The 71,218-nt window shown below is 36.2% G+C and overlaps 1 protein-coding gene across 1 annotated transcript; it reads left to right on the forward strand.

Moving 5' to 3' along the window:
- The first annotated feature begins 1,575 nt into the window (after window positions 1-1,575).
- On the forward strand, window positions 1,576-26,095 carry fam204a (family with sequence similarity 204 member A). Its single transcript, XM_052150506.1, is given in 6 exon segments — window positions 1,576-1,810; window positions 2,259-2,346; window positions 4,753-4,855; window positions 9,327-9,416; window positions 23,431-23,540; window positions 23,969-26,095. Coding segments are annotated over 6 exon segments (567 nt in total). The 5' UTR covers window positions 1,576-1,686; the 3' UTR covers window positions 24,021-26,095.
- Window positions 26,096-71,218: the final 45,123 nt, after the last annotated feature.

Raw genomic sequence — 71,218 nt, forward strand, 5'->3', positions numbered from 1 at the left:
CACGACAGCCAAATCTTTGGCAAGTGCTACAGGTAGTGTGGGTTGAAATGTCACCTGAGTATCAGGACAAACTGACAGCCAAAATATCAAGGATCTGCAAAGCTATCATTACTGCACGTGGAGGACGTGGACGTGGACTTGTTCTTGAGGATTTTTAGATGAGAAACCTTTTAAGTAGTTTTCTGATTATACATTGTGATCAGTTGAATGTCACTTTGGTGAATAAAAGTACCAATTTCTTTCCATAAGAGCAAAATCTGTACATTATTCCAAACCTTTGGCTGCCAGAGTAAATTTGATTCCAATCAGTCAAAATTACAAAAGTAACTTTAATTTGCAAGCCTGAGTTAAGTCTACTTGCACAGAGTTACCTTAACATAAATAGCTAAGTTCATTCTATATGGAAGCCAAGTTAAGTGAAAATAATTACACAAGTTTTCAATCAATTGAGAAAAGTCAACTTATTGGGGTTTTCAGAGAGAAATACAGAAAACAATGACCTCACAGTAATTGGCATGTTACAGGTGTACTGTTGTTAATATGCATTGTCCTGGCAAATAAAAAACAAAAAAAAATAAAAAAAATAATGAGAATAGGGAAAACAATGGAATAGCAAAAGTAAAAAGTCCAGGTGTGTTACGGTAATGAGGATTGGAGGGAAATGTGCTTAAGTATCTTCAAAATAAAGTAAAAATGCAAAACATCTTTATGGACACTTTTAGGTATTATTTTCTTTATGAAAAATATAATTTTATATTTCTTTTAGTATTGATTTGTGGTTAATTAAATGACATTAAATGGGACATTTTTGTTTTATGAAAATCATCCAATAAACAATACAATTTAAAAACAATATTTTTGCTGTTATCACTTATAAAATTACAGTTTGACACAAACCTTTTTTTTTTTATTTACCCCAAAATCCATTTATCTACTTAAAGATAAAGGCATGATTTTGGGGGATATTATAAAATTTTTGGATTAGATTTAAAAGTAGTGAAGCTTTTTTAGTAACACTTTACTTGAAGGTTATTTGTAAACATTATTTACAAATAAGAGATCATGAATTAATAATGAAATATATATTTTATATATGTGCAAAATGGTTAATATTATTTAATTTGAATTTATAAAAATACAATAGTTAATTGTTAGTAATGGTAGATCATAATACATTAACTAATGTTAGCATACAAATTCTTATTTAAAAATGTATTAGCATATGTTGTAATTAAAATTAAGATTAATAAATGCTTTAAATGTATTGTTCATTCTTAATTCATGTTAACTCATGTAGTTGACTAATGTAAACAAATACAACCCAAGGTGTTACCACTTTTTAAATGTTTTCAAAGAACTTGCAAATTGATACAGGCATTAAAATACAGAGATTATAGAGCTTGATAAATTTCCCTATGAACAGAATTACAGAATACAATCCGCCACCATTATTAAAGAGGAGGATCCCGTTTCCAAATTAGATCGAAACAACCTATAAGCGTCCATGTTACAGCTGAGGCGCCTCCGTTCATCCAATCAAATATATATATGTTCAAAATACGGACATACCAAAGGCAAACGTAAACATCATGGTTTTATTCGTGTAGTTCACCGATTTAGTATTGTGATATCTTTGTATCATCTGTTGTATATCAATGCTATGTTAGCTTTGAACATAAATCACACATGTTTTGCGGTAAAGAAAAAGGCGGACGTTTGCAAGAGTTGCTTTTAGGACGATTCGCTATATTTAATATGTACAGTGGACTTCCATCGCCGGGTCTCTCAGAGGCTGGTCTGAGGTCGGATGGTGAGTATGATGAGTACGATGAGTATGATGATGATGATGATGATGATGATGATGATGAAGCAATTACAGCAGAAAAGGAGTAACAAAATCAAACGAGCACGCCTCACGTCAGTTAGTGACAGAGCCACATTCAACTTGTGCACAGCTCGAATGTAATGGCACAACAAGTGATTTGCAAAATGATGCATTTGGGGATACTCCTCCCGAAGTTTCCCTGGATAAGTGGCAAGTACGTGGTTTTACTCAAATGATAAAATATTGTATTGTTGGTGGAGATATGGTTGAGGCTGTGGTCTTATAAGGCAGCACAAAGCTAAGCCTGCTGAAATTAAGAATATTAAAACAAACCAAGTTGCTTTCAGGGCAGTGAGCAATTATTTCAATATCAATATGGCAATGGAAATGTTATGTAAAAGTTTTTTCTTCTTTCTTTTTTTTATTGTTGCAGATATTCAAAGATCTCCAGAGAGCAACAATGATAAGAGGATGAAGCAACCACAAACAAAACGGCAAAGGAAAAACCGCCTCAAAAAAAGGTATTCTAAAGCCCATACAACATTTATTTATTATTATCATGCAAACATTAACACTAGAAATACAGAAAATGCAAACTGTGTTGAACTGTGTTGCATGGGAAATTGCTTAAATGTCACAATAATGTAAAGGGCTTGATTAGTTTGGGGTCCCAGCAAGGGACTAAGGTTTACTTAATCAGAACTAATATTATCCACATGCTCTCTTACCTTTGGAGATAACCAGGATATTTTCAAAATGATATCCTTAAGCCAATATTTTTTGACACTTTGAATTTTCAGTATTTTGGTTTTTATACATCAAACAGGTGGGAGTCCAACATATAACTACAATACAGAACAGAAAAGGTATGATGGATTTGCTGTTTTAATATGATTTCTAAATAGACCAGTCATTCAAAAGGTGAATGCATTATTCAGCAGGTCATGAGAAAGAGTACAGGAAGTTCTTGCATAAGCTATTTGAAGCTTGTTTTCATGAAATGCATCTTCTGAGGCTTAACACACTTTGGTTGAATTAGTTTCTTAGTAACAAACTTAGCCAAACAGGTTGTAGAATTCCTGCACATTTTTTTTTTTTTTTTTACTTTACATATTTATGGAAGACTTACCAGGGATCTATGCAAAAAAAAAATTGTCCTAGGGGCACAGTTAGATGTCACTTTTAAAGTAGTTAAAGGAATGTTCCAGGTTCGATTCAAGTTAAGTTTAATGAACAGCAATTGTAGCAAAATGTCAACTACCACAAAAAATAATTTTGACTCATCCCTCCTTTAAAAAAATAAAAGCAAAAATGTTGGTTACAGTGAGTACAAGGGAATGGTGTACATTTTTGGAGGCTTTCAAGGCAAAAAATTATAAGCTTATAATATTATTAAAGCGCTATATTAAATTCTTCTGTTAAATATTGAGCTGTAAAGTTGTTTAAATCGTCATTTTTGCTGTGTAATGTGGCAACAAAGTTGTAACATTGGACATAACTGTACACTATAAAGGTTAGTAAGTGATTTTATGACACTAAAATTATAACGCATATTGTTTACATCTTGTGCTATACCTTTGAAACAGTGAGTATTTTAACATTTACAGATTTGCCCCATTCACTTCCATTGTAAGTGCCTCAATGTAACCCACATTTTTGCTTTTTTAAAGAAATGGAGGAATGAGTCAAAAAATTATTTTCTGGTTATCAATATATTGCCACCAATGCATTTATTTTCATTTGAGTTTAACTTGTATTGAACCTGGAATATCCCTTCAAAGTGTCACATTTCAAATTCAGAAACAAAAGATGCTTCATACATAACAATGGACATCTTCTTTGATAAACTTCCAAGTAATTCTTTTTCCAGTTAACTTTACAGACAGCACCAAACAACATCAGTCCTGACTGATCGCATTTATGAGCATCTAATAAACTTAAATATATTGATTAAATGTTATACTTCCATTTGCCATTAACAAACATTATATTGGTCATTTTAAACAGATTAGTAGTTTAGCAACACTCAAATATATTAAACCCATGAGTATTTCGAAGTTCATATGTATTTTCAGTTTAAACTCTCTTTTAAGCATTGGTTAATGCAATAATGCTTAATATTGATGTTATTCATGAAAGTTAACGGCACATTTTCTATGGCGCACTCAAAAACTACCTCACAATTTTATTTTATTCTGCTTTCGTATATGCTATTCTCATTGTGTTTCTCAGAATTTTACTCATGAGCGCCATGTTTGTAAGACATCTGTCAATGTGAGAGAGAAGGTAGCACTCACAGTCATGTGAGAGTGCGAAAAATAACTAACGTGCCACTTTTTAAAGTACTTTGAATATGAGGTTTGATGTAAGAGTTTTTAATTCTGATGCTAGGCTACAAAATAAGCTCATAAGTTCTGGTGGTAGATCAGCTATCACTCGCACATTTGCGGCCAAATAATTTCCCCCATTCGCACCCAGTCATTTTCACTCACAAATACGATCCCATCCTAAAATTAACGCCAGGGCATTCAACTCTCCTCACATTGAAATATACTTCTCAAATATTTGTTTTATTTGTTCTTTGACTCATGTGAATTTGAAATATTACCTTTTTGTCTACATTTTAACTTGCGTTCAAAATGCATAACCTCTTATCTTATAGCTGAAAATGTTAGGAAACACAGAATGAGGAAAAAATATATAGAACGTGTCTCACCCTACTAAAATAATGTCCATGTTTGAAACCTCCTTCCTATTTCACTTAAGCACAAATACTCAAATAATGACTGGCTCTGTAATCCACCAAATACAGCTGGTTTGTCAGAAAGGGACATGTACAGAAATAATTGAATCGCACAAGTATGCACGGTGGTCCTCTGGTGAATGATAACAAACATAAACACTTGTCATTCTGTGTCTTTGCACAGAGAACCCGAAGAGAAATGGGAGGAGCACTGGAAGGAGCTCACACAGTATTTTGGCATCAATGATAGATTCAAGCCTCCTCCTTGTAGCAGGCCTCCTCTCATGGTAATAAATAATAATTTCCATCATCTTCCTCTAGCACGCTGCGAGTGTCCTAATTCCACCCTGATGCTGTGAAAGCATTTTATCCCACTGCTTCTCTCTTACATGCCTACTGTATGTATAACTCATAATTGTTTCCTCTATCAAACGTAAAAGACAGAGTGAGGAGGCGTCTTTTCTTCCACATGACACCGAGCATAACAGAATAGATCATATTATATTTAATGATGAGATTACCATAATCTTGACATGAGGATGTAGCTTCACTGTCTGTTCTGGTTGGTGTTTAATTTTTCTTATATGAGGTGGATTTCACCATTGAAGAATGTCTCTCGGTGGAAACCACAGCACAATTGAGTGAAGATTGTGCTCTCTATATTTCAGCGATAGGGAGGGGAATGCATGCAAATGAAACACACTGGACAGCTTTTTAACAAATATGGCATTCAAATATTTTCCACTCACAAGTGGAAAGAGCAGCATATGTTGTAAAATAGCACAAACAATATAATAAACAGCATATGCCTTTATTTATCCCTTGCAAAAGGATCTGTTTTTAGTATTACATATTTTTTTTAGCACATTCAACATGGGCCACCGTATCATCCCCCTCAAGTTTCACATTTTGTTCCTAGTAGAATCACTCATTTGGCTTATAGAGCTTCCGTATAAGATATGCTACAAAATGACATTACAATCTTGGCACTGGATGTTTTCACTGCACATATAATGGTTGCATTGTGTTACCAGCTTGGCTTTTTGAGAGCCACTACTAAAAACCTTATTGATCACCCAACAGGTCTCAAACTAAACCTTTTTTTTTTTAACCCACATTTTTAACCTACATTGGTTATTGTATTTTCGCAAGCTTGGCATTACTTATACAGTATGTAAGATCCTATCTGTTTGAAAGGTCTCTGTTTGCGTTTACATTTATGCATTTGGTAGATGCATTTATCCAAAGTGACTTTCAAGGTACATTTAATCTGTGACTGTTTAGACACTTTGCTGTTTAACTTTGCCTAAGGTGTTGTCATGATTTTAGTTAATGCATAAAGTATAATTTCACACCTATAGCATTGAGGGGTATCAGTTGTAAGGGGGTGTAGTGTGTTGTGCTCTTCAGCAACCAATCAACTCTAAACAACTATAATGTACAAGCGTGCACATTTTGCAGTATCTTCTAAATTTCATCCATTGCCACAAACCACATTGTCAATAATAGTTAACAGAACACTGGATATATTTGGGGTTTCAGACAGTAACTTACTAAACCTATTACCTGAATCTTAAGGGTGCACCCAAGTAATTTGTTTTGTTTATGTTGAGCTGGTTGAAATGGCATTTTTCTTGGACTTTGACATACTGAAGTCTATTTAAATCCAATTGTTTTCAGTTTAGGAATGCCATTGAATGAACTGCCATAAATAATTTATATATAATGAATCGCATATTATAATTTTTATCCACAAGTGAAAATATTCAATATCAGGGGGTTAAAGAGATGATATAGGGATGCTCCGATGCATATGATCATCAATCTTTTTGTCACCTGATCGGCTAATTCCGATCATTTCATCAGGATAACTGGCTATATGTAAGCATTTGGCACACTGTAACTATTAATTGAATTTCCCTCTTCCCAGTAATATCACTTTGCCTAGTTTTTGCTGACAAAAAACGTTTAAAAGGCTTATTAAAAGCGCTTTTTTAATAAGACTTTAAAACAAGTATATGCTAACAAAAAATTATCTGTATTAAGATAGATTACCCTATAAAAAAAGTGTCAAATTGAGGACACTTATAACCCATAGGTGCAATTAAACTTAAAGACACTCAGTAACTTTTGTCTTTTTGTCTTCTTGGACTTACACTGACACCAGGCGGCTTGGATGCAGCATCATTTTAAAATCAGTAGTTTTTAATTTCAGATGCCATTGTAGAAATGTACTATTCACTGTCAGCCATGATTACTTTAATCAATGAGTGAATATGAATGACCTAATGTGTCAAATAACAGGACGGCTACTGAGATCAAGCGAGTAGTATTCGGCTGGTCATGTGATTCTAACATGGCAGCCCCCACGTGTGGACCCTCTCCATGTAGAATAAAACCGCTTTTATAAGGTTACTGATATAACTGGGGTGTGTCACATGATTTCCTACATATAGTACGGTTAATGTCTTTAGGAATTAAATTTTTTTTTACTGAGGAACGAATTACTGAGTGCAACTTTAATGTGATATTTTTGGTTATTTAATCATTGGCATTGTTTCATATAATGTTATTTTTCCTCGTTTTATTTCTACTTTATTTTTGCGTTATATGTAATACATTATATTATGGTACCTTAATATTGTATAAAGAATTATTACATTTATAAATTTCTTCCCTGCCTTTTCATTTAGTTGGATGATTTTATTTAAAGTTTTCACTTGATGGTGTTTGAACTTTAATGAGGGGAGCACACACTTTCTCGTGAGGCCAAGAGATGAAAGGAAAGCAGACACAGAGTGCATGTTTCTGGACTCTTTTACTATTGTTAATGTCGTTTAATAGGAAGATATTTAATAAAGATGTTTGAATTATGCCACATCTTGTAACTTCTTACTGAGATGCCTGTGACCGGTGGAGACCGAGAAGCTGGCGGCATGAACGATAATACATTTCACAGCTCGCGCTGTTTTCCCTTTGCCTTGTTGCGTGTGAAACGCCACATTAACAGTACAGTACACAAAACTTTCATATTCGCCATATATCTCCCACTACATCGTTCTCAAGTTTGTTGTCTTACAACACTATGTCAGTATTACCCACACTCCGATAGCCATGACAGTGTTGCTCAAGTCTGAAGGAGCCTCGCGTCTTTTGCGACATGTGCGATCGGTTTATGCTAACGGCCAAATTACCAATTGAATCATAGAGATCATCGGCTGCTACGATCGGTGGCCAATCGATCGGAGCATCCCTAATATGTAGTAATAGTAGTATTCGGCTTGTCATGTGATCACAACATGTCAGCTGCCATGAGACGACACTCCCCTTGATAATAAAGCAGCTTTTATCAGGTCACTAATATGACTGGATTCTTCATCTCATTTGAGTATCATGTTATTCTATACTTGTAGGCCTACTGTTGATTCTTGTATGGATCATAATTTTTTAATGAGGGAAAAATTACTGAATGCATTTTTAAACTTTGTATTACTTCCTCTGTCTGACATTTTTGAGAGCAGGCAAAGTTGTCTTAACAACAAGGATTTAATATCAGTTTAAGTTAGCCATTTCCAGGAATACACTGTGTTCATTTGCACAGGTTTGGTTGGGCATTGCAGAGCTCAATTTCTCTAAAAGCAAAATATTATGCTTTTTTTTTTTTTGAGAGAGAGAGAGAGAGTGGAATATGTGAGAGAAAGCTGACTTTGCACATTAGCTTATAATTTATTTTAGTCATGCAATTGTTGCTGATAAAATATATATATAAATAAGTCAGTTATGTGCAAAGCTTTTGTAAACAGAACAAATTCATTTTTAACTTTAAGCTATTTTTGCTCTAAAACATTTTACTTATCATTTTGGAGCATTAACTTGCAAAAATGTTTTGCGGTTATATTTGTAAATTGTCGTGTAAGCAGAATGTTGGCAAATGTAATTAATTTGTTTTAAGTAGGAAATTCAGCTAATTCAATTGTTCATATCTTTTAAAGCTGAGCTCACATAATTTTGCATTGGCGAGTTAAATATTGGGTTATTGAGTTTAAATATTGTTTTGATAAATATATCTGTAGTCCAGTTAATTTAGACTGCTCTGGTGTTCCCTTTTCTTTCATTTTCAAAGGTTATGTATATTGTGGATAAAACAATATTGTAGAGCTGAGAAAATGCTGTGAAACATAGATTTTAATAGAGTTCTGAGGCAGGTTTTCTTTGAAATGTTTACCTAAGTAGAGTGAATATTGTATGGCTGTTTTTGGAATCACAGATTGGAATATAAATTTGCTCAGTAATAAATTACGTCAGGTTTCCGTTGACATGACCAACTCATTTAGTTTTGTTTTTCATTATTTATTTATTGTTGGATTTCATGTTTCTTTTTTGACAGTTGGTTGAAAATTAGAATGTTGTATCTGATGTAAATATGGTTTTGTTTTTGGATTTGTTTTGTGAAGATCAGTTGAACCAGACAGAGAGCTGTGCTCCACCAGTACTGCTGCTTTTGATGGAAATATCTAATTAAAACCAACATTTATGTTTAGTAACCTCCTGTAGCAAGACAGATTTTTTATTTTTTTTTGCCTAATATTTAATCAACCAGCAATTTTCATTTATGAGTGGAAATCTACATATTTGTTGTAATGGCAATAATGCCTTGGGGAGTTTTTAAGTTACCCTTTGATTTTTTTTTTTTTTTTTTTCTCTTCTATTTCTATTTGAAAATCACTTCATTTTCTTCCCCTCCCTTCTCATCTTCAGTCAGGCCTGGAAAAGTGCATAGAGAGTGCCATCGCTGAAGGGGACTATGGGAAGGCGGACGAACTGTGTGACAGACTTGCTACTTGAGAGGTATGTTGCCCAGATAAGCCATCTTGGGGGTGTTCCAACTGTGACAAATCGAGCTAATGGGTCTGCGGTCATTTTGCCTGCAAAGACAGAGACTACAAGCGCACACACCCTCACACACCATTCAACATGGGCAGAAAGTCTTGCAACCCTTTTACACTAAAGTTAATGGAAAGCCCTCCCCCAGATTGAAGTACGGCAGTGTCTATAGAACTTTCGGTTCTGCTTTTTAATGAAGGCTACAATGCTTTCAAGCCGAACTCTAAAACATTTTCAAGGTGCCAGTTTTACACCTTTTGAAGTGAGCCCCTACCTAGCCTAAATACAGTGCCTGCAGTTTTAAAACGACACATTTTAGGAGTGTACGTAAGATCAAGCGGTTCAAATCTAATTTGGCAGAAAATGTAACATTTGTACAGCTGTAATTGCAGTTAAAAAGACATTCAACTTTTCTGAAGTTGGGGCGATCATAGTTGGCAATATTTTTTAAGCCTCACAACTTTGATTCAATGGAATGGAATGAAAATGTATTCCACTAAATTCCGGTTAGGCCTTTGATTCCAGCATTACTGCATGGAATTGATGTTCACTGTCAAATTTAAACAGTTTATTACAAAAGGTTTGGTGTTTGGCTTTTAGTTTCCTTACATTTAAGCATATAGAAAGAGAAAAAAACAAACAAGAAAAGTAAATCTTTTCTCCAGAGAAGTGGTTGTGAATTTTTAAACTTCTATTCAATACATATAAACATATTTTGTTCATATTTTACAAGTTTTAAGACAGGGTTCAATAGCAGGTGTCAGTCTACATGCATAACAAGAACCAGTTTCAAGTTATTATGCATTAGGATATATTGCACAAAGCTCTAATTAATCATCTATTATTAACTTGATATTAAGGATTACTGATTTGTAAGACTGTAAATCCTTTTTTTTTTTTTTATTTGTAAATCATTTTCTGTTACAATGTATTGCCATACTACAACTGAATCTATTCCTGGCTTTAGTTATTAGTTTTAAATGTATTTTTCAGCATTACAATTTCTACAATAATTAATTTTCTATTAAGATTAATTTTATACTTTAATTGTGGAGAAAACAGTCTCCGGTCATGCTTCAATAAAGCACTCCCATCCAAACAGTTTGAACATCTAATTGGGTGGAGCAGTGCTAATCTTGTTAACCTCAAATATTAGTTTGTTTCGTAATCAATTACAGCTTATGTTTCTCGTGGTGTAAATGTGAAAATGACACCATTTACTCTGCGCTAATGAAATCATATTGTGATGATGTTGATTGTTGATTTAAACCAGTTCAAAGCTAGGTGATAATCATGCTTTAACGAGCATAACACCATGGGAACAAGCATTAAATAGCTCCGTAATGCCAACAACAGGCCCTTGGTTAAGGCAATTTTCTTTCTCGAGTCTTTACAGAGGTAATCCGTACAGATGCCACTTATGCTTATCTCTGGAGGATCTTTATGGTTTTATCTTTTCCTTTCCAAGGTAGACAGAGACATAATAACTGTTTCTTTGACAACCATTCGCAGACTTCATTTCATCATCACATGGGCTTTAATGTGATGCCACACAGATATATCAGCTCTTGTCTTTGTTCTTGTTTTGTTTGGTTGAAAATGACAGATTTAAGCATTCCTTCAAAGAGTTTATATTGACTTTATAATGCAGGTAAAGAATTTCAGAGATCCCAATCATATACTTGAATGTTAAATTGACAGCTCTGAACTTTCTAAGGATAGTGCCTCTTTTCAAACAACTCTGGATAGCAAGCAACATTATTAGCTTGTCATGGCTTGCAGGTAAAAACACAAAACAACCAAAATGCATGGCTTTCCTCCTTGATTGACATACCAGGACCATGTTGTCATAGAAAGCTTCTTAGAGCATCGGTGGATTTTAGCAGACTTAGAGTCTTGAATCTTTTGCTGAAGTCTGCCTGTGACAGAACACTGGCAGTCACTCTGCAATCATGCCACTGTTAGCTGCTTTTGTTGTGCTCCACTAAAGACAGTATATTGTTGTTACCAGGTAATGTGCATTTGTCATATGATGAACACCTCCCCCTATGCTCTGTAGATTGATTCAGACTACCTCAGGGAGATGTAGATGAAAGTTGTATTCCAGGATGCCAAACTAAGATGATACTGGCATGTTCCTTTTATTCAGTGTATCATCAGCCATATTTGAGGCTCAAGGTCACGCAATGACTGGGCAAGTTGCACATGTGGAAATCATGATCATTTCTGAGATTTAAGGGGTTTCTCCTGATTTAGGTACACAAGGTGCACCATTTGTTGTCATAGCCTACATTATTCCTGAATGCACAGTGGCCCCAGAAAGTATTTTGACACACTTATTATCCTATTAACCTAGTGGCATCTGCAAACAAATGATGCTAGAGGTTTTCTCAGAATTAACTTTATGAGAACAACCTTTTCTGTGACACTTTTGCAATAACATTGCACTTTTGAATAAGTGTCCAAATACTTTGTTTGAATTTGGTAAGTGTTTTATGTAAAAAATGTGCTTGCGATATCCATCTTTTGTATTATTTAATGCAATGACAATTATACATTTTTATGTGTGACTTAAATGTCCAAATACTCAATGGCAATTGAGTCAAATACTCGAATGGTATTTTTGCCAATTTCATTTCGGAGCAGTGTTGAGTGTAATTGTATTACAAAGTAATGAGTTACTTTACTTTTTTTGCTTATATAGTAATTCTATTAGTGTAATTACATTTTCAATTATTTTAAACAGATTACAATTACTGACTTTCAATGTAAAAAGTAGATTAATTTGGTTACAAATATTTCTTAAGAAATATTATTGATGTGTAATACAATAAAAATGTGAAACATATGTATGTTTGCGTTTCTGTGACATCTGAAGGGTGTACAATGCACAAGGAGAAAATAGGCATTATTTTTAATTTGAGTGGAAAAAACATTTTTGTATTGTTTTTTAGAAACTAACTTAAAAGTAATTATTAATGTGATTACTTTTCAATGAAGTAATCAGTAAAGTAATCTGATCATAATTTTGGAGAAGTAGTTTATAGTGGATTACTTTTTAGTAATTTACACAACACTGTTTGGCAGGATATGGGAGTTACATTTTTTTTTTAAGTCTAGTTCAAACTCCTGTCCCTGTATAAGCACCACAGCGCAATGTGCCAGCTCATGTGCAACTGCAAGGGTACTGCTCCTACTACCACTAACTTTTTTGTGCTTTGATCTGCTTTGATCTTGATTTTTGATAGAAAGGATGTAATCGTTACACAACATACATTTCCAGTGAACTAAACACAAATTCTAAATAAATAGAGAATTATGTTGCCCCGTATCAAGGGTCCTTGGGGGTAATTTGGGGATTACTGGAGCATTTTATGCCCTAATTTCTAATCCGGCTAGTAATCATTATCACAGCACTCTGTTCAGTCACAGAGCACTCTGCCCAGGATAAATGTTATTATAGCTGTTTGAAATAATGCAATAAACAACTAAACAGTCAATAATCCTAACTGTGGCAAGCGTCAATAATCCCAACTGTGGCAAGCGTCAATAATCCCAACTGTGGCAAGCGTCAATAATCCCAACTGTGGCAAGCGTCAATAATCCCAACTGTGGCAAGCATCAATAATCCCAACTGTGGCAAGCATCAATAATCCCAACTGTGGCAAGTGTCAATTTCAAGGTTCTAATAATATTTGCGTTTACTTGTATATGAAAATATTTAATATGTTTACGTGCTAATACAGCATTAAATTAACTTGTTAAGAAATCAATGAGAAACTAAAGGTCTTACGATTTATTTATTTTTAGTCCCTTGTTTTCATCCTTGAGAATGATCTCTATGAATTATGACTGGGTGAGATGTTTCTTCTTTGGTCTTAACTCTTCTGCCTTCCTCCTGTTTCTCCCAACTCAAAAGTTGTACTGTTAGAAATGAAATTGCCCCTTTTGGAATATAGAAGAGTTATTACTTTCCAGTTTAGCTTCTTTAATCGGGTGCTGATATTTTTCCTGTGTGCTTTTAATCTGCAAATTAAAGCAATTTGTTAAAACCATCTTTGAAGTCGTCATAAAAAGTGTGTGATACATGGTTTTGCATCTTTGCTTAAGTATTGAAATGCACAAATGAGGATAGCAAAGCTTCCTTTGAGATTTTCCTTTCATAAAAATCTATTGTAATATTTTGCAGTATAATATTTTGTAATATTTTGTAGGTCTTTTTTGTTTTTGATTCATACTGTAACTCATTTTAGAATTCTGCACTGTGTAAAAGGTAAAAGTATTGAATTGGGGGGTTCCACTGTAATGAAAAACCTGTAAATATAAAGGAATTGTAAAAGTGTGTTTTCCCGGATGGGAAGATTCATAAACATTAATGAAATATTTTAAGCAATGGAAAAGTCATTGAAAGTTCTATAGTGAAATGTTTTTCTAGTTTTGCTCAGCTCTAAAATATTTAGTTGGCTAGACGCATAAGAGGATTTGAAAACAAACTAGAAAAAAAAGTTTGTCGAGACAAACTTTAAGTTGGCTTGTGAAAGTTTGGACCAGAAAGTTTGAAGAAGTTTAAAGTAGTTTGAAGTTTAAATTAGTTTAAAGTAGTTTATAGTTTAAAGTAGTTTAAAGTTTAACTTAGTTGCTAGATAGATAGATAGACACTCAGATAGATACATAGATGCTAGCATGTGTTAGCATGATGCTAGCACATTTTTAGCTTGTTTTAGCACTTCACTAGTCAATGCTAGCATGTGTTAGCATGATGCTAGCACGTTTTTAGCATGTTTTAGCGTGTGGCTAGGAAGATTTTAGGTCATTACTTTTTGGCTGCTAGATAAAATAAATCCTCTGTGGGAGAGAGAGAGAGGGAGAGATGCAGGGCTGACAGGCCCTTTTTGTCTGTGTGTGTGAAAATGTCAGTTGGGATTTAAATTTCTGAACATTCCGCAATGTTAAGTCAATGGGAGTTTTTTCCGAGTTTGATCGTCATTTTTAGGAAAACCGTAAGTCCGATCAGTTAGAAAAGATATAGCACACTATTCGGGATTAGTCTGAAGGTCTGTGCCGAGTTTGGTGCCTGTAGCTTAAAAGCTCTAGGAGGAGTTAGATACCGAAATTTCACCGCTAAGAAGAATAAGAAGAAGCGGAAGAATAACTAGAAAAAGTTCGTCGAGACAAACTTTAAGTTGGCTTGTGAAAGTTTGGACCAGAAAGTTTGAAGTTTAAAGTAGTTTGAAGTTTAAAGTAGTTTGAAGTTTAAAGTAGTTTGAAGTTTAAAGTAGTTTGAAGTTTAACTTAGTTGCTAGATAGATAGATAGACACTCAGATAGACAGATAGAGATAGATAGATATTTACCCTCAGATAGATAGATAGATATAGATAGATATTTACCCTCAGATAGATAGATATAGATAGATAGATATTTACCCTCAGACAGATAGATAGATATTGACCCTCAAATAGATAGATATTGACCCTCAGATAGATAGATAGATAGACAGACAGATAGATGCTAGCACGTTTTTAGCATCTTTTAGCACTTCGCTTGGCGATGCTAGCATGTGTTAGCATGATGCTAGCACGTTTTTAGCATGTTTTAACACTTCGCTAGGCGATGCTAGCATGTGTTAGCATGACGTTTTTAGCATGTTTTAGCACTTCGCTAGGCGATGCTAGCATGTGTTAGCATGATGCTAGCACGTTTTTAGCATGTTTTAGCACTTCGCTAGGCGATGCTAGCATGTGTTAGCATGATGCTAGCACGTTTTTAGCATGTTTTAGCACTTCGCTAGGCGATGCTAACATGTGTTACCAGTGTAGACTGATTCCCAAACAAATGACTCTAATGAGCCGGTTCTTTTGAATCTACAGTATGAAACATACAGTGTGACCAGTGTAGTCTGATTACAACATTAATGACTCTAATGAGCCGGTTCTTTTGAATCCACAGTGTGAAACATACAGTGTGACCAGTGTAGACTGATTCCCAAACAAATTACTCTAATGAGCCGGTTCTTTTGACTCTACAGTGTGAAACATACAGTGTGACCAGTTTAGTCTGATTCCCAAATGAATGACTCTAATGAGCCAGTTCTTTTGAATCTACAATGTGAAACATACAGTGTGACCAGTTTAGTCTGATTCCCAAATGAATGACTCTAATGAGCCAGTTCTTTTGAATCTACAATGTGAAACATACAGTGTGACCAGTGTAGTCTGATTCCCAAATTAATGACTCTAATGAGCCAGTTCTTTTGAATCTACAATGTGAAACATACAGTGTGACCAGTTTAGTCTGATTCCCAAATGAATGACTCTAATGAGCCAGTTCTTTTGAATCTACAATGTGAAACATACAGTGTGACCAGTGTAGTCTGATTCCCAAATTAATGACTCTAATGAGCCGGTTCTTTTGAATCTACAATGTGAAACATACAGTGTGACCAGTTTAGTCTGATTCCCAAATGAATGACTCTAATGAGCCAGTTCTTTTGAATCTACAATGTGAAACATACAGTGTGACCAGTGTAGTCTGATTCCCAAATTAATGACTCTAATGAGCCGGTTCTTTTGAATCTACAATGTGAAACATACAGTGTGACCAGTGTAGTCTGATTCCCAAATTAATGACTCTAATGAGCCAGTTCTACAGTGTAGTGTTAAAAAAGTTTAACTTAGTTGCTAGATAGATAGATAGATAGATAGATAGATATTGACCCTCAGATAGATGCTAGCACGTTTTTAGCATGTTTTAGCGTGTGGCTAGGAAGATTTTAGGTCATTACTTTTTGGCTGCTTGATAAAATAAATCCTCTGAGGGAGGGAGAGAGAGAGGGAGAGATGCAGGGCTGACAGGCCCTTTTTGTCTGTGTGTGTGAAAATGTCAGTTGGGATTTAAATTTCTGAACATTCCGCAATGTTAAGTCAATGGGAGTTTTTTCTGAGTTTGATCGTCATTTTTAGGAAAACCGTAAGTCCGATCAGTTAGAAAAGATATAGCACACTATTCGGGATTAGTCTGAAGGTCTGTGCCGAGTTTGGTGCCTGTAGCTTAAAAGCTCTAGGAGGAGTTAGATACCGAAATTTCACCGCTAAGAAGAATAAGAAGAAGAATCGGTATAATAATAAGTTTAAGTAGGATTTCAGTAAGTTGGCTCTCACAAGCCAACTTAAAAACAAAACCTTATCCAGTAATCACAAAAAAACTGGAAAGGTTATGGAAAAGCCATGAAAATTAATCAGCCAAAAAGTGTGAGACCCTGTTTATTTCTTTTGCGCCATAGCCAACATTATGCGTTAGCATTGGCCTTATTATGACCGCTAGACCCATTAAATGTGTTGCATTGCCATGTTCTTTATGTGCCTGCATCTCTGACCAATCAGCCGTGTTTTTGTCATAATGTGTGTTTGAGATACAATGTGTCTGAGTAACTTAGAAAAGATAGATCTCTAATCACTACCTGCCCATGTGTGTTCCTTACAAGGGTGTCATACTGTTTGAAGTCCATTATTCCAGTTAGGTCAAACTCATTAGTAGACACCAATCCAATTAAAAAGCTCTAGTTTGGCAGCTTTTGTAGTTGCGAGTTGTGTAACTTGGCATGTGCAGACTGTTATGACTAATTGCATGAAATATAATGTATGTATTTATTTTTTCACCAAAGTACTTATTGTCTTTATGTCTTTTTCTAATTTGGAAAGCAGCATGATTAGGTATTTTTAACCTGCTGTCTTTTCCTCTCTCTGTAACACCCAAAAAACACAAGACTCGCGCTGCCTCCTGTGCGGGCCCTTCTGGCAACACGAAACTGCAAGAAAAACTCTCCTCTTTGTTCCCCGTTCCTTCAGCATTAGCCATTTATCACAAAATGAACTTTAAAAAAAAAATATATATATATATATCTGTCGATGATTCATATTAAATTTTTGCCCATTAATTCTGAAATGGGTAGTAAGCTTTTATCAAATGCTGGGGAATCTCATTTGGATTATTGTATTTCATTAATTAATTGATAGACAAAGCATACTTTTCAATGTAGATTTTTTTTGTGCTGTTTAATTAATTAGCATGTTTTCTGTTTTAATTAAAGCCATTTTTTCAAATTAAAGCCCACAGCAAAACACATATATAATTTGTTTGTAATTAGCCCTTAATTGGTGGTAGTGGAAGCTTAGCACCCTCGTTTTCTATTTTTTTCTCTCCTGATTGCCATTTTATTGCCAGTCAGTCATTAATTAAACTGTTTTTCTAATTAGCTTATAAAACTGTTGATGGCACATTATTGTAAGTGTGAGTTCAAAGCTTGCTAATAAGCCTTGCCTGTTCAGAAGAGGGAAGATAATGAAATGCGCACAAAGCCAGCGAACTTTTCGACTTTTTTCCACTCCCTTGTTCCCTGAAGATGATAGTCTTATGTATCTGGAATCAGATTATTGTGGCTGAAACACACAGAAGCGCATTATACTGAGAGCTTTTCCAACTAGATCCCCCTTGGAGAGGCTGCTTCTCTGTATGGCTTGTAATGCTGTTTGTCAAGTTGGTGGCGAGATTACAGGAACTCTTGTCTTATTCCCCCTCACCACCCCCTTGAGTCTGATAAGCTATGTTAACTGGATCTTTCACTGTATACAAGGATATCAAGTGTAGGACTCTCAATATGACACTTTTGTTGAGGGGATTTTGTCTCCTCCGCTTTAGTTTAGATGGCACCTTGTATTGTCATAGGAGTGTGATCTCTTTCTATGCATTCAGGCAGGGGAAATTGTTTGAGAAGTCATGATTCTTCCAACCTACAGTAGTATGGCAGGAAGGATTAGAAATGTTATTGACTTATTGATATTTGTACTGAGAGTAATCGTTTTTATTCAATCATCATTTAAGAAAACGGACTTGGGGCTCAAATAAGGAGAAGGAGAAAACAAGACTTGGTCAAAAAGAAACTATAATGAAATATTGACTATGCATTAGTACAAATATGTCAAATGGGAAAACGTTGCCTATAATGTTCTCATTTAAGGGATTAGCTATATGAAACCACATTTAAATAAATTGATTGGTTATATCCACATTGTACAACATTTTAGTTGGAAATTTAAATGCTATCAAGTCTAGTTCAATAAGTTCCCTTTCATTACTTCAGTACAATGGTCTGACCTCCACTAAAGTGCTTTAAGACTCCAAAAAACAGGAAGCACACACAAGCAGCCTTAATCTGATACTCATCGACCTGCTTTTCTGACTTGATTTAGGCTAAGATGTTATTTATAGGCATTAAGTGGAATAAGCTGGCAATTAATTGTTAAAATGTCAAACGTTGTGAAGCTGCTCATGGATGTGATTTAGCCAGCAGAAGCCATGCCAGCTCTCACTTTTTAATTGGACTGTTTTTCACAGGAAAGGAAAATTATGAATGGATTTAAGGCCATTTCCCCCATATAAACATAATATATTTAACACTGAATGGTATGTGTAACAGCTACTGTATCCATCTATCTGCATCCACCCTCTACGTCACGTCTAAATTTCGGACTATGCAACTAAAATATGTCCGTTATTAGCCACTGGCTAGTACATATTCGCTAGTGATTGAGCTGTAGCCTTGTCTTTCACTTGCCAGTGATTGAGCTTCAGTGTTGTCTTTCACTGTATGTTGTGTCTCATGAGCGCACGCGCTCTGAAGGAAATTGAACTTATTTGACTGTAGTGGGTACTGAGGTGTTGTGATTGCACACATCACCATCGCTTTAGTTGAGCTGTGATATGCCATAGTTACATTTACATTGCATTTAAAAAATTCGACTCTAATTTGGGAAAACTTTTCCATGGACTGTTTTCACAACATTCTCCAGTTGACAGCATAGCTACAGACTAGTGTTATGTACCTGTTGGACCTTTTATAAGAATGTAAAGGTGTTTCAAAGCTTGAGCGCTTGTAGATTTGAATTTGAGAACTTGTGCAATAAATAAACAAGCAAGTCAATACACAGCATGGAAGTAAATGTTTCCCTTTGGCTCTTTCCATGTATTGCATGTGCAAAGATTAGATCTACACACTCCATTTTCTTTCAATATCCTTTCTGTTATTTTCAGTTGTTGATCAAAAAAGTAAAAAAAATATATATACATTTTAATCTCACATTGCACGGGTGAGGTTAAAAACCAACGTGTAACTTCTCTCTTATTAATGTGTGCTGAGCCCATTCAACCATAAGCCCTTGCTAGCGGAAGCTCACGTAAACACTCTTAAAGAGACAGTACCAATTTAGTGCTTGTTATATAAATCAGTGTAAACTATATAAATCTTAAGAGTGCATATATACAAACTTGTAAAAAAAAATTATGTGTAATAAATGTGTAAATTATAAATATTACATATTTATTACAGATAATATGCAAGTTGTTTGGTACATTATGAAATATTTTTACTTGAACACTGTAAATATTAAATAATTTAACAAATATGCTCTTGCATATGAAGGGGCTTGGTAAAAAAGAAAATGGTATAGTGGTTTTGGTTTATTACTTAATTTATTATAATATAATTATTAAATAATTGTTAGGTGTGTAATTCTGTTTTCATTATTAGGTTCCAACCTTGTAAATATTTTGTTACACTTCTTACATACTATATTGCGTGAAGTAATACATAGTCCTCTTCCTGCTTTGCATAATATTTCAGTTTTCAGTTGCATTACACTTACATGTCATTAAAGGTCTGATGAGTAAAAACAAAAATGTACAAGCCAATAGCGATTCTTTCTCCAGCATGTCTGTGGATGGTTGCATTATATCCAATATCCATCTTTAGTGGTTTATTTATTTATAACATTTTAAATGTAAATGGTTTACTTGGCTTTTATTTTACTAAATGTATATTTATTTGTGGAGGGCTCTAAATTTGAAAGAATAAGAGACAAATAGTGCTTTTTTAAATCGGGCTACAGTGCAGCATTGTGTTCCTGCCACACGTAATGTTTAATGTGATAATGTAATTTGTTTTGACAACTTAACATCTACTATTCTACTCGGTGGTTTACTACCATGGTTCTCAACTGACAGGTTGCGGTTCTGTTTTGATATTGTCACTGACGGTAAAACAATGCAAAAATATTTAATGTCAACTTAGCATATATGCATTGTTAGAATAGCTAAATAAATAGACGGATCAACTTTTAAAAGGAGGAGAAAATGCTTCCCATAACTTTTGCGAAGTTGTCGAAGGTAATGCATCTAATCAAACTCATCTGTCACTTTGTATAAGCCAGTCAATTTAGGTGGATGCCAACATGGACAAAACTAAACGATAAAGAATTGTTGGTTTATTAAATAAATAATACATTTTGCTTTTGTACAATAAAACATTTTTGTTTGGTTGCCATAGGATGTCCAATGTAAAATCTGGGTCCTGAATCAACACCAGTTGAGAACCACGGGTCTACTATCCATCACCAAGTAAGGGGATGTACCACTGTTGACTTAACCCACCTAGTGGCCCGATGGTGCAGCTACAGGGCGGAGTGGAATGAATTCACCCCTTACAGACCTTTCAAAGGTCACGTCATTAATCGTGCTAAATAAACCCAGCACTGAATAAGGCTTTGATGACAACTGGTACAAATGGTACACAATACCTTGAGAGGAGGGGAGAGAGGTATACAACAATGGACATTTCTCTGAATGTAATACTTGCAGAAATATGGGAAGGTTTAGTGTGACTACCTAGAACAAAGAGCACATGAACGCTTTGTGTTGCGTATGTTAGCCCCCCCCTCTCAATCCCATTTTTTTTTTGCTTTTTGATTGTGATTTTCATTCCTTTTTTTTTCTTGCCCTGCATTTTTGCTCTGCGCCCATATTTGATGTGAACGTATTTGGCACTAAGTCACAAGAGGGAAAAGGAGGGAAAATCATGAAAAGTGGATCAAAAAAAGTAAATGAAAAATAATGTCATATTATGGAAAATATGAGAGGCTAATTTGTGCCGACTTTTTGCTAATTTTGTTCTTGCCACAGAAAGAAGTGCTGTCACCTGCTCTGCGCTACACTGGTGACAGTGCCAGTGATCCATGAAATAAGCTGCCGCCGGCTTTGTTCTGATAAGAATGAACAAATCTGCACAATGTACTGCTCTCCGAATCTCATTTTCATACTTGCATGCAGGCTAAAAGAAATAAGCTGTTTGCAAGGCTTGATTAATCAGACATTTGAGAGCTTTTTTTTTTTTTTTTTTTTTGTCTCTTTGATCTGCTCTGTCTCCTAGGTAACTTGGTTGACATTAATGTTGAGCCCCAGTAAAGACAATCGTGGATTATAGACTGGACTGATTACAAAATATTAAGACCTTTTAATGCTTTGAAAATAGTACTGTCTCAGCTCTGTGTGAAACTTAGGGGAGGGGGGGAGGTGTGTTAAGCAGGTGATGGGAGGCAAAATTTGGTTAAGGCTGGTTAGATTTGAAATTTTCCCCGCAGGATTGCAGGTTAATGTGGGTAATCCTTGTGTCATAAAGGCAGAGAAATCTCAAGATTTAAACCTTAAAAGAATCCATTTTGCATCCTCCAATTTTATTGTTTATTTCTGTGTCTCTACGTTATTTTTCTGTATGACACATAAGCCAGAACTTTTGTCAACATTTTAATAAAGCATCTGTTTACGATACCAGCATGCTATACTGTCATTGAATGCTTTAGCTCCAATTCTGTTTAAACGGGCCTCTCAAAAAAGGCCCCGGTGTGAATTATCTGCTTGCAGATCTGTGCTAAACATGAGCATGATCACCCATTATAACTTCCCTGCTCAGTGCTGTCTTTCTAGAAAACATGATTTATGCTCTTAAAACCTTGAAAAAAAATGGCAAGGATTGAAAAAAACTGTCATAGTGTGTTAGCTTCAGGTTATGCAGACGCCTTTACAAATCTTCCAAGTGCCTGTATAGATGAATGCCTCGAGGGCCCAGCCGAAAACCCGCTCTCTCAGCCTGCTAAAGGCCTTATCTTAAATCCAAGCAAAGTACCATTAATCTTTTTGAAAGACCTTTATGGCTTTTAATGTATCCCAAATTAGAACATTTTACACCCTTGGTTCCTGAAATATGGTGATAAAAAGCCTTTAGAGTTTAATTTCTCCTTCCTGCTCGCTCTGACCTGCCTAATCCCAGCATGCATTAGGAGATATTTTAGTTTCAGTCTTTCTAATAAAGTTTATCCCACTTAATTATAATTGAAATTTTTTTCTTCTTGCTCTCTCCAGGTTTTTTCAAGCCTACAAATGGTGGCACATTTCCTCATTACCAATTGGATTTTTTTTTTTGTTACCGCTGATTGTGTTCTCTCACTGTTCTAAAGAATTACCCTCCTATCCCATCCCAAAAAAACACAGAGAGAGAAAGAAAGAAAAGCAGGCAGTGGTTAAAAAAAGGGATTGTGAATGTTTTTCTTTTTTTCTGAGTGTTTATCAAAGTTTTTTCGTGGTCCAATAATAAACCTATCCCAAGAGTGATGGAAGAGGCCAGCACTCTCCTTTTGTTTCCTGAGCCCTATGTGCCACTCTGGCTGTTGGAATTAATCTGCGCCACACCACACACATTTCCCCTTACTGATACTGCCGACATGTGCCACTCGCTCTCCTCAATTCATTTTTCCACCCTAACGGCATGCACTGCAATTTTCAGAATTAAAGGTCCTCTGTAGATTAAGAGATTAGTATATGTGATAATAACATAATTATGCACATCCATGCTGAGTGGTGGAACAGAGGGTTTGGGTGTCCTACTATCTATGAACCATGAATCATTTTTTGTAACATATCTTAAACTCACATGCACACATATGCTTTAAGTGAATCGACGGTAGGATGCACCATACCTACAGTGATGAAGATCCAGAGGCAGCATCTTGAAGCACTGGCAGTGCTGGTAAGGTTTGCCAGGCAGACTGCTTTTCTTCAGCTAATGGAGCTCGTCTCTGTCTCCCCCTCAATAGCTGGCCATGAAAATTGCACAAGCCGCCGATAACCGTGACTTCGCCCGCACCAAACAGGAAGCAGAGGCTTCCCAGTCAGCCCAAAAGAGGAGGAAACAAATCGCTTGGGGGTTTGTTGCTTTTTGTATTCTTTCTCCTATCTTCTGATGCCGATTTCCTGCAGTTTCATTAAGTCACTCTGCATTTCACACTTTAAGTGTCCCCTCTTTCCTGGATGTGCTTCTATGCATTAACTCATATGTATTCACAAGAACTTTCTTATATGTAGGTATATGGATGCCTCTTATCTTGGAGGTCAATAAGTCCCATCAGAGGGCCTATGTATGGACACTGAATATTGTGAGGGCTCCTTGCCACAATTTATTTTTTTTAGATTCTGTGGATTATTGTTTCCATTGACTACAATTATATGCAATCGTATTCTTCCAAAATAATCTATATGTTCTCCTTTTGGGTGCTTTTTCTGTGAATTGCTTATTGTTAATCCTTCCTAAAATCCTTTCAAAATTCATTATTTTTATTTCTTTTGTCATTTTAGATTTGAAGCAAAGAAAAGGTGGGAAACCAAATGCAATATGGGATTCATGTGACATTCATTGCAGTGGAAATGTTTATAATGGTTTATAGAGGTAATCTATCCTTTCATTGTCTATGTTTAATGCATTACTTTTACATTAAAGTGTCCTGTTTTTTTGTCTTCAGCTGACATTAACATTTCTGTGTTGTGGTCATTTATTCAGTTTTGTGTTTATTTTTTGAAATAGCTAAATAAATTCCCTAAATACACCATTATTGTTAGATTGGTGTTTACGGTATTGTGTGTATTTTGGTTCTTTTTCTCATAATTAAATCTGGCACACACAACTGCACACAGCATTTACTTACTGTAAGTGGGTTAATCAAGAGCCTTTTTTTCTTCCACGGAGGTATGGAGCGAGGGAAGAGAAAGGAAAGATTAGGGGCCTAATGCAATGTGCAGGATAATATGCAATAGGATTTGCCTGGGCAAAATGAAATTTGTCGGCTGTAAGGAGGTTTGAGCAGTCATAAACGAGGAGTTTAGTCGGGTTCCAGTGTAGGATGACTCTGTGTGTGAAGAAGAAAGGACGAGATGATAAAAAGAAAGAGAACTGTGTGTATGACACTGGCCTCAACCCATGATGCATGGACTGTGCTCTTGATTGCACATTCTTATGAGCTGTCAGAAAAGAACCAATTGACTTACACTTTGAAAATATTAATTGTTAATTTCAATATATGCAGTGGCCCCAAAAAGCATGTGGTTACTTCTTGACACTTAAGCCACACTTAAAATGTATGAATGTCTTTGCATTTGATGACAAAATATCTAACCAAACTTTCTGCAAACAATTATTCTAAAGCCTTTTAGAATACATTTAACATTTCTTAGCTATTTTTGTAATTGCTTTTAACCAACTGGTCTCAATGTCCTTTTTAGTGAATGTATAAAGTCAGTTCCCCTCAAGCATCATAAGAGTAACCACAGGTGTAGTTTATCACATTAACTATAGACATGTTCTATTATGTTTGACCACCAGAAAGTGTCAAAAAAAACCTTTTTCTTCGGTAATTTGTAATAATTTTCATAATTTGAATTTGAACTTTTTGAAAATTGTGCTTGTATCTAAAATGAATGCCACTTGGTTTGATATTTTGTAATATAATTTAAAGACATTTATACATTTTAAAGTGTCCAATGTGTGTGTGTGTGTGTGTGTGTGTGTGTGTGTGTGTGTGTGTATATATATATATATACACACACACACACACACGTGCAATAAACACCTTCCTTCTCTAAGCATCCCTCCCACCTCCATGGCACTGGCTAATAACAGTGAGGTCATTAGCTGGAATATGTAGGCTCACTCCCTTGATTTATGCACTGTGAGCCTCGGGCAGAGACATCTGTAATTTTAGGGTTTTGACATACCCACCCTGACAGCCAACTGACAACTGTAGCACAAACTTGTCAGTGTTGCCTTAAGGCAAGGGGTGTGGTTTCAGCCCTGTCTGTTACCACGGAGACATCTCAGTGAAGGGAAATCACCTCTCTGTTGTAAATGTCATTTTTAATTATCAGTCAAATTGTGGCTGTTACATCACTAGTAAAGGATGTCTTAGAAGATCACAGACTGGTTTATTCCTATCACTGTTGTTCAACATGCTTAATAAACAGAATGAAGCCTTTTGTAATTGATCTTGTTAAAGTGGTTCTGGAGCATCTGGCCATTTTTTAATTAAAGAGGGAAGAAAAAACTAACAGTTAACATTTTAGTTCTGCAACATTTTTTATGATGACCTGGATGACTGAGAATCTTTGCAAAAAATGTAATTAACATTTCTGCAATAAAATAGTTGAAGTCAACATAAAATCAAAATTGGCACCATTTACTTTTTAAAAGGTGCTCTTAATAAGTTTTTATGCTTGTCGTCTTGGACTTATACTGTCATCTAGATTCATTTATGAAATTTTAAATTATACCAAGATAAGGAAAGTGAGTTTGATGTTGTTTTTTTTTTTTTTTATCAATTTCTTTGTTTCCAGGAATGTTGGTTATTCATGTTTTTGAGATGTTCATCAGTCATCACAGCTGATTTTCTGTAAAGGTGCTTTGGGAAAATATGCATTGGGTAAAGCACAAATAAAAACCATACAAATTAAAATGATTTGACTTGTTTGAATGTTTTTTTTTTTTTGGCAACAAAATCTCAATGTTCTCTCTTTTCACTGTCAAACAAACAAGTGATAGCCAGTGCTGAAGCATTTTACAAATCAGAAATTAGCATAATTAATTCTGATACAAGTAATGGCCAACATTGTCCAATCACTGTCAACCATGTTAAAATAAAATGATAGTGTACATTTATAAGTTCTAAGTACTGAAGAAGTACTTATTACCATTGTCCCATGTCTGCTAACCATTGGTTGAGTGGTCCAAACATCATCTGCAGCCTGAGACATCATTTGAAATTGGAGAATTTGTGTTATCAAAAAAAAAAAAAAGAGAAGAAAAACCCACAAAACTCAATATTTGTGTTATTTGCTTAATTTGTTTGATGCAATTTTGATGCATTACATTATTTAAAAGCTTTGTTAATACATTTAGCAGGCTTATGCATCATGAATATGAGACCAAACCTTGCATTCAAACAGATGGAGAGCTAAGTATATCTGGGGCCTATACAATTAAAATGCAAAGACAGAAACTAATAATCCAAGTGATATTTTTAATATATTTAAAGAAAAAGTGAAGAGACCAATAATATTGCATCTCCCACTGAAATGCTCATTCTTTGGAACAGCATTGATTTTGAGTTGGATACAGATGAAAATGTACTGGTATTAACAACAGTAATGTTATCTATAACATCTGTATACAAAGTAAAAAAGTTTTTTACCTAATTTATGTGTGACCTGAGTTGGAACTCCTATCATCAGGTTCTTATTGATTCAAATTCTGTCATCTCTTGCAATTTCTGAAGGCAAACAAAACCACTTATATCTACTTGCACTCAAAAAAATATTTTTGCCTATTGTTATTTTTTATTTTTAGGATTTAGCATATCGATTTCAACTTTAATAAATTTAGTGTGTTTTGTATTTGCCCTTATGAAAATTTGTATGTATTTATTTTGTTATAGTTTTAACAGTGGTAACCTGTTAACAGTTCTGCCTGAAGTAAAGTTAGTGTTACTATAGTAAATTCAAGTGTGGTGATGTAGAATTCTGTGCTGAATTCAAATAGTTTCCGTGTCTCGTGCCTTGATTCTCACTGATTCCCGCAAAGCTGCGAGTTTAAGAGCTCAAGACCGGTCTGCCCTGTCCATTGAGCCATATCCATCTACAGAGCCAAACAGGTGGATTAATGGAGGTTGTGCCTCTGCATGTCTATTTTACACTGCTAAACCAGATACTTCAGATGCGTTGCTAGACTTCAGAATCAGATGAACCGTGGTACAAATGCTTACCAACCCGTATAATAGAGAACTGGTATATTGCAAGTCTAGATAAACGTTTTTATGCAAAGAGGAACTTGACGATAGATTTGATTAATATGACTGGTAAATGCCCCCATTTGTAAACTAATGCCCCCTTTCTACTATATTGCTTTCAGCGCCCCCTGGCATCCTTTGAACACCCCTGTTTAGAACCCCTAAGCTATAGGATGCTCCCTTGCTCCCTATTTAGTGAATGACTTAACCTCCAGTGTGCTATCTGTCTGTACTGGTCTCAACAGTTCAAAATGCACCTTATTTTCATCCAAACTCCATATAAACCCTCTGCATGCAACATTTTTCAGCTTTTGGATGAACCCATTGATTCTCAATGTGAAATTGCATATTTCTAAGGATTTGTAAGGAAAATAGCGCTTAAGTACAAACTAGTGTACACTGTGTTTAGCAGTGTGCTGTTTCTCGACAAATCGCTAACATTTAAAAAATGCTACATAGGATGAAACCAGAGACTCTAATCTTTCGACTCAAACAGGTTTCAGTATAAAAAAAAATGTAATTAGGTTTCTTAACAGATGTAGTTTTGTTACTGTTTCTACCAAAGTCAAACTCTGCTGTGATCGATGCTGTGTTGTTTTGTCGCATTACTAAATGCGTGAAAGTTTAACACTTTACTGACACACCCCAGAGTGTCCTGAACTGAGATCAATCAGTTTAAATTAATTTAAATGATGCGTTGTGTACAGCAAAACCAAAATACAATGTCAACACGTGTGTGTGGATAAGGTTACTAAAATGTGAAAAATTAATGAATGCTCCTTCATTATACAGTATGTTCTTGGTCTTTCATCAGCATGCTTTATTCCAAAGAAACCAAAAATTGTCTTCATCAAAATGTAACAACTTGCTGGTCATGGGATTCTAACATTGCAGTCCCCATGTATGTAGAATAAAACAGCTTTTATATGGTTACCAATATGATAAGTCTTTCATTATAATGTGAGTGCTCATGATGTCCTACATATATTGCAAAATTGTCTTTAGAAGTGAAACTGAGTGTATCTTTTAAAGGGATATTTCACCCAAAAATGTAAATTCTTTTGTCATTCACTCACCCTCATGTTGGTCCAAACCTATATTACTCAGTTTCTTCCATAAAGCCTTAGTCACCATTCACTTTTATTGGATTTATTCCATTTTTATTTCATTTATTTTCAGTCATACATATTTGTAATGACATGAGGGTGAGCTTTCATCAAGTAGATGTTCTGTGCAACATTATGACATTAAGTCTTTATCATGATGAAACTTGCCTATAAATGGCACCTTCAACGCATGATTTGTGGATATTTCGCAATGTATATTAACATATTTGTTACACTCAGACATCTCAAAATGTGTTTAGAACATGTCCAAGATTGAACCACATCCCATCAGTTTACCCTTAGTCATGTCTTTCTGTCTTTATGGACTGTACATGTCACTGCTTATGAGGTGCTAATTACACTCATCTTGCAGAAACCTTCATGCTGAATGCCTCATCTGCTGAAAGACAGCAGCTCTATCCAGTCATTCCTTTTCCAGAGTTTGTCCGTACGTCACTGGCCTAAAAGTCACATGTCTTTACAATAGGAATAATGTTCTGCATATGCAAAAGGTAAAATATTTTTATTGTTGCACTGCACAACAGCCTGGAGAATGTTTCCAGCATACACAGGAATTGTGTAAAATTGTGTTGGAAGGTTTGCCAGAGGCATTCATAATTATTAGTTATAAAATCACAGTGTCAGTCAGTTTTTGCCTTTGAGTGGTAAGTGATAATTTAGGTTAAAGCAAATACAAATTACACTATTGAGTCACTCCTTCCTGCATACCGTTATGAAAGCACCCCTAAATATACTGAATAGATTTTTAGTGCAAAAACTCTTGCAACAGAATATTTTCACACCTAACACATGTCTTCTCATTACTCCTTTTTCCCCTTTGTCTACTTCTCTTATCGAGTATTTTCTTTGATTTGATTCATTTTAGTTTTGGATACATCTTTTCTTCACCAAAGTTGTCCTGCAATGCGACGACTGGAGTAGAATTTATTAAAATGGCAGGTAAATCCATCCTATGTTCTTGCGTTGCATTGCGGTCTTACTGTACAAAGCGATGGTGCTGAAAATATCGAAACATGGCAGTCCCAGTGAAAGACCGAGCCATGATTTGTGCAAGCAGAATCTGCTTCACACTCCTCAGCCTTTTGAAAATAACCTGTACATCATTTACAGTAATCCCATGTCCTCCAGGAGTCCTGGAGAGTATGTCAGCTGTCCGGAAGGAACATGCATCTGCAGAGAAGATGCCATTGCAGGCAACATACATAAACCATTTCACCATCAGGGAATGTTCAAGAGAGCGGATTTTAGAGAACACAACCATCTTTCTGCTTAGAGGGCTTGCTTGACGGCTCGGTTCCCTATCAATAGCATCTCAGTCTATTAATCTCTTTGAACATGGCACAATGCCTTGAGCTGTGTGTTTGTAGCATTTAAAGCAGGACAATCCGTTTTCGATGTCTTTGTGTAGCTTTGCCTTTTGCGCAGCATTTCTCTACTGCAGGCCAGGCTTGCACTCTGACCTGTGTTGATTTGTTGTGAAGTGCAAAAACTCGATGCACATGTTGAAACACTTAAGGGGGGGAAATGGTTATTGTTAGTAAAAGAATAACATAAAAAATCTGTAACATCCAATCCTATTAAATGCTTTAACGTGGCCACAATGCGTTGAAATTCAGGTTTTTCCCGTGAAGGGGACACATGGACATGGTAATTCCTCTTCAATAAGAACCTGCATCACTTGAGGAAAAAACTTGTAAACAGAAAGACTACAAGTGAAACCTGGAGGACAATATCACAAGATCATAGTATAGATTCCCAAGATAATACGTTCGACAGTGCGATTAACCTGACATTACAAAGAAACCTTACTAAACCTCTTTCATAAAACCAATCAATTTGGCTGAAGAATACAATTTTCACTTTGGAACATTAACATGTTTTGTTGTGTGTGCGTTTGTGACGTTGTGCTAACATTCATTTGACTGTGAGACAGGAAAAGAGGAGCTGTCTGCGAGGATGTTGACATTTTCCTCAGCTGATTTAACGACCTGCTTAATTCCGGCATATCCACGGCCCTCGCAGATGTTTTGCAGTAATAATTAGTGTAATCATCGCTCTTGAGAGAGGCCAGCAGGTCACTCGGCTGGCCTTGTTTGTCAAGATGCTCAGAATAATAACACAAAAGACGTGTCATTTATTCTGTTGCAACATTCATTAAATAATTATATGTGTCAAGACAAAAGATTCTTAATCAGTCAGGAGAAGAAAAAATAGACTCATTACAGAACCAAACGAGGTCAAAAATACATTGGTTTGATTAAAAAAAAATAATAGCATAAATGCAATTTCAGAATAATTAAAACTAAGCTATACTTTGGATATGGCAACATTTGATCCCATAAATTGTATTTTACTTTGAAAGCACTTTTAAATGCATTTATGATCATCTAAAAATAACTCTTTAAACAAAATGGAAATGAACTTCCAATTAAAAATGTGGTATCTTTAAATGAAATAAATGGTCCCTAGAACAAATATGCTGAATGCACAGACATAATGTGCTCTCATCATTAAAAAAATTAAATAATAATGGCATATTGCATGCTATCTGAATTAATTTTTAATTAAAATTCATGAATATTACATATTCTTTTTATTGAAATGTGTCAATGCACACAAATGTAATATACAATTATCTGTAAAACTTGAGCAAAAATTCTCCATTTAAGTCTCTTTTCAAATAGAAGCTGACCTGAATTTGAAACAAATAAGACAGAATTTTCCATCTAACGTATTGAAAAGTAATTGAACTATGTGTCTTTTCATAGCCATTTTACAGAGTTTAAAATGAATCAGCCCTGTGTACAAGAACATGCTCTGTTGAGTTACTATGTATGTGAGAATGGGCATAACCAGCAGGCCAGCCTCAGCAGTTCCCTTGGCTGTGTAAACACACCTGCAGTGAATGATTCACCTTCACCCTCAGGGCTCTGACACCACTGACCGAAAGAGAGAAATGCCCCTGTCTTACAAATGGACACTAAGCACTCGCAAAAGCCTTCAGGGTATCTGCCCAAATCATCTTAAGTGAAATAATTACCATTAGCTTGATTTGTCTTTGTAGCCAGTACGGTAAAGTCAACGCTGCTGTGAGAGCTGAATCAAACCTTTCTCTTTTTTCATGGGGATTCAGTATCTACTTGCTAAACAAAAAGTATTACTTTCTCCAGCTTGTAATTACAAAGGTTAGCTTGATTAGAAATAACCCATTAATGGGCCCCGTTGTCATAGCAACTCTAAACATTCTTTTGGCTGGACCTCTTGAGGACCTCATCCTGAAATCGCCTTTGATGATGAGAAAGATGCCATCAAACTGGTTAAAAGAAATTGAAGTAAAAAAAAAACTAATTTTTAGCAGTAAAGAACATGGGAAAACATGCAGACGGTCTGGTGTAACATAGCAAGTTCTAACAAACCTCTGAAATGAACACTTTGGCAGCAAGTGAAACAATTTGGAGTGCATGTATTATAATCAGTTCGGTCATTACATTTGTTGGAGTAGCAGTAAATCTGTGTAGCCACTCTCCTCAGAGTTATGGCTGTGTCAGTGTTTTCATGTCGAGGGCTGAGCTTACTTTCAGCGCAGACCTGATGAGTGCTGAACCAATTTGTCTCCGAACCCTCAGGAACTTTGCACAACTCTCTAAAGTAATTCCCTCACTTCTGGCAGCCTAAAACCTTGTCCCAGCACAAACAATAGTAATGCTTTGTACAAGCCATTCTAAAACCTCTGCCAAGCATAATTTATCATTTGAATGACAATAGGCCACTTAACACAGCTTAAATTATTTCTTTGCACTATCAGCTACTTGCCTGGCTATGTGTTGTAACTGCACACTATCATTAACTGCAAAGTTTATGAGGTAGTCCCTTATCAAAGGCTCCGCACCACAGGAACTATGCTGAACTTTGTTTTTTCTCTAAAGTTGAAATTAAATGACTCAAATCATATATTTCATGGTTTGAATTAGGTGATCCTGGGGGGATGAGCATTCATTTAGTTGTTTTGAATATTTGCAATAATTTGTACAACTGAGTCTGCTTAATTTACGTGCCACAGTCATCATTTTAGATAAAAAGTTTAGCAGGTGTTTGTTCCCTGTAAAAAATGGTAACATGCAGAAGGATGTATTTCTACTTAATCTAACACTTAAAATGTTTTATTTTTGGTGTAACTTAATGTAGCCATGTAGGTTTAGTTTAGTTTGTTTAGTCTTTTTGACTTGAATAAAACCAGTACATTTATCTGTTACCATATGAAACATGTTACTGATTGTTAAATCAGCGGGTTGGCCCCCAATCGCAGGGCTGGCGGTTCGAGTCCCGGCCCACATGCCAAAGTGTCCTTGGGAAAGACACTGAACCCCAAGTTGCTCCCAATGTCAGGCTAGTGCCTTGCGTGGTAGCTCTGCCGTCATTGGTGTGTGAATGAGTCACAGTGTAAAGCGCTTTGAATACCGTTAAGGTTAAAAAGGCAATATATAAGTGCAGACCATTTACCATTTAAAGGACTAGTTCACCCAAAAATTGTAATTCTCAATAAGTCAATGGGGTCCAAAATTTCAAGCTCAAAAATTTAAATGTTTAGACATTCCTGTGCACATGTGTCAAGCTAGAGGAAGTGTGAATGAGCTTCTTTTGTAAGTTTGCCAAAGATGTCAAAATTAAAAGTGAAAAAGGAGTTTTCACATTTTGCTCTGTTTCTCACCTAAAACCGATCATATTGCTTTTGAAGACATGGATTAAAACACTCGAGTCGTATGGTCTACATTTATGCTGCTTTTATTTCCTTTTTGGAGCTTGAAATTTTGGACCCCATTGACTTGCATTGAATAGATATGTTCATATCATACTGTATATCCTTCAAAATGTCATTGTTTGTGTTCCTCAGAAGTAAGAATGTAATACAAAGTCATACAAATGCAGACAATTCACTTATTCTCAAAACAATACCTAAACAGGAAAAGCTGTAAACCATATTTACTGTCTGTGTAGCTTAAAAGTATCAGCAGGCATTTTGACACATTTTGGCTTTGTGTTTTTGAAGGGAAAATTCACCCTAAAAATGAAACATTGTCGTAATTGTTTCACACTTATGTTGTTTTAAACCCTTATGACTTTCTTTCATTGAACATGAAAGTGAAAGATAAAAGTTAATGGATACTGAGACTAACATACTGTCTAACATCTCCTTTTGTGTTTCATGGAATAAAGAAGCTAAAATGGGCTTGGACCAACATGAGGGAGAGTAAATTATTACTCTATACTTTTCATTTTTGGGAGAACTGTTCCTTTTAAATAGTGTCTTCGTATTCCCAGCTTATGACTTTTTGTAGTCATAATGGATGCTTGGACCTATTTCACAAGCTTAGCTATAAATGGTATCATGCATGCCTGCATTAATCCTTTTTTGACTGAGATGAAAAAGTGGACTAAATGAAGTTCTTGCTTCTCTAAACTAAGCTTGTACACAAACAAACTAGGAGGCTGAATGCTAAATATCTGACGTCATGAGGCTTAACTGCATTAGGTCTCTGTTATGTATGCATGAACCACTACCAGCGCTCGGTCCTGCAATTCTTTAGGAAAAGCCCAGATTTAATTAGTGCATAAATCCCCTGAAAAATTCATGAATTTGCCTGGCCCCCTCTGGGCAGTGGTGTGAGGCTTGCAGGTCATCCCAATAAAGAAGGGTCACACATACACATACATGCAAACACTCACACACACATATTCAAAGAAAGAAAGAGAAAAGAAACAACTGTTTATGTAAATAGGTGCTGTGTTTACTTAATGGAAGAATGGCAAGGCCCTGGTCTCCCTATTCAGCTTAGCGAGTCCCAGCCAAAGGGGACCTCTCACCAGCAACTCCAGCCTTATTAAACTGATTACCAACTCCAACTAATTAATCAGAGACGAGGAGGGAGCAGTGTGTGTTGCTCCCAGACTCCCGCTTTCTTTCTCTCTCTCTCTCTCTCTACCAGTCCAAACCCGCCTCCACGTTTCTCAGCTCCCCTTTTTCTGTCTTCTCTTTCCTCCGCTTTGATTGAAGTAGGGGAACGGTTATTTTTCATGCGTCATCAGAACTGGCGGTTTGGGAGGACGAGTAGTAATTACCTTATACAAACAAGGCAGAGATTGCCTGTGAAGCCACCTCTTTATTTTAGCTGGTGATGAGAGAAATGGGTGGAGGGAGGAGGAAAGGAAAAGGGCCGCATGATGACTTCAAAACAGAAGTACAAGTGTGCATCTTAAAGAGGATGGTGATTATTTTATTTGAAAACACGATTCCTTAAAACGTCAAACGACCTGTGACTCAGGATGAAGTAGAGAGTGTGTTTACTTGTATACCAATACACTAATAACTATCAAAAATGTGCTTCTTAAAAAAGAAAAAAACAAGTGCAAGAAAACTGCATTTACATAAGATCTGAAATCACTGGAGTCAAAACATAAACAGCCATGCGCACAACACTTGCGCACATTGGATAAGATCGTAAAATGCTGGGTAAATGTGTAAACATGCAGCACGAAATCAAGGTAATAGACAAAAATCTACGTGTATCAACTGCTTTTTGCTTAAACCCCAAATGACCATACCCCAATAAAGGAACACTGTTTAGGGTGCTGACTTGATCTGACATTGTCGGCTTATTAAGTATAATCGGTGTAAGATCGTACATGTCAAACATGTAAAAAATGTTCATTGGCCATGTAAATCCTAGCACGGCCAACACCACTTTTTGTAAATTGTGACATACATTCACATTGGCAACAAACACAATAGCATGCTCTTCCCAGACCAGCAATATTCCCTCAGTTCCAACTTCCAAGCCATGCAAAAAGGGTGAGATCCTATTGTGAGTGTTTTCTCAACATGTTTCTCAGGAGACTAGACTAACACAGTCTTTTCTTCGAACAGCCAATCTTTTAAAATGCCAAGTGTAACTGGGTGCCCTACTGTTCCTAATTAAAGCTTGATTAAAGAGCAAAATTAAGGATTCCACAAAAGATGTATTTTCTCTCTTTCTGTCTCTCTCTCTTTCTATCTTCAAGTAGTTCAGATTAATCCCCATTGGATGTGGTTGAACCATTTATGCATTCCTCTTCTTCTGTTTATCAAATAAACCCAAGTAATTAGAGACTTAAGATAAGTAGGCTAAATGGATGCCCACCCTGTGTCATCCAAGGCGCTCTGTCCTGATAGGAACTCCAGTGTGTTTGGTTAATATCTGCTGTTATCCTTGTTGGAGAATAATGCCTTTGTGTCTGGCATCTTTTATTATGCTCACTGGGGCTTCTTTGACCTTAACAGACGCTTGCGTTTTTTTCTGGGATACTCTGATTACACGAACCTCTGTTCTCGATAATAATGCACTATGTGCACAGAATATATCTCACAGAATCACGTTACTATACCTACACTTTTGCAAAAGGAATTTTAAGTGGCTCATTGTACGTATTGTGGCAGTTTTCTGGTGAAATGAACACTAAAGGCACTACAACAACAACAACTTTTGGACTACCTCAAGTACAATGGCAGATTATCAGTTCATAAACACTTACTTTTCGTCCAGTTCATCACATGATGCCATCTTATGACCTCAAATAACTTTTACTGTAGTGCATAAATTGTAAGATGATACATTTTAACTTGTGCATTACATTACCTACTACATTTACAGGCTTTGTTTAAGTACAATCAAATTGCATGGTAGCTTAACTGATTGAGCGATGCAATGGAGAGGACTGGGGTACAAGTCCTGAAGTCAACACGTGAACTGAAAGTGTCATAAAAGTGCCACATAATGAAATGCTTGCTTCAGCAATTGCGTTTTTCATCTCACCTTTCTCATATGACACTATCGTTTAGGTTTAAGGGTTAGATGATGCTGGCCATTCCTTTGAATCAGAATTATTTATGCAAATTTTTGATGTAATATCTCAAAAACATGAATAAACAACACTACTGGAAACATTATAAACAATTTGATGAAAAAATAAAATCTTAACTACTATAGCTTGGTATTGTTTAAAATATCACAACTTAGTCACGCTGTCCACATATGTGGACATCAGTTTTTAGGAAAACTATTTGCTCTAGATTTTTTGTTTTGTTTATTAATTAGGTACAACTAGTTACTAATCAAAAAGACAATGGAAAATGCATACAGCAGTCATGCTCTGGTCTCAGGAGGTTCTGTCAGGGGGGAAATTTAACTCACTTTTAGTGCAGTACAGTGAATATTTTAATTCTGAACTGCCGAGATACAGTACATGTATGGAGCCACATTATATAATTTTCCAAAAATTTTGTTTCCGAAAAAAAGACACTTTCATTTAGATTTATGAATGATTATTGAATGTATGAATGCAGAAATAAGAAATTTAAAAGAAAGAAAAGAAAGAACTTCTTCAGTGTACAAGTGGATGAAAACAGTTTTTAATAGACATTATTTTGAATATTTGGAAAAGAAATAGGTCAGGTGTCCTCCAACCAGATCAAGCTAGTTTCTCTGTGAAGATCACAAGGCCAGACATTTTTGTTCAAAACCTAATTGTGATTTTATTTTCCAAACAGCATCAGCTTCCAACTGAATACTATTACGACTGATAAAGTGGAAAACCCCTTGAAAACATCTAAGAGTAAGAGTACCTGAGTTGGGCCTGTTGGCAATCCTTATGCCTAACACAAAGAGGATTAGTCACCCCTACTTTAGTCAGCCATAGAAAGTGAAACCAAATGGAAAACAACAAGAACCAGAGCTTTTCTGAAGACATGGTCTGTCTTTTCTTTCTTCTAAAATGTCATCTATGCTATAATTACATCCAAATCATTCCTCCAGATTACTTACACTTCAGTTGATTTCAATACACTTTGATATTCAAAATGTTCTGAAATAAGGAAAAAAAAAACAATTTGTAAACCTCTATCCACACGTTAATCTATCAGATTGTTTTAGAAAACAGAAATTATTTTCTGTCCATCTGAGCCACTTTTAGAAGAATTCAATTGTGTTTAATTGATTGTCTAATGAGCTTTTTTTTTTTCGTAGGAAAGGAGGATGATAAATCAGATCATTGCATTGTCTTTGTTTATGTAGGAACTCAAAAACGGCTCACTGTTGCTGGATTTGGCTTATCCTCCAAGGATATCTGCTGCATTCCTATTCATTTACAGTAAGGCAAGGTGGATACAATATCTCGTCTAGAGATACCGGAAATAAAATGCTTGGATAAGGATGACAGATGTATGTCTGAGATTAAGATTCCTCATTTGACAAGAATTAAATGCACTTCTTTTCATTTGCACATCTCCTTTTTCTAAATGCAATGTCCAATCATCCAAAACCAATCAAATCATTTCTCGATAAAAACCTTGAATTTAATAGCCTCCTTATGTTGAGTAAACAGAGAAAGAAACAGAATTAAGTAGGTCAAAATATGATTATGCACTGATAAAACGTGTTAAGCTCTCTTATATTTCAACAACCCTTTGTATAAATTATGCTAATTCTGTTAGCTATTCTCAATTGATTGGCCTCTAATCTACCATACTTGTAGAAATGATTATTGCACTGAAATTAAATACGTTTGTATTCAAATCTAGCATGTATCTGTAATGCTCAATTGCATTTGTATATGGCTTACTGTATACTAAGCATTCTTGTTGATTACAGCAGCACATAATATATAGTGTGGTTACTTCAGTCACAAGCCTCATTACAGTTTTCCATATTATTGGTATTTAATAGTATTCTCTGCACAATTCTCTTTCTCTGATGTAGCTTCTCAAATCATCTCTTTGATAATTAGATCAAGAATTGCTGTGTTAATTAGCTTTCAGAAGTTTGCTGTTTCCTCTAACCATGGTAGCTATTTCAAAACGCCATTTTGATTCTCTTCCTCCCTTACTCACTCTTTCTCTTTCTCCATGTTTTGCATTATAAAACGGCTGTGGAAAGAATGGCAAACACTGTTAATATCTTGCTCATTGACAATACATCACGAAAGGGCTAAGATAGGAATCAGCTTCGATAGAATAAACACTCCCAATTCAGCAATTGTCCATTACCTCTAAATGTGACCGATAACAAGGCTCATTACTTTAACTGGAAAAGTAAGTGGGGACACATTAATTAAAATTAATAATTGGCCTCCAATATAAATTAAATTGAATTTTTTTAATTGTTCATCCATATTCTGGATGCAGCTTACAAAAGGGGGTTTCTTCGCAGGAAAGTGACGTTTTCCCCCTATCCTAGCAATAGGTTTAGTCATGGATAGTTCTTTTAATTTGTTTACCACCTTCTGTCTTTTTCCCAGAAAACTGATCAAGAAGACGTTTAATTGTTTTAAGAAAAGGAATCACATCCTTGCATCCCTTTTTTTGTTGCCTGTAAGGAACATGGACTATCTCACAATTTGTTAGTTGTAAGACCTTGTAAGGAGAAAATCAGGTCAAATATAATGAAGGGCTCGTTAAAGGCCCCCCCAGATCTCCCTCCTGACGACACTTATTTTGATTAGCTCTCAGAAAAGCTCGGCTCTCTGAGTAACTCAGTCCCAACTCTAATCCATCCTGAGTTAAAGCCAGAATGGCAAAGTTAATGAGCAACATTTAAAGACTTCAAAACACTGATGAGCCTCTGTAAATTAAACTGTAACATTGCGCTTATAGAAGCAGCATCACAACCTATTATCATTATAAGTTAGAACTCTTTAAAAAATCAATGCAGTATCAGGGCAATTCTTATTATGCAGTACATTTCCATGCCCCCATAATACTGTACTTGTCTTATATTTAATATTTGGGAACACTACAATTAGGTTCCATTTGTTAACATTAGTTTATGCATTAGGTATCATGAACAAACAATTTTTTTGTTTTTTGTTTTTTTGTTTGTCCAATTGTTCATTGTTAGTTCATGTTAATTCATAGTGCATTAACTAATGTTAACTAATGCAACATTTGATTTAAACAAATGACTAGTATATGTTGAAATTAACTAAGATTAATAAATGCTGTAAAAGTATTGTCCATTGTTAGTACATGTTAACAAATGGAAACTTATTGTAAAGTGTTACCGGAAATTGTTGGGTGGAAAACAACAGCATAAATGTGAGCAATGGACTATGAATTCTGTGGTGTTTTGTGGTATTAGATGGTTTGTCTCACTTTAAAATACTTTTTTTAAGATAAAATTACCAAATGAGACCAATATGAACTTCAAGTTGACACCCTCATGTAAGCTACTGAGCAATGGTTAACTTTAGGTTTTCATTTCAATCCTGTTTGGCATCCTGTTAATTTTCTTGCCATTTGTGTAAATGATTAAGTTATAGCCTAATACAGTGTTTCTCCATCCTTTCCTGGAGCACCACTGCACTACACTACACCTTTATGTAATGGCACATTACGGTTCAACTCGACTCTGCTCACTTAACTTTTCTAAGCTTGCTTTTCCACTGCAGTTTAGTGCAGCGTCAACATGGGTGGGATTATAGGCTGATCATTATAGTTGTGCCGCCTCTACTGCCATGACATCATCTTAACCGCTAGCTGTTAGCTACTAGCTCCTTGAGCTGCATAAAGCAGTTATTGCATGGTGGATTTGCATGATGGATTTTACACAAGTGTAAGAGTTAAATTGGCCTGGTTGTTTTAGAAGCAAGCTTTCCAGTAGCTGGTCAACTAAATAAAGTGAAACTTTCAAGCAGAATATAGTGTTAATGTAACAAAACGTACCATCCTCCATCATGGACTCCAATAATGCAGAGTCCAGGGCACTCTCCCTCCCATTGCTCGCCGGACTATTGCAATAGATAGCATCCATTTGCTCGAACCACTTCCACTCTCTTCTGTTTGAATCACTCCGGCTGTTTTGGTCCTTGCTGGTTCTGTAGTCACTTTAAACATTTTTTTTAATTTTCCCTACACTGCTGGCAGGTCCTGTGGTTGTGATGCAAATCCAGTGATGCTGGTAGTGACGATTCTCTCTGACCAATCAGTGATCTGCAGGATTTTGACGTCACATTTAGTATCGGCTCGGCTCGCTTGGAACCTCGACCGAGATGGTACTAAAAAAAGTACCAGGTAATATCCACAATGGAAAACACCCAAAAAGAGAGCAGAGTCGAATCGAGCTATACCGTGCAGTGGAAAACCCCATAACACACCTGATTCTACTGATTAACTAATTCGTAGAGTGCTACATAATCTTAATTGTGTCAAATAAGTGTATTGTTAGAGGTACTTTTTAAGTTTTATAGAAATACATCCTAATATTACAATACATGTAACATGCATAGTCATTTTTAGAAAGTTACAAAGCTCAAATAGTATTTTTTACCTTCAGAATTTTAAACTAACATGCATACGAACTAACTCATTAATCTGGGTGACATGCATCTTGTTGTGAAAATCTGGATGTCATTACAGTGACTGCATGTGAAAGGTGCATTTCTGGAAACATGCCTGAGTGTGTGTGACAGGCAGAAGCTCCAGAGAGACAGACAGAGCTGGAGCGACAGGCTCAGGCATGCCCCTCATCATCTGGTAGGAGATGCAGACAGTGCGCTTTTTAAAAATGGATAGTAATTTATTTAACTCTTTCCTCCCCACAGGCTGCTCTTCACAGACCGAGTTAAGTGAGGGTGAGAGCTGAAGGAAAGGACATACTGTTGTTGTTTGCTCTTGTTGCCAAGGCTTGGACAGTTTGAAAGTTGCTATGTGGACTTTAAACAGTGCAGATTATGACTATGAGTCCCAGGTGATATTGAGAGACACAAACCTCCTGGGGGAGATTGGAAAAGATGCGTTAACAGAGCTTTAGCAGTCGGTGCGTGTCTGTCAAAGTACTACGGAGGAAAAACAAAAACAGCTGTCGTGGTAGTTTAACGCTGTCTGCACAAAAAAAGTTTTCAGCAAAGCGAAAGATTAAAACCTTGAACGTCAAACATATTTAGAAATGTTACCCTGTGGCTAAAATGTAATAGATTTACTATACAGTATATGACATTAGTGTCAATTTCAATGTTCTTGCATGTAGGTATTTGTATGAAATTATATTATTTATAATTTAAATATTTATTCTATAATAATTGTATATATACTCTCTCTCTCTCTCTCTCTCTCTCTCTCTCTCTCTCTCTCTCTCTCTCTCTCTATATATATATATATATATATTAATTCTGAAATTACAAAGGAAAACACCCAATAATGCATGCAGGGCAGAATTAGGACGATTCCCATTGATCATTAACATACAAAAAAGATCTCTACAGTTTTGGATGCATTTAAAATCAAGTGCCACAGAGTCGCTTCATTATAAAGCATTACAAACCCAAGAACTGATTCCTGAAAAAAGTCCCGTCAGTCAGCTGGTTCTCAGACTCACTAACCCGGTTAACAGTACTAACAGTAACCAGCACTGCTTTACAACCAAACATCAGAATAAATCAGATCATCAAACAATCTCAAATCACCTATCTGGAACATTGGAATCAAGAAACTAAAACACAAAGCAAATTACAATTCTATCGGACTCTAAAATCAAAGTATGAATTGGAAGAGTATCTCCTGACTGTCAGAGATACAAAGCAGAGACAGATCCTGAGCAAGTACAGGCTCAGTGAGCACAGTCTCGCCATCGAGAGAGGCAGACACAGAAAAACATGGTTACCCAGAGAAGAAAGGGTGTGTGCTCACTGTACGACAGGTGAGGTTGAGACAGAGGTGCACTTTCTCCTTCACTGCCCGAAATTTCAAAATACAAGGGACATTTATATGGATAAATTAACACACAGCATAAACAAATTTATAACCATGACAGAACAAGAACAAATGAACATAATACTTGGAGAGGGACACACAGCAGCACTGGCTGCAAGATACGTTTTAACGTGTCACAGCCTGAGAGACAGTGGGTGAATCTGTGTTATGTGTTTTACCCCCGTGTGTCACCCCAATGTTCACCACAGTGACCCTCAGTTTATGTGTGTATATTAATTTATGTGTAAGCATATGTCAGTTCTCTTCAGTTATATAAACACTGTGGTCTTCAGCAGTTCTGAACCTGTTTTGTATTTATTTTTTATATTTGTTAAACTAAATGTAATTATAGATTAAGATGTAGTTCTGCTTTGGCAATATTGTATTGTTTACATTCATGCCAGTAAAGCCCCATTGAATTGAATTGAGAGAGAGAGATAGTAGGTATTGTAGATACAGAGTAATATACTATTATATGACAGGAACTTGTTGCATGTATCAGATACATAGAGGCTATTGACCAGTGGTTACATAGGTTCATGGCATAGGTCCTATACATAGGTCCCAGCCATAGTCAGTGGGTATTCCCAGTCGAGCAGAGATAATTGGTCCAGACACGCTCAGCACAAGTCTGGACTTGAGATGCATGAATGTGCATATATGACTACCTCATTGGCTCTGTGGGTGGGCAAGAGGTGGTTAGACCTTCTGGGGGATCTCATGTCATGTGATTTGACATTTTCTATAGTGAAAAGAAAGTGTATCACAGAGATGAACTTTACAGGCACAGGTCAGTTTTCTATGAGCCAATGGGATGATGAGTTCCCATGATGGTATAGCTGTTTTGACCATACTGTCAGTTTCAGTGTGGCCCTGGAGACTGAGGTCTGTTGTGAGAAGGTATAAAGTATTCTCTGTGGTGAGGTACTCACTCTCTGGGTTCATAATTGCATTTGGAGTCAGTAAGTGAACCCAGTAGAGTGAGTTGCAGTTGAATGTGGTTTAGGTTTGTATTTGTTGACAAGCTTACACAAATCTGTCTATTAGAGGTGCACCATTGTATTTACCAACAAAATCTCTCAACCAATTAAAATGAAAACAGAGCCAATGATAAAAATATCGGAATATTGGTCATAACAAAAACAAATAGTTTATTAATAATTATTTGTACATTTATTGTGTTGTATTGTTTCTACGATGTATATAATGTTTCACGGTGCATAGTGTCTACATACTGTATGTTGTGTAGCTTTATTAATGCTTATAATATTATCAAAAAATACCTACCCAAATAAACGAAATGTGCTAAATGTAAAGCATGTCTTTCAAAGAATAGCAAAGCACACCAAAGACATACAATAGCTCAAGTGACTCCAATAATAATGGAAGTGTTTGCATTTACATACATGCAACCTCTTCCTCTGTCCTCCCCATCTTTCTGGAAAAAGTAATATAATAAATAAATAAAAAACACTGAAGGAAAAACTGTAAAGTTAGATTTTTAATTTCATACACAGTTAATACTAATAGTTATCTCAAATAAAAAATAGTTGACTCAACTTAAGCTTAATTTGTACCATTCATACTACTTTTAAATAAGTTACCATTATTCTCTAAACTCTAAAGTTGTCATTAATAAAAACAATCAAGTGTTCATAATTAAACAGTACTTGAACTTTGGAATTCGAATTCAAATATATAGGCTCTTTAAACTTTGGCTTTGAGTACTACTAACTCAAAATTATCAAGTACAAAATTGCGGCTATGTGGGATCCCCATAAGCCCTTATGTATGGTTGGTCAAGACAAAGTAAACTATGTTAAATATGTAATTAAAAATTAATATAGTTTTAATTCCTATGACTATTGTTGTTATTTTGTTGTAGCTGGTTGATTGTTGTGATTTGTGTGAAGACACCATTAGGGTGATTAGTGTTACCTCTGGTGAACTTGGAACCTGTTACATTTAAGTAATTCTTCTCTATTCAATTGTACTTTACAAAAGTGCAGATTTATGTGCACTAAGAAGTACTGAGAAGAAATCCAATGTGCCATATGGCTAACCTTGAGTCCAGTCATAATCTCCCTTATACTGTTTTAGATGTGTTATAACTCAATTTAAATAAGCAAATAAAAACAACAATACTTTATTTACAGATGAGTTAAGTTTACTTGTAACTAGAAAGCTGTACTTAAATAATTAAGTTCACTTGACTTTAGCCAAATAAGTATGTTTACTTAGATAAAGCATTCCGATAAGGTCAACATATGTGATTTTTACAGTGTGTTAGAGTCAAGTAATCAGGGTAGGCAAATGTCTGTCTGTCTGTCTATCTATCTATCTAATAGATATATTAACACTTCTGTTGAGTACACTGAAAACAGCATACATCTCTTGTTTACTGTGACAAGAAGGATCTCTCAGGGACTTACTAAGAGTTATACCTGTTAAGAACAAATCTGCTTCACCCTTCTAATTACACACCATCTAGTCAAGACACTGTGCTCCAAAACCATGCACTAAAACAGCAGTTTGACTGACATAATTGATGTGGGAATTTCATGATTATTGCTCTCTCTCTCTCTCTCTCTCTCTCTCTCTCTCTCTCTCTCTCTCTCTCTCTCTCTCTCTCTCTCTCTCCCTCTCTCGCTCCATGTATATCCCTTTTTCTCTGTTTTTCTAATGAGATATTTAACAATTTGTCATAGACACCACAATCAAACCCTCTACCATGGGAATTTCTATTAAAGGGGGTTGAGGGGAGAATCAGTGAACAAATAAAAGACTTTCTCAGGGGAAATCAAGGAAACATGCAGATACATGTTGAAACTCAAGAGAGGCTTCTCATTGAGACTTGAGAGGGATCTGCCTAATGCTGATGTGATGGAACCACAGATGCCACACAACAAGAAGAGAGAAAAAAAACAGGGGCCCAAGACCCGCAAGAAATAATGAAGCAATTAGAGAGACAGTTATGACCTGTGATGCTGATTGGCACGCTCACACTCCATCTGTGTTTTCCTGATGCTAAAGATGCCTTAATGTTGCTAAGTTAACCTCTAACAAGGCCAGTAATTATTAGGGGTGCCCAAACTTAGCAAAGTGACACACACACAGATACACATCCTCATCTGTGTTCTATACACACACACAGTCACAGAAGGTTTGCATTAGGAAGAAGAGTTCATCCCATAGAGCAGGATTGCGTCATGTATTATTGAAGCTCTCTCTTGTATAAACACAACTCCAATAAATTGGGGTCTCCAGTTTTCCGATTCATTAAGGTTAATGCAGTTTTAATTAGTACTTGATTTGAAACCTATTAGATGTAATTTATAAGTCCTCTTTTGGACCTGCAAACGTTGCTGCATGGGATTACTAAGATAAAAGGGCGAGTTGAATTCGTCACTGTCTGGTACAGGCATGGACTTTCAGATTCCTCTCTATCAGTTCTAACTACCTGTTTATTTGCACAAGTGATTTAAATCATATTAAAGCCAACTAATGAATGGTGGCTTTCTCTTCGGCTATTGCATCACCAGTCTTGCCAGCTTGGAGTTTCTTTCTGTCAGATTAAAATGATCCATAATCAAGTCTGAAGGAAAAGAGTGTTCCTGCACTGATGTTTCTCTGAGATTTCCTGATGCAACTCTCTCTCCCTCAGTCTCTCATGGGTGAGTCTCTTTTTAATAGCTGGTTTTATAAAGGGTCAGTTATTACAGAGAAGAGAGAGAGGATATGGCCTTGGAATTAATGGAGCTGCTGAGCTTTTCAATTGCACTCATGATATATGTGTGGCCTTTTGCCTTAGTGGGAGAGAGATAAGGCATTAACATCGCCTTCAAATAACCTGTCTGTCACGTTACACTTTGTGTATTATGTAGTTATTAGTGATCCGCTCAATGAGTGTTATTTTGAAGGACAATACCATTCAAGACTACTCTTTTAAATCTTCCAGTGAGCCATTTAACTAATAATTCAACATCAAAATAAATGCTTTTTAAACTATTTCATTAAATGTATAAATATGTGTGATATAGCGATCATATATTTCATTAGATTAGGTATGTCAGTTTTTAATAGCATTTCATCTATGATGAACTTAAAAGGGGTCATGATTTACCAGACACTTTATCTTTTTTTACATGTCTGATTTCTAGGGTATTCTCGCACACATCTCTCTGTTTAGCAAATGGGATGTTCAAACACTTCTTAATATTTAGGTTAATCTTGATGCATAGATTAAGTTTGAATAAACCTAGATAGTCTAGACAGATCTGAACAGTTGTTCTGAAAGTATTGTGAAGTGCTCTTTAGAAAAATTGGGTAGATGAGAAACAAAATCGAATAGAATAGAAGATACAATCAACAAAGGCCAAGAGAAATGTCATTTTATGGTACAATGTTCATTTACAAATCCTGCTCATTTATTGCATAATTGCATTACTGTGCCTTTTACACTATAACATGACATATTGTGCCACAGAATACAAATGACCTACATACAGACATCTGTAACTCTTTCTTCCTTTCAGTTTCACGTATGTTCTCCATTGCCAGAAAGGTCTGTGTAAGAGTGTGAGTGACAGGGATATAACCTGTTGCTCATCTGTTTCTGCTTTCATGTATGAACACATTTCACCAAAGAGTATTGAAACTTCTAGTACGGTATTCACAGACACAGTAACTCGACCTTCTCACTGTTTTGAAATACTTATTATAGAAGACACAGACTGAAATGGTAGAAGAGTGTAAAATATACAAAACAGGACAGATACCGTAGCATAGTTCCCTTTTGCTGACAGCCAGAGTCACAACAGATGAGGATATCCACCGCATAGGAGCCCTTTCAAGATGACGTGCTTACAATATGGGAGAGAATTGTTAACATGGTCAATTTGAAGGCCATGTCACACACAGATGTTTATCTCAAACGAGGAAAGACAGGAAAAGAAAAGAAATGGTATGATGGGAGAAGAGTTAGGAACAGGTGGAACACTTCTGGTGTACAGGTTCTCTGAGAAAGAGATATTCTCTTTCACTTGCATTTGTGTGTGAATTGCCCCTGGATGTGAATTAAATTGTTCCATCTGTAAACTTATAAGGTGCACCGTTACTTGCACGACCTGAGATCGATTTTTTGCATTAATTCTTTGAGAAGGAAAGCGCAAAAGAAGCTTACCGGGGGATATGTTTTCAGATGGATAATGGCATTGTGAAACAAGGGGGCAATACAGGGCAGCGCTTTCACACATTCTTACATCTTTATATCTGCATAACATGAACCATATTTACGATCAGAATCGCTCCAGCATTCTGCTCAGCAGGTTCCACTTCACTGATACAACCTCAAGCTATTGCATTTATGCTAAACATTTATTCTATACTATAAAGGATGTTCTTAATTTAAAAAAAAAATATATATTAGCTGTTTTCTTTTTCTATTCTGTAGCCTATTCTTTTCAATTGCCATATTATTATCAGTTATATAATTCTTTAAAACCCTAAAAATTTGCATGTGTAATTTCAGGTTTTGGCTGTAATGTAGACATATAATATTTTTAAATGTATTTATGCTTTCTGTTTGGCAACACTCTTCCTTCTTTCATAGTGGCAGCATGGAGGAAAAAGGGGTTTGCTGGTTTGCCAATAGTCTTAATTTTTGACTCTAACATGCTCCAGCCACTAGATGGGGTATGCTAACCATGAAGATGAGATTCCCCACAAACTCTCATCTATTTCAAGTTGAGTTTGAGAGTAAGAAAGAAAGAAAGAATGTCTGATTACAGATTCCAGTCTTCTTTTCACAGGTCTTGTTGGTGATTTAAGTTTTCCTGTTTTTTCCCCCTCATATGAAAATTTGAAGTACACTATAATCATGTTTATGTTTGTCTTTACAGATAAAAGTAAATTGTAATTTACATTAACAACATGATAACTAGTCTGTATTTCTGTCATATCAGCTTGATGTAATGCCAGCTTTGACATGCACAAATCTTTTCTGTAAGGCATGATATGCAGTTTCTTGGAATGCAGTGCCATAGAAATCTAAACATATGTTGCTAAACGATTAAGTTAACTCTTTATTTTGTGTGATTATAAATCTTTATTGTAAGGCAGCAGTGGCATCAGGGGATTGAACTGGAATTAATTGATGAAGTCAAGAAATACAGCAAAGAGTCAACAAGGTTTTGCAGCCATGGATGTAAAATTGTCTTTGTTTCGGCAATAAAATTAGTTTAGACAAAATTATTCCAACTTGTTTTTTTATTCAAACAATTTTATTATATAATGTCGTAAAGATGTTATATTAAAACAAATCTTCAAATTAAAGACATTTCTTTACAAAAAAATACAAATGCAGGTGTGTAGGAATCAACTTACAAAACGTTTTTGGTTTCCATTTAGAAATTCCCAAGCAAATCAAAATGTTAGCATGGAACCTAAGCAAAACAGTCTTCGTGGGTGGACTTTCCATCTCTCATGAATATTAAAATCTTTCCAAAGTAATCATGGGTCTTTTGGGCTTCATTCATATAACCTGATGTAAGTATGCGCTGGTGGTTTGTAATTACAAAAATATGGCAATCCATTATTTTTTGTATTGTTTAAACAAATAAGAGAACATACCAAAAATCAAAGCACAGCACATTTGCCCATGATAACCTGATAGTATTCTTACAGTTTGATGCATAACATATGTCAAATAACATTACATAAAGCAATTAATTAGTTAATTTTTTTTTCCGCACTTATACTAAACAGAGGGCCTAAATTACAGATTTGTAATTACATTTCCACACATATATATATAAGCAAAACATTTCACAAAAAGAAGTCTCTGAGATTTCAAATGAGATATATATATATATATATATATATATATATATATATATATGTATATATATATATATATATATAGTATTTGGGGTCTGTAACTAAGAAAGCAAATAAAGCTCTACAAATCTCTAATAAATATAAAGCAGGTTTTGCCTGAAGTTAAGGAGTAAAGGAGAATATTTCCCCACCTGCTCTGATGTGTACTCCGAGTTCAGCAAGGGTTCACTCCACGATGTTAAGCTGCTTTGAGTTCACTCTCCTCAGGGCACCTACAGTATATAAACATCAGTCACACCCAAATATACTCACATGCTCACTCACACATGCACATGCACTGTTCAAGCCATTTGAATGTAAGTGGACAAATATTTTTTATGTCTTTAGTGGTATAGTGAGTGGACAGGAGTAGTGGAACATTCCGGTGTCTGAGTTAGTACTGACAGCAGTTCTTACCACAGCAGTGACCCTCTAGAGAGAGAATCTCAGGCTGATCGGTTGGTCAATGCTGTTATACCAAATAAAAGACACAAAAGCAAACATTTGATTCCCTGTTTAAACACTGCTTTTGGATGCGATTTTGTGGATATATTGTAAGTGTGGGATCTATATTCCCTGCTCAATTGTAACGCTCACCAACCAGCACCTTCCTTTACCGCCCTCTATTAAAATCCTCTAACACATCCCCATCTCTTAGTTGACCTTTCTTCTGAATTTCTTCCCTGCCTGCATGATGCATGCCTCTTGACTACTTCAGACAGATGACCTAACACGTCGTCCTGCAGTAGTGGAATGTCATATCGCTCCAAAATCGCCCAATCAGCATGCCAGAGTGCAGAGCAAACAGAGAGGGGCCCGGGTCTGGGCCGAGGTTGAGTTCGTGCAGTGCTGAAGTGCGCTCCTTGGGATGTCAATGTAATAGACTGGCTTATGATGTGTAAATAGCATGCTGCTTTAATGGCGGCTGGTGTCCCGGCTGTGTAGCGCTGATGCTCTCAGTGACAGAATTTAAATCACAGGGGAGAGGAGATGGAGTTAGAGGGAGGGGATACTCCACACCAGGTCATCCCCGGCTTCCTCTCACGTTCCCGGGCTAATCTGGTTGACCTCTTGGATGGCAGGAACTGGTGGAAGAGAGGGGATCTGGAATGCCTGCTCATATTTGAGGTGACATACATTTACTGCAGAGCAGCATGTGTATAATTCACATTTAGCATTCTCTCTCTGACATAGAGAGCTGTTGCAGTATCATAGCCTTCAAAAGGCCAAATACACTGATGGGTATAACATTTTCTTAGGTTCAAAATTAAATGAGTTCCTTTCTGTGACTTTAAAATAAATTAGCATTTTTTATGAGAAAAACGATTAAATTACAAATGTAATAACAAAATAAATTTTTTTGCTCTGTTAAAGATATTGAAATATAATAAGAAAAAAGATTTAACAGTCATTGTAAATTCACTCATTTAAAAATAATAGTAATAAACCTAATTGTATATTGTTAATATAAGTAAAAAATATCTAAATATAAATATATATTAGACTTTTTATTTCACGAATGCATTTAAAAAAAGAAGAAGCATATAGAGTTTATTAAGAGATAAAGTTTTTCAAAATGTTTTAAATTTGGTAGTCAAATACAAAATATTTAATAAAGACAGTTTGCTTTATACAATACAATTAATAAACAGTAAAATATACAGATGCATTAAATAAAAAGGTAACATTATGGCACATTGGTAATCCACAGAAACCTGTTTTTTCCCTAGACACCGTGTGCAAGAAAAAAAAAAAATTAAAAAGGAGAGAAAATAATCTCCTCTAGCTGTTTGCCATTGATCCTTGTTGTGCCTCACAATGCAGGGATTTTTTATTTTATTTATTAACAACTTTCACACACCAAATGGACTTTCTTAAACTATTTCTGATCAATGAACAGTGCTCAATAGCTTGGGAAAACAAGCTGTATTTATTGATATAGCCTACTTGTGAACTAAGAGCAACCTACGGTAACATGCTGTAAGATGTAAGCGGTGTAATGGACACTTCATTTCAAATTAAATGAGGATTTAGATGTACATCACATTATGGAGGATTAATACTGAATGAAGACTTAAAGGTCAGCTCAAACACATTTGTTTCGCTAAGCTTTTAATATTTCAAATGCAGCTTTTACTATGCATATGTATACAATGCATAACTATAAAATTATATAATATAATATGTACAAATTAGTCATTTGTAATGTATAACTAGATTATATTGCATAATGTATATCTAGACTAATAACTACATTTATTACAAATTATTTAAAGCTTAAAACTAAACAATATTATAAAATCTGCATCCTCCATCAATCTCTTGCTCTTTTACTCCTTTAGGGAAAACAGCTTGTGTGGCCCTACATCATTTTTGGATCATCAAGAATACCACATCCATCTGTTTACATTAACGTGTGGTTACATGCTTCAGTTAAACTTAAATTTTGTATTTGACTACAATTTTCAAATTTTTCATTTAATTAAATGTGGGAGATGCAAACTTACTTGTAAAAGCATTAAAAACCCCAGTTATGCCACATATACATTACAAGGCCTCCGTCAACATAAAGTAGACATATGATAGTGTCCACTGAGAGAGGTAAAAGCCAGAGTTTGAATCCAGCCTCCGTGGAGGTAGCAGACTTTGATACATTCTCCGTTTCCTTTTTCTTTCTGGCAATAGTGCCGGTTCCCACAGTAATTGACCTTGGAGTCTCTTCAGAACTTTCTCTCCACCCAATTTGCTGGTGCTAAAAGCTTGCCTGTAATCTGGCTGTTGTTTCATTACATCACTAAACTTGCAGCCTCCCGAGACCCAGTCTTGAAAAATAAAACCTGAGTTTTGGGCAGTAGTTGCACAGGAAAGGAGGATCGGATTGGAAAAGGCAGGTTGGAGAGGGCAGATAAAGAGAGGTGGAAGAAATAAACAAAGTAGATGAACTGAAATATAATTTTGCCTGCTGTAATCCAGGGCTGATGGAGACGCCTCTGATCTGGCTGTTTGTGCGGTTAGCTTAGGGGGACTGAGAGAAGCTAGACTGGCTGCTGCTTTTTGCTCTGATCCTGAGAAGCAATCAGGCCTAGGTTGCTATCTCAGCAGCACTGGGGAACACTCTAAGCCCGTGTGCGTCTAAGGGCACTGCTGTAGCAAGAGTCTAAAGTGGAAAAAGTGCGGCAAGCCATACAGGGTGTTTGACATCCCAAGATGCACCGCAGGAAACTATTTTAAATAAACATTTACTGAGGCATTTACTGCTAAAGCATAGTTATTTTATGCTGGATTCTTCTTCTTCTTCTTCTTCATCTTCTTTTTATTATTATAATTATTATGTTTTATGCAAAAAATGTTAAAGGCATAGTTCATCCAAAAAAGGAAATTCTTTCACCAGTTAAACCTGTAAAATATTTGGTATTAAACAAAATGTTAGAGACAGACTCAGTCACCATTTACTTTCATTGTATAGAAAAAAGACGTAATGAAAGTTTATGGTTACAAAGGCTAACATTCTGCCTTGCATCTCCTTTTGAGTTCCATGGAAGAATGAAAGTCATTCAAGGTTTTGAACTATATGAGTGTGAGTAGTTCATGACAGGTTTTTGTCTATCCCTTGAAGGACAATCTTTCAATCTTTGTCACAGTAATATTCTACCATGCTCACACTCCATAATGTTACTTGTGACAGTTGTTCTTTGCTGAAGCGCTGTGCTGGTTTCATTCACATTATGTTACATTATATTCACAGCACTATTGAGCGGAAACTGCACTTTAAAATTATATACACAAGTTCTTATGTGAAACATATTTAAAGACATTAGTCTCTCAGATGTGTTTGTGTTCTCTATTTGTACAATAATCTTTGGTGGTAAAATGATATATCACAGGAAACTAAATTCTTCGATAAACCTTAACACAAGGGGTGAAGAAAGAAAAAGAAAACAAAGAGAAAAAAAGTTAAACAAGTCCTCCAAAGGATCTTGCAGTGTATGCTAATAATTTGTCTGCAAATCATCTTGACAGACATACCATCACCCTCTCCTGATATACTACTTCCTTTCAGGACGTTTCAAATTGTAACATTTCTAATAAACGATGACTAATACACATTAGTCATTATTTACTAATTAAAGTCCTAAAATGTTTATCGTCTGTTGCTTCTATGACATGTCAAACATTTTGAAGAGCAGTTAGATGTGTCTACATTAATTAAAATGTTTATTGTGTTTAAATTACTTATTGGCACAGAATGAGAGTATCTATGGTTTTGACAAAGTACAACTTGAAAATTCAGTTTGAGCTCCGGTGGATATTTGCTTTGATACAAATGAGTTAAGCTGTGATCGTGTGGCTAAAATTATAGAGGGGATATAGCTGAAGTTAAAACACTTTAATAACTGTTGCAAAATTTGCAGTAAAACAACATTTTAAGATCATGACTTGAGGGTGAGCTTCAATTCTAGTAAAAGTAATTCTTATCAAGGTAGCCTGTTGAAACTTTTAAAGAGGAACCTTGTTACAATACACTCAGTGAGCACTTAATTAGGAACACTATGGTCCTAATAAAGTTCCTGATGTGGTGTTGTGCTGTTGTAGCCCATCTGCCTCAAGGTTTGAAATGTTGTGCATTCTGAGATGCTATTCTGCTCACTACAATTGTACAATGTGGTTATCTGAGTTACTGTAGCCTTTCTGTCAACTCGAACCAGTCTGGTCATTCTCCATGGACCTCTCTCATCAACAAGGTGTTTGATCTGGGTCCACTGACCCCCAGGGTACCTTTACAGCCCGGGGGTCCATGGAAAATCCCTTAATTGTGAACATTGTGTTTCAATGTTGTAAGCAAATCAATAAAAAAACGACTCGATATAAAGCTGTTGACTACTATAAAAATACGACATAACAGAAGTTTTAACAATAGAATCAAACAGCCTATTGGCTATAAGTTGTAGATTCTGGACTGCAAATTTAAGTGTGGGGAAATCCGCCTATTTCCATGGTGACAGCAACCTCTCTTATTGGTGAATGAATATAGCTTTACTCACGTTATTAGAAGTTTCTGCGGATGACATTGGACAATATCCATCTGACATTGAGATACGGAGCTGTTGCTCCATCCAGTAAAAAGAAGAAGGTGTTTAACAACATGTATTTTAAGTTATCGACCACAATCAGGGTGAATATTCACAAATAGACCAGCATTGGCTTAGCAAGGTCCCCATTTCTGACTGTATATACTTATTTTGGTTAATCTTGCTAGATAAAGTATGCTACTGTCATATTACAAGTTAGTTTATTATGACAATTGATGATCCAGCTTCACGTCAAACGTGATCATATATTTTCTCACACAGTGTCCCTTATTTTAACCATAACATCTGTCTAATAGTGGTCAATATTAGGGAATTTCATTGTTGTTATGCAGTATATGTGTTTTTTCACTTCAGTGTAAATATCATTTATGTGACTATAAAATGCTACATAGAGGAAGACAGCTGTAGGAATAGGCCTAGGCTACTTATGAAAACTTTTGATTCTTCCTTCCTTTTATTTTCAGAAAAGGAAAAAGTGACATGTAACAATGACATCATTTCAAACAGTAAATAATGATTAAATTGTGTTATTGTATTATTACTGTTGTATAATTATCAACAATAATGTGATATTATAGTAACCAATAACAACTAATTAATCAGTCCTCAACTGTTTATTTTTATTAATAAGAATATGGTGCTTTACAAATGTTTAAACTGGTGCTTTGACTATAGGGGGAAATTATAATCATTTATGAAAAAATCAGTAGGCTACTGTTTGAGCTTTGATCTTTAATCCTGCTGATGGTGCTAAAACCTCAGCTGAGCAACAGAATGTCTCCCTAACTTAATTTTATGTCATTTGTTTGTGCTGTCTTTGATTTGAATTGTTTGTATTGTTGTATTTCTCACTTGTAAATTTCTGTACAATTGCTGGATGTTAATGTAATTGAAATATTTTGTACACAGAATCCTGACACAATAGGACAGCAGTGCCTGGTCATTCTTATTGGAACTCACTGAGATCATTTTTAAACTTCTAGTAAATAATATAATATTTGTTGTGATGATGGTGGTGGGGTGGGGGTCTGAGAAGAATTTGTGGTTATGAAAGGGGTCCTTGGTTCAAAAACGTTTGAGAAACTTGCTCTAAAGACTGTTGAGTGTGAAAATCCCAGGTGATCATCAGTTACAGAAATACACAAACCAGCCCATCTGGCACCAACAATCATGCCATGATCCAAATGATTGAGATAAAAAAAAAAATCCCCATTCTGATGGTTGATGTAAACATTAACTGAAGCTCCTTACCTGTATCTGAATAATTTTATGCAGTGCACTGGTGCCACACGACTGTCTGATTAGATAATCGCATGAATAAGTAGATATATAGTTCTTCCAAATAAAGTGCACAGTGAGTGTATATATATAAATGCTCTGAAATCTTACAGTTTAAAGTAATATTCTGGGTTTAATTAAACGTTTTAATAATTTAGAAAAATTTGTAATTTTTTTTACTTGTCCCTCCTTTTCTTAAAGGTGCCCTTATTTTTAAGTTTTACTTCTAAAGAAATGAATTGCAATTCTGAAATATAGGTATTAAATCAGAGATGAAGAATTCAGTCATACTGGTAACTATATAAAAGCTGTTTTTTTCTACATGTAGCGGGTTCCCTCATGGGGGCTACCATGTTGTGATCACATGACCAACCGAATATGACTGGCTTATAATGTGTTTACGTCATGTCGTAATTACTGTAATTACGAGATTCTGAGTTGTAAAAAGCATTCACGTCTTTGTAAAATTCGCAATTATATTTGTAAACACTATTAGAACATTTTGCAAGTACATATAAACTATTGAAGTGATAAATATTTAGCTGTTATCAATGACAAAGCTGTTTTGGCATTATGAGTGTTGCCATAGAAACAAATAGCTTCCAAGGTCCAAGTACGCGAAGACAAGAGCTCTATGTAGAATCTCAAGTTGCCATCTCGTAATTACAGTAATTCTGACACAACATGAACGCAGTGTTAAACTCAGTAACCATCTTGTTATTGGACACTTTCACTCATGGATTAATTGTATCTGACTGCAAATAGTGTAATATTTCTACACTGGCATATTTCATTTGAATGATGCTGCATCCATGTCGCTAGGTGTCAGAGTTTGTCCAAGATGGCATAAACAAAAACATTGCTGAGTGCACTTTAAAAAAATAAGAAGCCAAAAGTGCATGGGGCCAGTTTTAGAGGATTTCTAGGTAAAATTGTTTAGCTTATCATTTTATTGAAGCTCTTAACATACATTTTTATGTTAAAACTTGTGTATTATTGGATTGTTAAAGTTTTTGCGGTTGTTCTAGTGATTTAGGGTTTACTTCATAACGTCGTCATGGAAACGCAGATGTAAAATTGGCAATAACTATAACAAAAAAGGTTAGTAAGTGATTTTGTCACACTAAAATCATGTTAACATACATATTATTTACGTCTTGTAGCTATACTTTTGTTTTGTTATGTTTGCATACTGCCCCCCCATTCACTTCTATTGCAAATGCCTCACTGTAACCCAGATGTTTGCTTTTTAAAGAGAAGTTGAAGATATTTTTTGTGGTAATCAGCATTATTACATAAATTCTGTCTGTTGAGCTTAACTTGTATTAAAATCCTTTAAGAGGGCATATAGTGGTTTAAACTGACATTTTTTTAACCTCAAGGATCTATTTCTACTTGATATAACCCATACAACTGACTTTGGCTTGAATCATACAAGATCATATAGATGTTACCGTGCAAAGTACATTTAAGGTTACCTGGAATAATTTTTTTTTTACAGTGCACATGCCAGTGAGAATAGTGTAAGTTTAGATGTAAAGTATAGATAAATTAATGTCTTGCACTGTAAAAAAAAATTATAAAATAAAAATACCTTGTAGTATCTTAAACTTAACAGTTTTTATTCTTGTCAAAAATATTATTTAATATGATATATGAACTACTGAATCAATCTGACTACATTAGGTCACACCAACTAAAGTTATTTTTTTTTTTTTTTGTCAGATCAGGTCCTTGTAGTAACATCTGACCATTTTTAGTGAGCACTTAACTTTATACAGTGTGCAAAAAAACATGACCCACCTTAGAACTACTATACTACATGTTCCTTATGTCCGGCTTTCTGACCGCTTCCTACTTCATATACCTTTTCATCTCATGTCTGCAAGTTTTTTTATTTTTTTCTTAATGAGTATCATGCTTTAAGGAGCTTTTCGTGACATCCTGAGCAACATCTGACCATTGAAATAATTTAAAATCTGCTTGTTTAAAACTGCAATCAACTGTATTTCAGAAGTTATTTGATGTATTTCAGTTACTAATCAGATTCTTAATAACATGCCTCACTTCTAAAATGTGTTTAGATGGAGATTGAGCACCACCAGATGCCTGTTTCAGGCTTCCTTACACAGTTTATCCCAGGCCCAAAGGCACGGCGAATTCCATGCATGTGCGTTTATTTGATTGTTTAAGAACGATTTCCGGAAACCAAGTATTAGAGTGCCAGGAGCTGCCTTGTAACAATTAGGGGGTTAAATGGTAGTTGGCCACACAGGAGGGCATCGACACAGCACCCCTCTTCCTGCCCCCATAGGTCAAAGTTCAAGGAACTTTTCAGGAAACGTCAGTTTCTCAACTGCCCCAAAGCAGGTGACACCAGGTTGGCACTGTTTACCCAAACTAAATGAAGGAAGTGAGGAAACTAGCCAAAATGTGTTCGAAGGAATTTCCAATGGTATCCAGTTGTCTCTCACTCCTGAAACTCACCTCAGAACTGTGTTAGTTGTGTCAGTAACTTGTTATTTGTGGCCTGATATTAGCGTTTCGGCTTGAATTTTCAGTTAAATTGGATGAATGTGCATCATAACCCTATCATTCAGCAATAGCAAGTCTAATTTAACTTCAAGTTAAGTTCAGTACTTCAGCTTTGAAGCTAATGCCCATAAAGGCTGATCTGTAAGCTCCCACAGAGTTATGCACTTCACCTCCACTGTGTTATTGTATGGAGACCTGGAGATGAACCCTATAGGGATGAGTTAGCATTAGTAAAGGGATCAGACCGTTATTTGAAGAGGCCAGCTTAGATTTAGAAGATTTAAGAAAAGATAAGCCTGAAACTTCAGTGTTTTGATATGAGGTAAACAATCAAAGAAGAGGTTGGGAAGTCTCTTGAAGCAACACGCCTTCCCATACCCCCCTTCTCCACCAATCTCCACGCACCTGCAAGAGGAGCTTGCGAGTGAAACAGAGGACATAGGTCCCAAGAACTCTGTAGCGTTTTTTCTCCTTGACACCAGCTGCCATCGCCAGCGTGGCCAAGGGCAAGGTCACTGTGCCGACCAGAGTGAACAGCAAGCAGATTGTTTTCGCTCCAGCAATAGACAAACAGCCGCCGTGGACACACTGAGAGAGCCAGCTGTGGCCATGACCTTTTTACCCTACAGCCTGACCCCAAGTTAGCACTATAAAGGCAAGCAGGTATGACAACTAATTATTGGTCTCTTGGCTGCTCATGGCCCCACATGAGACAAAAATGCAGCTCAGATGTTCCGCTGCTATGTACTGCATTGAAAATAGCATACATACATGTGGAGTATAACTTCAATGTGTGCTTAAATTATTATTTAACATTAGCAAACCACAGCTTGTATTATTCATTCTGCATATCAACAAATGGGGCCTGTCCCTGTGTAAGAAGCAGCTGTGACTAACCATGCAAAATAAAAAGAAAACAATCATGCAAATAAGAAAAGTGCAGATGGAGAGAATAGCTTTTGGACTAATTGATGAAGACATAAACTTAAATGGAAAAGAGATGCAGTCCAATGTAACCTTTGTACTGCTGGACTCCGATATATGTCTTTGGTAACACTTTATTAAGTTCCATTTGTTAACATAAGTTTATAACATTAGTTAACATTAGTTAACATGAACTGTTAATTTCAACACATACATTTTTTAAATCAAAAGTTGTGTTTGTATATATATATATATATATATATATATATATATATATATATATATATACATACACTCACCTAAAGGATTATTAGGAACACCTGTTCAATTTCTCATTAATGCAATTATCTAATCAACCAATCACATGGCAGTTGCTTCAATGCATTTAGGGGTGTGGTCCTGGTCAAGACAATCTCCTGAACTCCAAACTGAATGTCAGAATGGGAAAGAAAGGTGATTTAAGCAATTTTGAGCGTGGCATGGTTGTTGGTGCCAGACGGGCCGGTCTGAGTATTTCACAATCTGCTCAGTTGGGATTTTCATGCACAACCATTTCTAGGGTTTACAAAGAATGGTGTGAAAAGGGAAAAACATCCAGTATGCGGCAGTCCTGTGGGCGAAAATGCCTTGTTGACGCTAGAGGTCAGAGGAGAATGGGCCGACTGATTCAAGCTGATAGAAGAGCAACTTTGCCTGAAATAACCACTCGTTACAACCGAGGTATGCAGCAAAGCATTTGTGAAGCCACAACACGCACAACCTTGAGGCGGATGGGCTACAACAGCAGAAGACCCCACCGGGTACCACTCATCTCCACTACAAATAGGAAAAAGAGGCTACAATTTGCAAGAGCTCACCAAAATTGGACAGTTGAAGACTGGAAAAATGTTGCCTGGTCTGATGAGTCTCGATTTCTGTTGAGACATTCAGATGGTAGAGTCAGAATTTGGCGTAAACAGAATGAGAACATGGATCCATCATGCCTTGTTACCACTGTGCAGGCTGGTGGTGGTGGTGTAACGGTGTGGGGGAGTTTTTCTTGGCTAACTTTAGGTCCCTTAGTGCCAATTGGGCATCGTTTAAATGCCACGGCCTACCTGAGCATTGTTTCTGACCATGTCCATCCCTTTATGGCCACCATGTACCCATCCTCTGATGGCTACTTCCAGCAGGATAATGCACCATGTCACAAAGCTCGAATCATTTCAAATTGGTTTCTTGAACATGACAATGAGTTCACTGTACTAAAATGGCCCCCACAGTCACCAGATCTCAACCCAATAGAGCATCTTTGGGATGTGGTGGAACGGGAGCTTCGTGCCCTGGATGTGCATCCCACAAATCTCCATCAACTGCAAGATGTTATCCTATCAATATGGGCCAACATTTCTAAAGAATGCTTTCAGAACCTTGTTGAATCAATGCCACGTAGAATTAAGGCAGTTCTGAAGGCGAAAGGGGGTCAAACACAGTATTAGTATGGTGTTCCTAATAATCCTTTAGGTGAGTGTATATATATATATATATATATATATATATATATTGTTATTAACTAACATTAATAAAGTTTAAAAGATAGTTCACAAAAATGAAAATTCTCTCATAATTTACTCTCCCCCATGCCATCACAGATGTGTATGACTTTCTTTCCTCTGCAGAACCCAAAGATTTTTAGAAGAATATCTCAGCTCTGTGGGTCCATAAAATGCAAGTGAATGGTGGCCAGAATTTGAAGGTTCAAAAAGTATATAAAAGTAATCCACATGACTCCAGTGGTTTAATCCATGTCTTCAGAAGCGATATGATAGGTGTGGGTGAGAAACAGATCAATATTTAATACATTTTTATAATAAATAAAAAACTTTCACTTTCACATTATTCTTTTTTTATTTTTGGCGATTCGCATTATTCGTGCATATCGCAACCTACTGGGCAGGGAGGAGAATTTATATTCAAAAAATGACTTACATATTGACTTAATATTGACCAGTCTATTGCATATTGTGGCAACTCAAAATCAAACACAAAGACAATGTTAAGCTTCATTTAACAACCCAAATAGCTTTCACCTGTATTTGATATAATGGCAAGTTTTTTTCTAGCACCAAATTAGAAATTTAGCATGATTACTCAAAGATAATGTGTTGGAGTGATGGCTGGTGGAAATGGGGCCTGTCTATATTTGATCAAAAAAGGTGTAGCCTAATGAAAGTGAATGGTGACTGAGCTTAACTTTCTGCCTAAAATCTGATTTTGTGTTTCACGTCAGTCATACTGGTTAGGAACAACATGAGGGTGAGTAAATCATGACATAATTTCCATTTTGGTTCACAAAATCACAGTTGTGATTATAAGAATAATTAAGAGTTGGTCTTTTCAGTGACAAAATTGCTACCCTGCTAAAAACACATGTTCATCCTTTGACCCGCTTTCAATGTCAGGCAAACTGCTATGTTCTTGCATTCTGCAATGTCTGTTTACAGCCTACTTGGGTCCACACTCATGCTGAAATTAAAGAACTGTTTGCAATATTGGCTCAGTTTCCTCCAATGGAAATACCCACAAAGTTAGCTAATTATTGTAATTTCAGCACTGTAATCATAGAAGTGTTTGATAATAGCTGTGTGTTTAACAGACACACTAATAAGGGAACTTTTAGCACATACACAATTCTCACGAAGATTGTGCACCACTTGTTTTAAAGCCCAAATTAGAAATACAAGCTTGATAACTACCAAAGTAAAGGTGGAAATTGTCCAAAGTCAACATTAAATGATGCTACTTTTGTTTAAATGCATAGTTCATCCAATATGAGCTCTGTTTACTCACTCTAATGTTGTTCCAAACCCTCATAACTTTTTTTCTCTCCAAGGAACATCAAAAAGGAGATTTCAGTCTCTTTGCATCGTTTTTCCATACAATAGGTGATTGAGGATAAAATGTTTCCTAAAATCTCCTTTTGTGTTCTACAGAAGAAATTAAATCATATGGGTTTGGAACATCATGAATGTCACATTATTCTTATGTTTTCCTCCAAGGACTCTTATTTTGAAGTTTTGTATCTTCCTCTGTTATGACTGTCTTCCTGTCCATTACCTTAATTATGACTGTGTCTCATTTGGAAGGCTGTGTCCTCCAGAGTTCGCATTTGTCGGCCGCATACATCATCGAGGCTGTCTCTTTTTAGGAAAGCGAGTAGGACACTTCGAATGCAGCCTTCAAATGCGACCTCCTTTCATGGGAATTTGGAGAATGCATGAGGTGTATCCTTAGTGGGCCCTCACAACCCACAATTATTTGCTTCAATGGAAATCTCTTTAAAAAATGATTCCAATTTGCCTGTAAATATGACGTTCAAACGCAAGTAATGTTAATTCCCAAGTTGAAGTTCCTCAGTAGATGGGTGCAGAGTATTTATTATGTATAACTATATTAATATATAATTAAAATAAAGTATTAGACTAAAATTACACCTGTAAAGTATATTTTCTTTACACTTTACATCATTATAACTCCCCTAAAATGTACCTCATACATTTCCTTCTAAAGGGACTTTGTTCCCTTCTCACTCAACTCGCTCACGCTTGTTAAAGAGCATAGCAACCATGTTACGTTCTGTTTCCGTTTATCCTACGAAGTGCGTCTCGTTTAAACGAGGCTAGTTTAAAGGAGGATGCTAAGTATAGGCTACTGCAGCCTTCAAAGGACACGTCCTACCTAGCACGCAGCCTTTCAAATGAGACACAGCTTGTATAGGTGTTCCTCGTCTTCTTGTTAACCCATGTGTTCATATAGCCTCTTGTGCTTTGTTCCTGGTTCGGTTCTTGTTTGTATGTGGTGCGTTATTAGCCAGAATACTGCTGTAGAGTTTGTGTTACTTTCTTTTTCATATGTTTACCTTCATAATTGTATCCTCTTCTTTTGTTTACAATTAAAGTTCTGCATTTGGTTCCTCACTCTCTCGTCTCTTCTCAAACCGTGACAGCAGAACCAACCCACATTATGGATCCAGCAGAACAGATTGAGCGGCTTTCCCAAGGGTTCAATCCTTTGGAAGAGTATTGCTTTATTTTTGGGAAATTGGCTGCTCAATTGGTCTGGCATGAGAGATCCCTCAGGACCATGTTTTGGATGGGAATATTTTATCGATAACATCATAAGGGCTGTCATTCGGCTCACTACTCCATTGGTCCCTTTCTCGGCAGTCCCAACCACAATGGCCCCAGCTTCTGTGGTCCCGGTGGTCCTTACCTCTCTGCCCTCAAAGACCCTATCCTCTTTCGGTATGCCTATTATGGACCACAAACTCGCTGCGCTCCACCCTCCGATTCTTCTACGGCTCCGCCCACTCCACCTCCTGTGGGTCGTCACGTCATTCTTTTGTTTCCCCCCAAGGACTCTTATTTTGAAGTTTTGAAGAGACTCTCTTAGTTTGAAGTTTTGTATCTTCTTCTTTTAAGTCTGTCTTCCTGTCCATTTACCTAATTGTATCCCAGGTGTTCCTTGACTTCTTGTTAGCCCATGTGTTCATATTCCCTCTTGTTCTTTATTCCTGAGTTGGTTCTTTTTTGTATGTGGTGTGTTATTAGCCAGCATACTGCTGTAGAGTTTGTGTTACTTTCTTTTCATATGATTACCTTCATCAGTGTATCCTCTTTTGTTAACATTCAAAGTTCTACGTTTTGATCCTCACTCTCTCGTCTCTTCCCTTCACGAATGTAAATAATGAAAATAGAATTTTTTGGGGATGAACTACTTTCCAACTAGCATATTAAAATATAGGTGTCATATATTAAGACAAAATACATGTTCCTTTACTGTTTTGGATTTATTTTTCTTTATGAACTCTTAGGACATAGTTGTGATGATGTTGCCTGGTGTTCTTGCAGCTAAGTTGGCCTTATCCCATTATTAGGCTAATGTAATGGGGTGTCCTAATACAAACACACCAACTCTGTGGACCACAGGGGGTGAAACGTTGGGGCACCATGTTATCTGGGCACAATGCGGCTTCTTCACTGATACTCTGGCAGGCATTAGGCCTGTTCAAACAAGTCCTTCACACCAGCTCTCTTTTAAAATGATTTTCTCCCTTCAGTCTCTCTTTCTCTCACCCTGTCTCTGACTGACAATCACATCGCTGGCTGTGCACATTCTACGGTCTTTAATGCCAAATTAAGCTCCGGACTCTTTCATTTTAAATGGGGGAGTCGGAGAGAGTGCTGACAATCACGATTGTGCCAGAGAGAGGGAAAATTAAACGGTATTTAAAAAAAACAGAACCCCACATTAAAACCCTCTGCCACAATTGGTGCTAATTGGTAGATTATCCGGCCGCTCTTGGAAGCCTAATTCACGGGGTGAGGAAGAGGAGACTATGCCCCCGTACTCTTCCTCAGAGCGGCGGGGTGTGAGTCGGAGAAGGATTAGTAGTGCCATTGTCGTTGAACATGACCTTGACTGGAGTTTAGTTTAGCCCCTCCCCATCCATGCCACAATCTCTGTCACCATATTCTTTGACGGCACATAATGATATGCTTTGGGAGAGCCAGCAATCCCACAACAGACAGGATAACACTCAGCAGTGCCAAAGGAGGTTTGATTTACAAGTATATAAAAGTGCCCCATTTTGTGTCCTTTTGAAATGAAAGAAAAATAACTGTTAATAAATTCTTCCAAGTTGACCTTCTAGAGTGACAGACATGAAACACACTGTAAAAAGTGGTTAAATGCAGTTGTCATCTTAAAGTGCTATTTCTACTTGATCTGTTCATTTAAAATTACTTTTGTTGGTGTATCCTAATGTATTCAGGTTGATTTAAGTACATTATATTTTATATATCATTATATAAAAGTGCTTTATATTTTACATTTATATTATACTAGCTATAATATAAATATTCTAATATAATGTATTAATATAACTTTTAAAGATTATTTTATACTTTTATTGGACCAGTTGATTTAGATTTTAACTAACGTTCAGTTTCTACTTGATCTGACCCTTAAAAATTACTTTAGTTGGCATAACCATGTTTAGGTTGATTTAGTATTAAGTATAAAAAGTTTTGTAATATAAATATTATGACATAATCCATAAATATATAGATTAAATCATATTTTTACTTTAATAAAACCCATTAATTTAGACGTTAACTGTGCAAATAGCACATTTAGGTGATATTTCTACTTTACCTGATCATTTAAAATCAGTTTTGTTGGTGTATCTTAATGTTTTCAGGTTGTTAATATTAATTTAATTTAATATTAACAATAATTAATATTACCAAACTTTTTATAATATAATTTTTAATAGAATATTATAAATAGTTTGAGGAGATGCGGATCCAAATCTCCTCGTCTGCCTCGTTGCTCAAGTGTTACAGAACGATAGACCGGGGCAGGCGTGGGCCGGGAGGCGGAAGCCTGTCTTTTCCTCCTCCTCCGGGCGGACGAAGTGGACTGTGCAGGTTCAAGAGAAGCCACTGGCGTGGGGGGTTGCTCGCTGTTTGATGTCAGCCTGGTGTGTGTTTCCTTCCCGAGTCCTCTGTTTGTTTACATCATGTTTAGTTAGCAGTTTTTTATGTTTGATTTCCCCATTGTGGGTTGTTCCTTTGTGTTTACCTGTTTTGTTAATTAAATAAAGTTTAAACTGCGTTTGGATCCGCATCTCCTCGTCTGCCTCGTTGCTCAAGCGTTACAGAAAAGAAACAGGGTATAAATACATAAACATGGGAAAAAGGGGCCAATGAACGAACAGAACTCAAACAAGATAACAAGGTGATTAACAGAAGCAAAAGGCAAACTAATGAGGGCAGGTGAAAACAATGACAGAAAACACGAAAGCTAACAAGGGGACTATGGAGTTACATAAGGGACTAAAGTGAAAACTAAGAAATGCAAAAGTGACAAAAAAGGAAAACAAAAGGGCAACAGTGAAACAAGACAGGGTATACATAACAGGCGGAGGGCTGGGCCGGGTCGTGAATCCACCCTAATCAAGCTAATTAGCCCTTGAGAGGGATAAAGGCTGACCGAAGATGGCAGTGCGACAGAGAGAGAGATTTACGGACAGCTGTCCGACACCTGTGTGTGTTTGTCTTTTTGGTTGAGTTTTATATTAAACTATTATTTACATTGTCAAGCCGGTTCTCGCCTCCTCCTTTGCATTAATCCCTTTACACACATTTAGTGCTATTTTTAAAAGTTAAATAATATTGTTGACTGTTAAATCCAGTTATACCACGGGTCTGTTGAATGCTTGATTTTGACTGGTGCATGGACATTCTAAGATGTGCAATTATTTTTCAAGTAAATGCATGGCTGTGAAGTATTTCCATGTCTTGACCACATAACGGTTATATATCACTTTGCCAAATTATTAAATTTATTTCAAAGAGTTACCACAACAAAATAACCAGTTAATACAAAGACATTGGTTAAATAAATTGGTTAAGTACGTCAAACAATGTCTAAAATATCCATCTAAATATCTAAAATTCAATTTCGGTTAAATATACGTGCACTCCGCTGCATGTCATGACCGCATTATCACCTCGGGTGTGCATTATTTTTCAACAATTCAGTGGTCCGTCGTCAATTATTCCTTACGTAAATGCTCCATTAAAGCAGTACAAGCCTCGTCATCCTCCATTGCTAGTTCTAAAGTGACGTTTTCGAACTAGCAACAAAGGCTTGAGCTGTATCAGAGCAAGATGCTGAATCCATGGCAGAAGAAAATAATCCACTGACAAGAGCGTTTTAGAGACGAAAACCAGAAAATGTCTTGAGATAAAACCCTGAACGATGTCTTAAGGTGTGGTATGTGTGGTATAAGTGGAATAATGGACTCCATCCCTTTGAATTATTGAAAAGTAAAGCACACCCGTGATGGTAAAATATGGTCACGACGCACAGTATCCCGAGGACACGCTAGCCAGGGTCACTTGATCATAAACTGTAAAATTACTTTCTCAAAGTGATTATTGCATGTACCCTTCGCTAATGGCCTTGTGGAAGGGCCCTTCGTGGAGGGCTTGAGTTGCTCACTTTCATTTGGAACACCCCTTCATGTGGTGTCCTCTTCCTGCAGTGCCCTTCAAGGGTGCAAAAAATACCTTTGAAATTTTCCCACTATCTGAAATATCTGTGGGAAACACCCTCGTGCTCCCCCTTCCTGTCTCTTAAGCTCTCACACACCTGGACACACATACTGTACATTATACACATTACACACACTTACTCGCAAGCGAAAAAAGAGACGTCATGTCAGCCCACACCTGCATCTCTGTGGGCGTTAAACTGTTGTTAAGGTTTTGTATGCGCCACTATTATAAAAATAATAAATATAGAAAATATTTATTTCCTCTACTATATAACTAGCTGCTGTCTACCTCACGTTTGCTGCAAAGCCCCTTTTAATGAATCAGTCCTGCACAGTAAAAACACACAAATTACTTTTAAACTTCATTACTATTTACCTTACTGATCCATAAATAGGGGGCTGGGAACAAATTAGTAGTGTGTTGTCCAGTATTCTACTCCTTATATTTGAATCCTAATCCATTAATTGTGAGAGCCTGTAATTCAGATATTGTAGTAGGAATACGTGTACAATGTCCACATCTGTACAGCCGACTGCTTTTCAGCTCTCTGAGTGGACACTTTAAACAGTCCTTGGCTGTGTGATTTCCCAGAATGAGGTCGAGACCCATTACCGTCCCACAGAAAGAGATGTTTTTCGGTGCTGCTTTTGATGAGTGCCCATTTGCATCAAAAAAGGCCTCAGTTACTGACTGTAACTTGTGAACTGATCAAAAGGCCAAGCGATGTCTTAAAAGCTGAGCGGCTTTTCCTCTCTTTTGACATAAGAGAGGCCCTCCAGAGACCACATAGCTGTTGTGGCCTTGGAGGTTAGCAAAACCAGCCACTCAGACTGCACTGAACAGGCCTCTGTACACCTCTTCACTGTGCCCCGTTTGAATGGAAAGGTTCAGTCACAGTGTATTGACGCCCCTTTTCACTAAAGCACAATTAATGCAACTTGTGTGTGTGCAGTGTGTAATTGTATATGTGTGCATCAGTGCTTATAAGGTGTGCTGGGACTTGCTGTGTATGTGAGTATGCATGTTGGAATGCTTTTTCAGGACAACATCTTGAATTTCTAGAATTAAAATGAAAGTACTATGTACTTAACACGTATTATGTACATACGTGTTCTTGTATTGTACTTACATTTAAGTACCTGCATTTAATTACATCTGTAGTTACACAAACCTAACCATAAACCTAAACCTAACCCCTAACCCTAACCCTACCCTTACCTCATCCTCTGTAGCAGCAAATGTGAATCTTGTGAGAATTTTGCAAAACAACATTAAGTTGTTACACAATGAAAATATTGTATTTTATTAATTTTAATGTTGGTGCATAGTAGTTAAAGGCAACTAATATGTATAAAGTGATACCAAATGTTTAATTGACAATTTCACATGTATTTTTTAGTACCGGTATTTGGTTTCTGCCTTTTTTTCTTTAATGACAGCATTCACTAGAGCCGGGATAAACTCCACAATGCAAAGCCTGATTCAAGAATAACCTGATTCAAGAATATTCTAGCAAGGGAAATTCATGTTTGTAAAATGGATTTAACATGGTCAATGTCACAAAACTAAATAAATAAATGATTAAAAAAAGTCTAGAACTTTTTGAGCCCACTGCATTTTCCCTTTACCTGCCTCATTTATTCTGGTAAGTTAAGTAATTGTGTATTTCCATTTGAAATTTAACATCAGAATTCAGTTCATTCAAGAGTTGTCATTCCATTTCAGTTTAAAAATGTGATAAATATTTCTAAACAACCGCAAAAGAGGACGTCTTTAATTGAACCTTTCCTAGGTTTGTTGGTTTTACACTTTTGGTATGGGTATACATATTTTGGTTGATGAACGTATTAAAAGCTGTGTATCAGAATAAAGACAAGAAAAGGTTGTGTGCGTGTGTGTGTGTGTGTGTGGGCAGTTTGGGTGGTTTACAAGGACATTTTTTTACAACCCATTAGGTTACAAACTAATAATTACAAGGGTATTATGCTATAAATGTGGTTTATGAGGACATTTCTAGTGTTCCCATAATTAAAATCACATAAAAAAAAGCATACTATACAATTTATTTTAAAAAAATGTAAAAATACAGAAAGTTTTTTGTGAGGGTTATGTTAGAATCTATAGTTCGTACAGTATAAAAATCATTATGTCTATGGAGATGTGTGTGTGTGTGTGTGTGTGTGTGTGTGTGTGTGTGTACATGTGCAAATCTCTCCCAGCTGCTTTCACTTACAGGACATAGGGGTATGGAGGTCACAAGGTCACAGCATGACCTCATTAAATTAGCCCCAACCGAGCGAGGTGTTTAGCACAAGTTAACGCTCGTAATCTGAAGGGCATTAAATGCAAATGCAGCAACCATATGCCCACTTCAAACAGGCACCGCTTGCTTGCTTCCCATCACCTCCTCCCCCCCACCAGTATGTATTCACTGCCCAATCATTCACATGCCTGCCTGAGTGGGGGGCTGTTAAAATGACAATGGTTTTCTCTCATACTGACCAGGTGCAAAACATTTCCACCACTGCTTAGGTAAAGACAGGGCAAAAGAGGCATTTGATATCTGGTACGAAAGATTTGCAATCAGAAAATCAATAATTCTGTAAATTGTGTTGGAAGAGGGGAGTATATTAAAGCAATAAGCTATGAGAGGCCGTGCATTACAGTGATTTCACCACAGATAAGGGGTGTTCTTTAACGCATGGCTTCTTGAGGCTTTTTCCTGTTGTAAAACGTTGACAACAGCAACATGATAAAACATTTTTTTTTTATGTATTACTATTAACTATCAGATTAAACAATTCTACCACCAAGTAGTTTAGTTAATTATCCTTACTGGAGTCATTTTGCAGTTGCCAAGCAACGTAGCAACTTGGCACATTAAAGGGATAGTTCACCCAAAAATTAACATTCGCTCATCATTTACTCCCCCTCACACCATCCCAGATGTGTATGACTTTCTTTCTTCTACTGAACACAAACAAAGATTTTATAAGAATAGTTCAGCTCTGTAGGTCTTTACAATGCAAGTACATGGTGACCAGAAATTTGAAGCTCCAAAAAGCACATAAAGGCAGCATAAACGTATCCATATGACTACAGAGGTTAAATATATAATAGATGTGGGTGAGAAACAGATAAATGTTGGCCTTAAATATTGGGTGGGTAAATTTTGGGGTGAACTATCCTTTTAATATAGAATGTGCGATCACATGTTTGATCATTTTACACTGGCTTCGAATGTGGATCATCTGTCAGAATTTAGAGTCGGAAAAATAAGTTTTTTAATATTTGCTTTCTGTCTTACTCATTCTCTCTCTCCCTATCCCATTGTTCATATAAACAAACACACTCTCATTATATATTGCATATTTTTACATCTCCATATTCTTATATTTTGTGGGTGTGAATATAGTCAAATGAACTATGTGGGACCTACCAAGCAAAGGAAGAAAACATTTACAAAATGAATACATGATGTCTCATGCGAGAGTGAGTGAGTAAAGAGAGAGAGAGAGAGAGTGCTGCCAGAGTGAGTGCTGATGATTATGGGTGTGAGGGCTGATTGTACGCCCTAAGGCTGTGTAGCATGGTGGGATATATGGCAGCTCCTATGTGCTAATAAACACCTGTGGACAGAGTGAAACAGGGGAAACCCCCACTGGGCCTGAGGCCTTTAAAGCCACCTGTGCAGACCTACATGATTCATACTCCTTCTCCTCCTTATTTTATAATCTCTGCCAATAATTATATTTTATCTTATTTTTGGTATCTTTAGTTCTCTAAAGGTTAACTAATTGTTTTCCCTCATTGAAACAAGCTTTACAAAATCAGTAGGCTACAATCATGCCACGGTCTAAGGGTGTGTTCACACTTGGCAGGTTTAGTTCGATTAAAATGACCTCTGGTGCGATTGCTCTGTTAGTGCGGTTCATGAACGCTGTCACCCGAACCTTGGTGCGCACCAAACAAGCGGACTGAGGCTTGGTCCGCTTCCAAAAGAACTCTGGTGCGGTTTGATTGATATATGAACACAACTTGGACCAAAGATGTCTAAACGGACCA

Source organism: Xyrauchen texanus, chromosome 20, assembly GCF_025860055.1.
Source record: "Xyrauchen texanus isolate HMW12.3.18 chromosome 20, RBS_HiC_50CHRs, whole genome shotgun sequence".
In the NCBI taxonomy this organism is placed as follows: Eukaryota; Metazoa; Chordata; class Actinopteri; order Cypriniformes; family Catostomidae; genus Xyrauchen; species Xyrauchen texanus.